The 72089-nt window shown below is 43.2% G+C and overlaps 3 protein-coding genes across 4 annotated transcripts in view; all 3 read right to left on the reverse strand.

Annotated features, from left to right (window-relative positions):
* Nucleotides 1–4655: 4655 nt before the first annotated feature.
* fabp10b (fatty acid binding protein 10b, liver basic) lies at nucleotides 4656–7578 on the reverse strand. The gene is made up of 4 exons (XM_081376229.1): nucleotides 6105–7578; nucleotides 5821–5993; nucleotides 4914–5003; nucleotides 4656–4842 (listed from the first exon to the last, which is right to left on the reverse strand). Exons 1-4 carry the CDS (start codon nucleotides 6169–6171, stop codon nucleotides 4792–4794), a joined length of 381 nt encoding a protein of 126 aa, XP_081232355.1. The 5' UTR covers nucleotides 6172–7578; the 3' UTR covers nucleotides 4656–4791.
* A 2313-nt stretch (nucleotides 7579–9891) lies between these two features.
* slc9a1b (solute carrier family 9 member A1b) lies at nucleotides 9892–48144 on the reverse strand. Of its 2 annotated transcripts, XM_081375990.1 has the most exons (12): nucleotides 47837–48144; nucleotides 43406–43863; nucleotides 21065–21315; nucleotides 20768–20985; nucleotides 20242–20444; nucleotides 20042–20131; nucleotides 19857–19927; nucleotides 19211–19375; nucleotides 13685–13781; nucleotides 12107–12205; nucleotides 11929–12001; nucleotides 9892–11021 (listed from the first exon to the last, which is right to left on the reverse strand). In XM_081375990.1, exons 1-12 carry the CDS (start codon nucleotides 48018–48020, stop codon nucleotides 10798–10800), a joined length of 2133 nt encoding a protein of 710 aa, XP_081232116.1. In that variant the 5' UTR covers nucleotides 48021–48144; the 3' UTR covers nucleotides 9892–10797. The 2 variants fall into 2 exon arrangements, with proteins under 2 accessions (XP_081232116.1, XP_081232117.1); XM_081375991.1 differs by lacking the exon at nucleotides 11929–12001 and having other exon boundaries at nucleotides 9918–11021; nucleotides 47837–48138.
* A 20397-nt stretch (nucleotides 48145–68541) lies between these two features.
* Nucleotides 68542–72089, reverse strand: part of cfap69 (cilia and flagella associated protein 69) — a 29305-nt gene continuing 25757 nt past the window's right edge. Inside the window, exons 17-22 of the mRNA XM_081376180.1 lie at nucleotides 70153–70345; nucleotides 69628–69759; nucleotides 69226–69302; nucleotides 68956–69153; nucleotides 68775–68861; nucleotides 68542–68670 (exon numbers count right to left, since the gene is read on the reverse strand). Of these exons, the coding sequence (XP_081232306.1) occupies nucleotides 68566–68670; nucleotides 68775–68861; nucleotides 68956–69153; nucleotides 69226–69302; nucleotides 69628–69759; nucleotides 70153–70345 (792 nt within the window). The 3' untranslated portion in view covers nucleotides 68542–68565. The remainder of the gene's footprint in view (nucleotides 68671–68774; nucleotides 68862–68955; nucleotides 69154–69225; nucleotides 69303–69627; nucleotides 69760–70152; nucleotides 70346–72089) is intronic.

Consider the following 72089-nt stretch of genomic DNA (forward strand, 5'->3'; position numbering starts at 1 on the left):
TACGGAAATATTGAATGAAATTAAGACAATCGATCAGTCACACTGTGCATTGTCCTCTGAGGTGTTGCATAAGGAGAGACTCCTGTTAAAAGCTGAATTTGATTCTTTGACCAGCGAGCGCGCAGAAGATCTCTATTTGAAATCACGCCAAATTCATTATGAACATGGCGAGCGTGCGGGCAGGTTTTTGTGTTATCAATTGAAGCAATCTGCAGCAGCGGGTATTATAGCGGCAATTGAAGACAGTGAGGGCAATATTATTACAGATCAACAGGGTATTAATAATCAGTTTAAATCTTTTTATGAGGCTTTATATACTTCGGAGGTGAATGACACTGACAGGATAGAAGAGTTTTTCAGCAACATAGAGTTGCCATCATTTAATGATTCAGACAGATCCACTTTAGAAGGCAACATAACAGCTCTTCAGATTGACAGTGCAATTAAGAAATTAAAATCTGGGAAAGCGCCAGGCCCCGACGGCTACCCGGCTGAGTTTTATAAGAAGTTTTCTGCCAAGTTAACGCCTCTGTTGAGTAAGGTATTTGTAGAGGCCCTCGTTTCAAATTCTCTCCCTCCAACCATGACACAAGCCACCATATCAGTCCTTCTTAAAAAGGATAAAGACCCACTTAAATGTGAATCCTACCGCCCGATCAGTTTACTTTGCTGCGATTATAAGATCCTGGCCAAGGTGCTAGCAGCTAGAGTGGAGCCAGTTATGAGCAAAATAATTCATCCAGATCAGACTGGTTTTATTTCTGGCAGGCAGTTATCTAGCAATCTCCGCCGCTTATTTAACGTGATTTATTCACCCAAGGTTAACACTAAACCAGAGGTTTTAATATCCTTAGATGCTCATGAGGCATTTGATAGAATTGAATATGCTTACTTATTAACAACACTTAGGAGGTTTGGCTTTGGCCCTGTGTTCTGTTCATGGATTAAAATTCTATATACCAGCCCTCAAGCATTTATTCGAATGAATAGTATAATATCCAAATGCTTTCCGCTTTTTAGGGGGACAAGACAGGGGTGCCCGCTGTCTCCTCTGCTTTTTGATGCTGCTATTGAACCCCTTGCTATTATGCTTAGGAATGCAGCCGGTTTGGCTGGTATTCATAGAGAGGGACTTGTTCACAAACTTATGCTTTATGCAGATGATCTCCTCCTCTTTCTGTCCAATCCGCATTCCTCTATACCGATTGCTCTTACAATTATTTCCGATTTTGGAAATGTTTCGGGATATAAAATTTATTTGGCAAAGAGTCTCCTTTTTCCCATTAATGAAAGAGCGCATCAAATGGCATTCCAATCTTTTCCATTTTCAGTAAGCCTCGACAGATTTCTTTATTTAGGTGTGAATGTAACTCGCAGTTATAAGGATTTATTCAACAGTAATTTTAAAACAGCATTTGATAAGGCCAAGCGCGATTTAGTACGGTGGTCAACTCTTCCCTTATCTTTGGCGAGGAGGATCAATACCATTAAAATTACAATTTTACCAAGGTTTTTGTTTTTATTTCAGACAGTGCCAGTCTTTATACCCAAATCATTTTTCAAGGATTTGAGCAGTTGTATTTCTACTTTTATTTGGGATAAAAAAATTCCCCGCATAAGGAAAGAATATCTGGAAAGGAAGAAGGAGGATGGTGGATTGGCAATGCCGAACTTCTTGCATTATTATTGGGCAGCTAACCTTCATAAACTGACATTTTGGCTCTCTGATGTGTTGAGGGAGGAAGCCCCAGTTTGGTTGCTCATGGAACAGCACGCGTGTAACCCAGTATCACTATGCTCTCTGCTCTGTTCTCCAATTCCCTTGAGCAAAAGCTTTTTTACGAATAACCCAATTATTCGCGGATCACTTAGAATATGGTCACAATTCAGACTTCAGTTCAACAGTAAACAAGCATTGCCCTCAGCTCCCATCCTGTCGAACCATATGTTTCCTCCGTCCCTCATAGATTCTGCATTTCAGCGCTGGTCTAGAAATGGAGTCAAGCGTGTTAAGGACCTCTTTAAAGACGACGTGTTTATTTCATTCCAACAATTAAGAACAGATTTTGAGATCCCTCAATCCAACTTCTTTAGGTATCTACAGGTCCGTAGTTTCGTCAAAAAACATTTTTCTCCTTCTTTGAACAAGCCAGAGGGTGGCTGGATTGATGAGCTCTTAAATATGGACTCCTCTCTTAAGGGTATGGTGTCTATCCTATATGAGAACATCCAAAGATTCGCTTCCCCATCTCTTGATCATATAAAGAGGCAGTGGGAGGCAGGGCCGGTTCTAGACATTAGGAGGCCCTAGGCAAAATTCATGTTGGAGGCCCCCCACCCCCAATAAAAAAACACTTGAAACAAATATGATTCCTAACCTTTTTATACAACATTTAATTTTAAAAGCAGTATATTTTTACTTACACAGTACTACATAAGTTTGGACACATTACTATTTTTAATGTTTTTGAAAGAAGTCTCTTATGCTCATCACGCCTGGATTTATTTGATCAAAAATACAGAAAAAATAATATAGTGAAATATTATTAAAATTTAAAATAATGGTTTTCTATTTTACTATACGTTAAATTTCTGTGATGCAAAGCTGAATTTAGTGTCACGTGATCCTTCAGAAAACTTTATAATATTCTGATTTATTATCAAATGTTAGAAATGGTGCTTAATATTTATTTTATAACCTGTGATACTTTTTTTCAGGATTTTTGATTATTAAAAAGTTGTTTTAAAAAAGTCTTCACTATCACTTTTTATATATTTAACACATCCTTGCTGAATATTCCTGTTTCTTTTTTTTCTGTATTTTTAATCAAATAAATGCAGGCTTGTAGAGCATAATAATCAAAAACATTAAAAATAGTAATGGGTCCAGACTTTTACCGGTACTGTATGTACATATTAATCAAACTTTATCTAAGGTAATCTCTTTTTTGTTTAATGAAGATGTTATTGTTGTTGTTGTTGTTATTTTGCTGTTTTATTCAATTTATTCACAGTTCCAGAATCACACTTCAGTAGATGAGCATATGTGCTTTATATTGCATTGCTACCTTAAATATGTTATACACAAATCAAGTGGAAGAGAAAAACACGATCGCTACTGAGCAGAAAAAAAATATATAAACTGATATTATTGGCGTAATGTCAGGAATCTAATCAGCAGCAGAATTTAGAAGATAGACCCATAGATATGAGATCCTTTATTTGAAACATTTAAAAATATTGTAGTGTGTTGGCTTTTTAACTTAGAATACAGACGTCTTGTCTTTTAATTTTGTAGCTTTTTTACTAGTCAGCTATGTTATTCATTGTACGCGCAAATTCAAAGCGTCGCGTCTGGGCACGTTAATGACGCTCGCGCTCTTTTAAACTCGTAATAAAGCGGTGAATGATTTTTCCAGAAATGACGCTGATCTACAGTACAAGTTTATATTTAGAATACATTGCAATCACTCCAAAATAGATGACGACAACTCACACACCTGCATTTTGAGCAGTGCTTCTTTGTGTGCTTATTAGGCTTTTGCCTCGCAGCACCTGATGGATGCGTTCGTTACACATACCTGTACTTTCAGAAGCCGGCACCCGCTTTGTAACGGACACATTCATTGGTTTAACTGCAGTAATGTAACAGTCTATGGTTAAGATAAACATCGTCACTATTTTTAGTTAACTAATAAATATTGAAATAAATTGTAGATAGGACTTTTTTTTTTTTTTTTGGTCCCTCTGTCTGGGCCCCATCCCGCCAATCGGGCCCTAGGCACGTGCCTAGTTTGCCTTTGCGTTAATCCGGCTCTGGTGGGAGGAGGAGCTGGGTACAGAAATATCTGATTTGGCTTGGCAACGGGCAATAGAATTGGTGCATTCATCCTCGGTATGCATTAGACATGGGCTTTTGCAATTTAAGGTACTTCACAGGCTCCATCTTTCTAGGAGCAAGCTGGCTAAAATGTATCCAGGGTCAGACGCAACATGCCCCAGATGTAATCTGGAACCAGCAGACCTGAATCACATGTTCTGGGAATGCCCCAGATTAACAAAATTCTGGGCTGACATTTTCAGAACGTTTTCATTTATTTGTAACAAAGATCTTGATCCCAATCCTCTGACTTCCATCTTTGGGGTAGTGCCGGAAGAATTGCAGCTAACAACCAATCAGATAGAGCTCATAGCTTTCTCCACATTATAGACGCCTGATTCTTCTCAGCTGGAAAAAGGCATTGCCACCATCTTACAAACGCTGGGTTACTGAGGTGATGTCGTGTCTTAAACTTGAGCATCCTAAATACACTATCCGAGGTACCTCTGCAAAGTTTTATGGGGTCTGGCAGCCCTTTTTATCTTATTTGAATCTTCATTGGCCAGTATAGTATAATCAGTACTATTATGTGTATTCCCCCCCCCCCCTCCCCTTTTTTTTTTTTTTTTGCTGCAGGGTTGTGTATGTTGATGTGTGAATAAGTATGTAGATCCAGAATTAATGTTGTACATGGTTCTGTGTATTGTGTTTGTGGAAAACAGAAAAATCAATAAAAATATTTGTATAATAATGTCTTTGAATCACCCATTTAAACAATATATTTTTAACAACAAACAGGTTGAGGTCAATAATTTTTTTCATCAAAGGTCAGAATGAGGAGAAAGCACAAAAACTTGTTTATTTCAATCTCTAGAAGAAGGTTTTTAAAATAACAATTTTCTGAAAACAGACAGTAAAAAGGTTAAACTGTGGAAAGTGTAGAATCCAATAGTGAAGTTCATCCGGTTGGGTTAAACGCGGCGGCTTCTCCGGACGAGAGTGGCACTTCCAGCGGTGAGTGTCTGAAACCAGAGAGAAAGAGAGTTACACCAACTCTGTGCTGACACACAGGAGAACATGATTCTCTTCTGACCTCGATCATCTCCTCGCCCTGGATCTCTCTCACGTGTGTGAATTTATCCGATTCAATCACAATCTTTCCATCGATGAGTCGAGCTGTTGCCTGAAACCACAAGAACAACTTATCAAATCTGATGAGGTGCTTGATATGACTGCAAAACAGCTGATTTATGAATATATGAACACATACAGCGTCTGTATTATATCTGTGCACACTCACTCACACCCACACTTGCACTCACACACACACACACACACACACACACACACACACACACACACACACACACTCATACTCACACTCACACTCACACACACACACACACACACACACACACACACACACACACACACACACACACACTCACACACACTCATACTCACACTCACACTCACTCACACCCACACTCGCACTCTCACACACACACACACACACACACACACACACACACACACACACACACACACACACACTCACACTCACACACACACACACACTCACACACACAGGTGTGACGTAGGTCAGTTGTTGCTAGGTAACCGCAAACAGCAGTTCTACAGACTCTCTACAGACTAATTAACTACTTTCTCTTCCAGTTACTGTTTGCTTAAATAAAACAGTTTTTCAGTCGTTCAGACTCGTTTCTCAAACTAAAGTCACTTTGTCAAACGCTTCAAACAGCGATCAAAAACATCAGATGTGGGATAAACTGAGGATCATTTATCATTGTTTCATCACAAAATACATTCAATAAATACATTTACATCAATTCATCCCACACTCGGACACAAACACCAGCAAAACTCTACAGGCCAACTTACACACGTTTACATTCTCTTTCAGGAAGAATGACTTGATTTCAGACATGAATGAAGAGTTTTGATAAATGTGTCCTAGCGACTGTAAATGACTGAATGACCTTGATCTTCTTGCCGTCCATGGTGTTGAACTCGCTCTCAGTGCCGATGGTGAAGGTGTTAGTGTTGCTCCTGAGGGCCGTTTTCACACAGATGCTGAATTCATCTCCGTTCTGCTCAATCGTTGTCAGAGGTTTCACTTCTTTCATCATTTTAATGTAAATCTCTGGAGCCGCTGCACTCATAAAAACACGTCGCACCTCACTATCATATATGAACAACAACTTTAGAAACTTTCAAATTAAAAGGAAACCAGAAGACTGACATACTGAAATGTCAAACTCACATATGGCTCTGAGAAACGCCTCTGGATTCTCCTGTTCACACAGCTTCCAGCTTCCACTGAAGTCCATGGTTCCTCTCTTTGACTGTAGATCGGAGATCTGATGAAGCGCTCGCTGTTGATCGTGAGTCTGTTTGTGATGGTTTCCTTAATTATGTCTCAGGAGCTTCATGTTTGAGTCTCAAATGAGTCTCTCTGGGCTTTACATGCACATTAAAGATCAAACATGCCAGTTATTATGAAATAAATATGTCCAGAAACTCCTATAAAACACACGTCCATCCATATTCCTCAAAGCCAAAGTCAATGTCAGTCTGTTACACTGAATTAAAATAAAAGTTAGGGGTCTGTAAGATGTTTACTGTTTGTGAAAGAGTCTCTTCTGCTCACCAAAGCTGCATTTATTTGATCAAAAATACAGTAAAAACTGTGAAATAATATTCCAGTGTAAATCATCAGTTCTCTATGTGAATATATAGTAAAGTGTATTTTATATCCTGTGATCAAAGCTGAATGTTCAGCATCATTACTCCAGTCTTCAGTGTCACATGATCCTTCAGAAATCACTCTAATATGAGGATTTGATGCTCAAGAAACATTTATGATTATTATCAGTGTTGAAAACACTTGTGCTGCTTCAGATTTCTGTGGAAAATTCTTTGATAAATAGAATGTTCAAAAGAACAGCTTTTCTTTTAAATAAAAATAAATTTTCACATGATAAATGTCTTTACTGTCACTTTTGATCAATTTATATTTATCTTTGAGAAACTAATGTGAACACTAAATAAACAAAGACAATGATAGCAGACGAGTCAGACTGAAGTCTCAGTATAACGTCTCGGAAACAGATAATCAGCTTTAATAACACAAGATAGCATGTGTGGACGGCTGTTGTTCCCAAACGTGTGACGTGTGATAGACAAAACATGTTTGGATTCTTTTCAGAACAGGTAAAGACTGTTATGAGGCGAAGACAGTGAATAAATCCTTCAGATTAAGATAACAAATGAGCATCATGTGACACTTCATAAAGATTTTCATACACTGAAGCTCAAGATGTTCTTTGCAGAAACTCTCTTATATTTGAGCTTCTTCTGCTCACTCCAGGTGCATCATGGGATGCTTTTGAACACTAGTGAAGGAGGAACATGTGAGAAGCTTCTTGTCCATCTGCTAAAAAAAGTCCAAATCTATTATTTCTGTCATGATCCTGGTATTCTTCTCTTACACTCTTCCTCCCTCTTCTGTTCACACTCATTATTACATCCTTTTACGCACACATATTCACACTCATTATCTCATTCGCTGTTTCTCATCACCTCATCTCTTCACTCTCTCTCCTCACCTGTTTCCCACCTTCTCTGATTAGACTCTCTATTTCTAGGCCTTCCTTTCTTTTGTTCTTTGTCAGATTATTGCCAAATGTTACGTACCTGTTTGCCTGCAATTCCAGCCCGTCTTGTCGAGTCCTGTCTGGTGCGTGTTCTTTTCTGACAACATTATTACCTCGCCTCTGCTTTGTCCAACCTCCAGCTAACGTGAGTGGTCCACGGTTTGGCGTTCCCGTGCTCTCTACGGACCCAGCCTCTCTCTCTACCTCCGGGCTTTCCGTTGCCGGTCCTGACCGTGCATTTCTGTTCCATTTTCACTGAGAGACTTTCTGTTCCCTTTGGCTGAGATTTTCTTAAGTTGGATTTAATACTGAGAGACTTTCTGTTGGATTTACATGCCTTGCGGCCACCTGTGTTATTTTGCCTGAACTGTTTATCATCTATTAAACATTGTCAAATCGCCTTCTGCTTTTGGGTCCTCTCTCCTTACACGTGACAATTTCATATATTCAGATGCAAGTTATATTTGTCTACAAAACTTGACTTCAGAATGTTTTAAGAGCAAAAGCAACATAAATTCACAAGTTTGAAGTGTACATTGGCCATTTCTAGATAGCAATAAATACAGATGAAAACGTTTAGTGAGTGGATCACTGAAAGCAGGTCTGGAAGAGGTCAAAAATGCCTGTGATCACATCACAAAAACATGAGGGTTAGCTATGGGAAGAATCAAAACAAGCCTCTGGGACTTGGCTGTGTCGTACCAAACAAACAGCTGCCTTCCTTCTCTTCATTTGCCTGCGTAACCCTAACCGTAACTGTAACCCGCTGTCCTGCAGAGTTCAGCTCTAACCCTAAACTAACACACATGAACAAGTTGATCATTGTCTTCAGGATTACTAAGGTTACAGGCAGGTGAGGGGGTTTCCAGGGTTGGAGCCAAACTCTTCAGGACAGCGAACTCTAGGAGCGAACTTGCCTACCCTAACCTAACCCTTGCCTAACCTAACCTAACCCTTGCCTAACCTAACCTAACCCTTGCCTAACCTAACCATAGATCTGAACACAAGAGTCATGGGATACGCATGTGAAACGCAGGATAATACCAGGTGGACGCGGCCTAAAACAGGACAAGCGTGACACGTAAGACACACGCACTCAGATCACTAGAAAGAATTGTTTAATAATAAACCTTTAGCTAACCCCCTGGGGTCGACAATCACGCCGGTGCAATAGGCTCGCTTTTTTTCAAAAATACTCTGTTGACTTTGATCTTGCATACAAGTTTCATACATCAATCGATCCTGTTGTGTATTTTTTTTGTGTATACTCACAATAAAAACAGAATGATGTGCTTTTTGCCAAATAAAGAAAAATAAACGTGAATTCTGCCTTATTTCTGTCAGTGTAGTCCATTCTGAAACGTGTCCGAAAATGAACTGTAACTCAGCGAATACTCAGTCAATCAGGCAAACAGACACACAGGCATGAAGCTTGAATTCTCTTCTTTTAATTAAGTCATTTTTATAAAAAAAAATATATATTCACAGTTTATGTAATATGTATGAAAAGAGAGAGATGTCAGTCATTCTCATCTCAGCTCATTATGTTTTAATGTGACCCCGCCCACGGAGAGCGCGCGCTATTCAAACGCAAATGATCTGATCCATGCAAACCTGTGAAACGCCCATATCAGCTGGATAACACCGCGAGTTCACTTTCAGACTCATGTACTTTACGACGCTGTGAAGAATAATACTATCTTAATAATAATCCTGGAAAATTTACCTCAGAAGTGCTGGAAGTTTCATTTCGAGGAGCAACGGATCCGGCTGAGGAATACGCAAGTTCTATATCTGCTTTGTTCTAATCGCAATAGTGTCTGTACACGCAAAAAGACTGTTTCAAAATGAATCTCATTTCTGTGTGTGAATGAATGAACAGCTTTTACCAAACTCTACTGCTATACTGAGATGAGTAAAAATCGACTTCAAAAATTGGATAGATTATAAAGTTTTTACTGTAAAATACTGCCACATCAAATAAGCTTATAATGTTGCCAATTTCTGCTCATATGTTATATATATATATGTACTATGTTTTGTCAAAAATAAAGTCATCAACTAAGATGTTATTATAGTGTTTGTTCCAATGTAGGCTATATTCAAACTAATGAATCCTTAACTTTGAAATAAATATGATAACATGTATACTTTAGATTTTACAAAGAAAGATTACACTGGAAATATTGTTACAATTTTAATTGTTGTTGAAATTGTATAACATTTTTAATAAAATAGCAAAAATAATAATAATAATAATAAAAAAAAATAATAATAATAATACATACACATATATATATATATATATATATATATATATATATATATATATATATATATATATATATATATATATATATATATATATACAAAGATAGATGTAAACAAAATCTTAAAAGGTCAACATAAGCCTTCTCTTTAAATAATTTTTATTGTTTTATTAGTGACACATTTGGGTAGAGAATATATTCCAAATCTGAAAATACAGAATAAGAACAATGAGAACAATTAACTGCACAATTACTAGAAATGTTTACCTTGGATATTATACAATTTGCAAGCACAATTTGTGAAAAAAACAACAACAACTGTGTTTCCAACTGTGAACCAATAATAGGCTATATACATATATATATATGTATACACATATTGCATTCTTTCTTGTGGCTCAGTCACACACCTGAATGAAAGGCTCATTATGCGGGTCATTGTCTTCTCAGGTGTGAATCACGCCCACTCGCATATTGCCTTTCCAAACAAAAAGTGTCTTACAAAATTTAAATCAATGTATTGTTTTATGAGAATGATTAGGCAGGATGATTTTCACATCATTTTGAAGAAAAAACTCTAGGCGACAAAATGCATTATTCAGAAGTCTAGTCGACACATATTTAGTATGTGTTTTGTGGCCTTATTTCAGAAACTTTAATTTTTTGTTTTTTCAATACACAATTCAAACATTATTTTCTCAAAAATACAAACATGTACATACATGTTGCTCACATATTATGGTAGCCCTGTTTGTGCTAAATAGTGTGTAATTATACCTTTGCCATTAATATGTTTATAAGCAACTGAAAAAAGCACAAATGTCAGGGCATGTCAGAACATCTCAAGGACCCCAAAAACACCTTAGACCCCAGAGGGTTAACCAGGAAAGAAGACTCACTAAGATTAAAATCTCTTTTACGGGAGTGTCCTGGGCAAGATAGGCAGCTCAGTTTACATAACCTTTTAATAATTTTCCACTGCATAAAACACATATAAAATACAAACAAACAAGCAACCTCAGTCTTTGTGCTAAAACAGCTCTTCCTCCTCCAGCAGGTTATGTGGACCCGGATCACTCAAACACCGAGGCAGGTTCTGCTCCTCCCCACCCAGAGCAAATGTCACGCTCAGCTTGTGTCCTCGGCTTTCCTGCACACCGTCCGGGTTCTGGTTCTGAGCGGATCCGTCGCGGTTCTCAGGGTCTCTGGGGACCGACACTAGGATACTCGGCCTGGCCGTCTGACCTCGGCTGTCTGGAAGACAACATTTCAAACACTCAATGCCACATTCTGTTTATTGAATGACCTTGAAAACACCTGAGAAGGTCACCTGACTCGAGTGACCTTGGAAATACCTGAGAAGGTCACCTGGCTCACACCTGAGAAGGTCACCTGACTCAAGTGACCTTGGAAACACCTGAGAAGGTCACCTGGCTCACACCTGAGAAGGTCACCTGACTCAAGTGACCTTGGAAACACCTGAGAAGGTCACCTGACTCACACCTGAGAAGGTCACCTGACTCAAGTGACCTTGGAAATACCTGAGAAGGTCACCTGGCTCACACCTGAGAAGGTCACCTGACTCGGGTGACCTTGGAAATACCTGAGAAGGTCACCTGGCTCACACCTGAGAAGGTCACCTGACTCAAGTGACCTTGGAAACACCTGAGAAGGTCACCTGACTCACACCTGAGAAGGTCACCTGACTCGAGTGACCTTGGAAACACTTGAGAAGATCACCTGACTCGAGTGACCTTGGAACACTCACTTGAGAAGGTCACCTGACTCGAGTGACCCTGGAAACACCTGAGAAGGTCACCTGACTCGAGTGACCTTAGAAACACCTAAGAAGGTCACCTGACTCGAGTAACCTTGGAAACACCTGAGAAGGTCACCTGACTCGAGTGACCTTGGAAACACCTGAGAAGGTCACCTGACTCGAGTGACCCTGGAAACACCTGAGAAGGTCACCTGACTCGAGTGACCCTGGAAACACCTAAGAAGGTCACCTGACTCGAGTAACCTTGGAAACACCTGAGAAGGTCACCTGACTCGAGTGACCCTGGAAACACCTGAGAAGGTCACCTGACTCGAGTAACCTTGGAAACACCTGAGAAGGTCACCTGACTCGAGTGACCCTGGAAAGACCTGAGAAAGTCACCTGACTCGAAGTGGCCTCTCCGCACTGCAGGAGACTCGGAGCGATTAGGAGGAACCATCAGAAAGTGGCTCATCTGGAAAAGTGACACCCTAAATTACTGGCTTTTCCTTTGGCTTGAGCGTTTAAATACAGACAAATAAATGAAAGCATTACTTTCTTTCTTTCTTTTCTTACTCACCCGCCGCTCTATTTCCACGCGCTGTTTCCTGATCCGCGTCTCGCTCCAGTCGTCTTCTTCAGCATCAGGCATCAGTGTGTGTCTGCTGTACGAGCGCAGCTAACCACACACACACACACACACACACACACACACAAACAAGAGTTACTTGCACAGTCCAGTAAATAAGACTGCAGTGAACTGAGCAAGAGACACACACATCTCAGCGCTTACATCTAAATAAATGTGTGCTGCATTTCCCAAGCACTGAAGCACAGGGGCCGGTTGCACCAACTGTGCGTAAGTTACAACTTAGCCTAGTTTTGACGTAAATGGACACTAAGTTACTTACGCACTTCTAAATATTTTTGCGTTGCACCATTAAACTTAGTTGAAGCGTAACTCTACGTATAAACTAAATATTTACGGCAGCCTCCGATCAGGAGTAACGGTTGGAATAGAATACCAGACAGACTGAACTGCATCAATAAGCTCTTCTTTTACCGGACAGACTTCAATTCTTTACACATATATGATAATGCTGACATTTACACTCGCTTACATTTTAAGAGAGAGAACATTATGTGAAAAGATTACTTTGTTAGCGGCTCTTTAACACGAACCCGTCCTAAACAGCACGCCGCTGTGTGCATCGGTCCATGTTGTGCATGTCAAATATCAGTCATAATCAATAAACGTAATTTCTTATGTTTTTGTATCAATATTTATTTATTGATCCTTATTCACTTCATTTCAAATACAGTTTCTGAATGTTATTTACATATCAAAAAAAACTTATGTTATTAATGATCAAGTATGCTATCGTATTTAATGGAAACTTATTTGTACCGTTAGTAACGTGAGGCAAAATAAGTTAGAATGAAGGATAAACTGAAATTCACGGCATTTCAACATAACTTCTGCTCACGTATTTGAAGGCTGCTATTGGATCATCAAGGCTAAACGTCATATTATGTGACTACGCATTATTTTAGGGAGAGCTTACGACCTACAGCAACGTTCTGCCTTACGAACAAATGGTGCAACGGAACAAAGTACATAGTTACTTTACGTACATAGTACATAGTTACTTTGTGCACTTTACGTTTCAATTTAAGAAAGAACTTACGAATGTCTGGTGCAACCCTACCAAGAATCCTAGAACACTGCTAACCTCACACAGTGCAGTACACACTTAGTATCACCTGCTGCTTCTTTAGAAAAAATTGTGTAAAACACATTATGCAAGCATAAACATTTCAAACAATATGCTACATGACCTCATAATGCATGTTTAATTCAGCGAGAGCTTTAGCAACACAAATGCACAATTATTTGACGTCAATTAAATAGGAAATAAATCTAAATCTAGCGTAAATGTTAAAAAATTGTGTCATTCTGACCAAATAATGAGTCAAGATGATGTTGAAATTACTGCCGCTTCAAGGTTGAGTGCATTGCACTATGGGATACAGCAGCCTACCTGAGAGTGTGCTATGTTGTATACAACACTTGTACCACGTCACCCAGGCATTCTACACAGAACATTCACACTGGCTGTGCACAGAACACATGCAATCAGTATGTCATGAGTCTCACTCTCTGTCGCGTCTTCTGCAGGTTTGCTCGCAGAATCTTTCTGATTTCTTCTTCTCGTTCTTTAGAGATGTTGAGCGTCCTCCTGCTGCGCTGCTGTCTGCAGACACACACACACACACACATGCAGTGAGGAGTGTGATGTGAGCGTGTGGAGTGAGGAGTGTGATGTGAGCGTGTGGAGTGTGAGGAGTGTGATGTGAGCGTGTGCAGTGAGGAGTGTGATGTGAGTGTGTGCAGTGTGAGGAGTGTGATGTGAGTGTGTGCAGTGAGGAGTGTGATGTGAGTGTGTGCAGTGAGGAGTGTGATGTGAGCGTGTGCAGTGAGGAGTGTGATGTGAGTGTGTGCAGTGAGGAGTGTGATGTGAGTGTGTGCAGTGAGGAGTGTGATGTGAGTGTGTGCAGTGAGGAGTGTGATGTGAGTGTGTGCAGTGAGGAGTGTGATGTGAGCGTGTGCAGTGAGGAGTGTGATGTGAGCGTGTGCAGTGAGGAGTGTGATGTGAGTGTGTGCAGTGAGGAGTGTGATGTGAGTGTGTGCAGTGAGGAGTGTGATGTGAGCGTGTGCAGTGAGGAGTGTGATGTAAGCATGGGCAGTGTGAAGAGTGTGATGTGAGTGTGTGCAGTGAGGAGTGTGATGTGAGCGTGTGCAGTGAGGAGTGTGATGTGAGTGTGTGCAGTGAGGAGTGTGATGTGAGCGTGTGCAGTGTGTGTGAGGAGCGTGATGTGAGCGTGTGCAGTGAGGAGTGTGATGTGAGCGTGTGCAGTGAGGAGTGTGATGTGAGTGTGTGCAGTGAGGAGTGTGATGTGAGTGTGTGCAGTGAGGAGTGTGATGTGAGTGTGTGCAGTGAGGAGTGTGATGTGAGCGTGTGCAGTGAGGAGTGTGATGTGAGCGTGTGCAGTGAGGAGTGTGATGTGAGCGTGTGCAGTGAGGAGTGTGATGTGAGTGTGTGCAGTGAGGAGTGTGATGTGAGTGTGTGCAGTGAGGAGTGTGATGTGAGTGTGTGCAGTGAGGAGTGTGATGTGAGCGTGTGCAGTGAGGAGTGTGATGTGAGTGTGTGCAGTGAGGAGTGTGATGTGAGTGTGTGCAGTGAGGAGTGTGATGTGAGCGTGTGCAGTGAGGAGTGTGATGTAAGCATGGGCAGTGTGAGGAGTGTGATGTGAGCGTGTGCAGTGAGGAGTGTGATGTGAGCGTGTGCAGTGAGGAGTGTGATGTGAGCGTGTGCAGTGAGGAGTGTGATGTAAGCATGGGCAGTGTGAGGAGTGTGATGTGAGCGTGTGCAGTGAGGAGTGTGATGTGAGCGTGTGCAGTGAAGAGTGTGATGTGAGTGTGTGCAGTGAGGAGTGTGATGTGAGCGTGTGCAGTGAGGAGTGTGATGTGAGTGTGTGCAGTGAGGAGTGTGATGTGAGCGTGTGCAGTGAGGAGTGTGATGTGAGTGTGTGCAGTGAGGAGCGTGATGTGAGCGTGTGCAGTGAGGAGTGTGATGTGAGTGTGTGTGAGGAGCGTGATGTGAGCGTGTGCAGTGTGAGGAGTGTGATGTGAGTGTGTGCAGTGAGGAGTGTGATGTGAGTGTGTGCAGTGTGAGGAGTGTGTGCAGTGTGAGGAGTGTGATGTGAGTGTGTGCAGTGAGGAGTGTGATGTGAGCGTGTGCAGTGAGGAGTGTGATGTGAGCGTGTGCAGTGAGGAGTGTGATGTGAGTGTGTGCAGTGTGAGGAGTGTGATGTGAGCGTGTGCAGTGAGGAGTGTGATGTGAGTGTGTGTGAGGAGCGTGATGTGAGCGTGTGCAGTGTGAGGAGTGTGATGTGAGTGTGTGCAGTGAGGAGTGTGATGTGAGCGTGTGCAGTGTGAGGAGTGTGATGTGAGCGTGTGCAGTGTGAGGAGCGTGATGTGAGCGTGTGCAGTGAGGAGTGTGATGTGAGCGTGTGCAGTGAGGAGTGTGATGTGAGCGTGTGCAGTGAGGAGTGTGATGTGAGTGTGTGCAGTGTGAGGAGTGTGATGTGAGTGTGTGCAGTGAGGAGTGTGATGTGAGCGTGTGCAGTGAGGAGTGTGATGTGAGCGTGTGCAGTGAGGAGTGTGATGTGAGTGTGTGCAGTGTGAGGAGTGTGATGTGAGCGTGTGCAGTGAGGAGTGTGATGTGAGCGTGTGCAGTGAGGAGTGTGATGTGAGCGTGTGCAGTGAGGAGTGTGATGTGAGTGTGTGCAGTGAGGAGTGTGATGTGAGTGTGTGCAGTGAGGAGTGTGATGTGAGTGTGTGCAGTGAGGAGTGTGATGTGAGTGTGTGCAGTGAGGAGTGTGATGTGAGTGTGTGCAGTGAGGAGTGTGATGTGAGCGTGTGCAGTGAGGAGTGTGATGTAAGCATGGGCAGTGTGAAGAGTGTGATGTGAGCGTGTGCAGTGAGGAGTGTGATGTGAGTGTGTGCAGTGTGAGGAGTGTGATGTGAGTGTGTGCAGTGAGGAGTGTGATGTGAGCGTGTGCAGTGAGGAGTGTGATGTGAGCGTGTGCAGTGAGGAGTGTGATGTGAGCGTGTGCAGTGAGGAGTGTGATGTGAGTGTGTGCAGTGAGGAGTGTGATGTGAGCGTGTGCAGTGTGTGTGAGGAGCGTGATGTGAGTGTGTGCAGTGAGGAGTGTGATGTGAGCGTGTGCAGTGAGGAGTGTGATGTGAGTGTGTGCAGTGAGGAGTGTGATGTGAGTGTGTGCAGTGTGAAGAGTGTGATGTGAGCGTGTGCAGTGAGGAGTGTGATGTGAGCGTGTGCAGTGAGGAGTGTGATGTGAGCGTGTGCAGTGAGGAGTGTGATGTGAGCGTGTGCAGTGAGGAGTGTGATGTGAGCGTGTGCAGTGAGGAGTGTGATGTGAGTGTGTGCAGTGAGGAGTGTGATGTGAGCGTGTGCAGTGAGGAGTGTGATGTGAGCGTGTGCAGTGAGGAGTGTGATGTGAGCGTGTGGAGTGAGGAGTGTGATGTGAGCGTGTGCAGTGTGAGGAGTGTGATGTGAGCGTGTGCAGTGAGGAGTGTGATGTGAGCGTGTGCAGTGAGGAGTGTGATGTGAGTGTGTGCAGTGTGAAGAGTGTGATGTGAGCGTGTGCAGTGAGGAGTGTGATGTGAGCGTGTGCAGTGAGGAGTGTGATGTGAGCGTGTGCAGTGAGGAGTGTGATGTGAGCGTGTGCAGTGAGGAGTGTGATGTGAGTGTGTGCAGTGTGAAGAGTGTGATGTGAGCGTGTGCAGTGAGGAGTGTGATGTGAGCGTGTGCAGTGAGGAGTGTGATGTGAGCGTGTGCAGTGAGGAGTGTGATGTGAGCGTGTGCAGTGAGGAGTGTGATGTGAGCGTGTGCAGTGAGGAGTGTGATGTGAGTGTGTGCAGTGAGGAGTGTGATGTGAGCGTGTGGAGTGAGGAGTGTGATGTGAGCGTGTGCAGTGAGGAGTGTGATGTGAGCGTGTGCAGTGAGGAGTGTGATGTGAGTGTGTGCAGTGAGGAGTGTGATGTGAGCGTGTGCAGTGAGGAGTGTGATGTGAGCGTGTGCAGTGAGGAGTGTGATGTGAGCGTGTGCAGTGAGGAGTGTGATGTGAGCGTGTGCAGTGAGGAGTGTGATGTGAGTGTGTGCAGTGAGGAGTGTGATGTGAGCGTGTGCAGTGTGAGGAGTGTGATGTGAGTGTGTGCAGTGAGGAGTGTGATGTGAGTGTGTGCAGTGAGGAGTGTGATGTGAGCGTGTGCAGTGTGAGGAGTGTGATGTGAGCGTGTGCAGTGAGGAGTGTGATGTGAGCGTGTGCAGTGAGGAGTGTGATGTGAGCGTGTGCAGTGAGGAGTGTGATGTGAGCGTGTGCAGTGAGGAGTGTGATGTGAGCGTGTGCAGTGTGAGGAGTGTGATGTGAGCGTGTGCAGTGAGGAGTGTGATGTGAGCGTGTGCAGTGAGGAGTGTGATGTGAGCGTGTGCAGTGAGGAGTGTGATGTGAGCGTGTGCAGTGAGGAGTGTGATGTGAGTGTGTGCAGTGAGGAGTGTGATGTGAGTGTGTGCAGTGAGGAGTGTGATGTGAGCGTGTGCAGTGTGAGGAGTGTGATGTGAGCGTGTGCAGTGAGGAGTGTGATGTGAGCGTGTGCAGTGAGGAGTGTGATGTGAGCGTGTGCAGTGAGGAGTGTGATGTGAGCGTGTGCAGTGAGGAGTGTGATGTGAGCGTGTGCAGTGTGAGGAGTGTGATGTGAGCGTGTGCAGTGAGGAGTGTGATGTGAGCGTGTGCAGTGAGGAGTGTGATGTGAGCGTGTGCAGTGAGGAGTGTGATGTGAGCGTGTGCAGTGAGGAGTGTGATGTGAGTGTGTGCAGTGAGGAGCGTGATGTGAGCGTGTGCAGTGAGGAGCGTGATGTGAGCGTGTGCAGTGAGGAGCGTGATGTGAGCGTGTGCAGTGAGGAGCGTGATGTGAGCGTGTGCAGTGAGGAGCGTGATGTGAGCGTGTGCAGTGAGGAGTGTGATGTGAGCGTGTGCAGTGAGGAGTGTGATGTGAGCGTGTGCAGTGAGGAGTGTGATGTGAGCGTGTGCAGTGAGGAGTGTGATGTGAGCGTGTGCAGTGAGGAGTGTGATGTGAGCGTGTGCAGTGAGGAGTGTGATGTGAGCGTGTGCAGTGAGGAGTGTGATGTGAGCGTGTGCAGTGAGGAGTGTGATGTGAGCGTGTGCAGTGAGGAGTGTGATGTGAGCGTGTGCAGTGAGGAGTGTGATGTGAGCGTGTGCAGTGAGGAGTGTGATGTGAGCGTGTGCAGTGAGGAGTGTGATGTGAGCGTGTGCAGTGAGGAGTGTGATGTGAGCGTGTGCAGTGAGGAGTGTGATGTGAGCGTGTGCAGTGAGGAGTGTGATGTGAGCGTGTGCAGTGAGGAGTGTGATGTGAGCGTGTGCAGTGAGGAGTGTGATGTGAGCGTGTGCAGTGAGGAGTGTGATGTGAGCGTGTGCAGTGAGGAGTGTGATGTGAGCGTGTGCAGTGAGGAGTGTGATGTGAGCGTGTGCAGTGAGGAGCGTGATGTGAGCGTGTGCAGTGAGGAGCGTGATGTGAGCGTGTGCAGTGAGGAGCGTGATGTGAGTGTGTGCAGTGAGGAGTGTGATGTGAGTGTGTGCAGTGAGGAGTGTGATGTGAGTGTGTGCAGTGTGAGGAGTGTGATGTGAGTGTGTGCAGTGAGGAGTGTGATGTGAGCGTGTGCAGTGAGGAGTGTGATGTGAGCGTGTGCAGTGAGGAGTGTGATGTGAGCGTGTGCAGTGAGGAGTGTGATGTGAGCGTGTGCAGTGAGGAGTGTGATGTGAGCGTGTGCAGTGAGGAGTGTGATGTGAGCGTGTGCAGTGAGGAGTGTGATGTGAGCGTGTGCAGTGTGTGTGAGGAGTGTGATGTGAGCGTGTGCAGTGAGGAGTGTGATGTGAGCGTGTGCAGTGAGGACTGTGATGTGAGCGTGTGCAGTGAGGAGTGTAATGTGAGCGTGTGCAGTGTGTGTGAGGAGTGTGATGTGAGCGTGTGCAGTGTGTGTGAGGAGTGTGATGTGAGCGTGTGCAGTGTGTGGAATCTCACGGTATGGCCGATGCAGTGATCAGACTGGCTGAACTGTTGCTCTCCAGCAGCATCATGGCCTGTTTGAGCTCCATCTTATTGTAGAAGGAGATGAGCTGCGGTTCCTGCGATCGCTCTCCAGTGATCAGACACCGCTTGATGTAACGCTTATTAAAGCGATTCAGCCTGCAGAAGAACACGCATCAGAAACTAGAATATTTACAAGATCTGAAATACAAGAGTCAAGCCTGTGAACACCTGGCATCATTTACTCACCCTCATGTCTCCTGCACACAGTTAAATACATAAGATAAGCGCTAATAATGTGTCACTTCAAAACTATTTTGACCAAAACAGAACAATCATTTTTTTGCAGAATTGTTTTCTTTTGCTGAAATTTCAGTACATCACTATGTTTGTCATTATTTTACTGTAGAGTACAAAAGAAGAAAACCAACAGACCAAATTTAAGTTGTTATTCACAGTTCAAAGCTTCTGAGAATCAAGGCCTCCACAGATCCTAAAACTCATTCGCAGATTAAACCAAATACTCGATATCAGTACTCTTGATATTTTTAGAGAGCATCTGGTCACTGTATGGAAAAGCAGTGTGAAGATTGATACAAAACATGAGGATAAACAGTAAACCATGACAGGATTTTCGCACTTGTCCCTCCAGTGATGATGTCCGTAGTGTCCGCACACGCCGTCTATTCCAGTTAGCAAAAGTTCCAGGAACTGCAGGAGACACAAAACAGGAGCATTTAACATTTTAATTATCCATTAACCATCCAGCCGAGCAGTTCTCGGCTACATCACGTGTTTCTCAGTCTTTGAGATCAGGTACACTACCTGAGTGTGAATCTCCTCATTTATTGAACTTTTACTTTGTTTTCTCTTCTTGACGGCCAGAAGGTCAACGAGGGGTCGAATCGTCATTCCCTAAAAAACATTGGCAGGTTGATGGTGATCACGTGACAGAAGCCTATATGCAAGAAACCACCGGCTACAGTATTTCCTACAACTTGGGACTGAGTGTCCAATTCTCTCACCTGCACAAACACAGTGAAGAAGATGACGGTGATGATGGCGGTGAGAAACATGTCCTTCATGGGAAAGTTGTCACTGGACAGCAGGAATGCCAGCGAGAAGGCGATCGCGCCCCTCAAGCCCCCGTACGCCACAATGAACTGATCCTTGCCACTCAGCTTCACCATGCGGTACTTATTAATGATGTACGTTAGACCGATCACACCTGCACACAAAACTCACAGTTTGGAATAATAAAAAAAAAATTATGCTCACCAAGGCTGTGTTTATTTGATCATAAATACAGTAAAAACTGTGAAATATTATTCCAGTGTAAATCAGCTGTTTTCTATGCGAATATATAGTATAGTGTAATTTATTCCTGTGATCAAAGCTGAATTTTCAGCATCATTACTCCAGTCTTCAGTGTCACATGATCCTTCAGAAATCATTTTAATATGCTGATTTACTGCTCAATGAAGATGTCTGATTAGACCCATTGGCTGTTCCTGATAAACTCTAACTAGCGTAGCATGAGGAGACGCTCACCCAGAACCCTAGACAGCAGACAGAGGACGATGGTGATGGTGACAAACGTCCAGTTCCAGGCGTGCGGCCCGGCCACCGTCGACAGGCCCAAGAAGATGAAGATCAGAGTCTCGCTCACGCTGCTCCACATCTTCAGGAAGTACTTGATGGTGGTGTAGGATTTGTGGGAAATGTTGGCCTCCACGTAGGGCCGCATCACCACGCCACACGCGATGAGCCTGAGAACCGCACAGAAACCCCAGTGTGAGACACAAGCACAGACTCTGGGCTCATTAGCAGTGGGAACGCCAGACTCACGCCATGATGCCAGACAGGTGGAAGACCTCAGCGGACAGATACGCCATGTAACTGTAGAGGAAGACGAAGAGCGGCTCGATCACACGTGTGTGCGCCGTGAAGCGTGAGGTGAAGGCCGCCAGAACTCCGTACACGCCGCCCACCATCACTCCACCGAGCGACACCACGAAGAAACACACAACACCCAGAAAGACGTCAAGCGCCGTCACCTCGCCCACGTGCGCAAACTCCTCGAACAGGTGATACAGGACCTGAAGGAAACACACTTACTGCAGCTCATGTATAAACATCGACCTCCCTCAAATCACATATCAAGAGATGATAGAAGACATTTGAATGAAGGAGCGTTGACCTTCTTCACTGTGTGACTCTGATGATGTGATGTCAGCTAAACCCTGATGGCTGATGGGATTGATGGAGATCCGACAGGAAACCCAGGGTAGATCTACAGCAGAGCAGCGTTCTCTGATCTCAAATGCCACATATTTTTTTTTATCTTTGCAAATTTCTTAAAAATAAAAACAAAAAAATGACATGTACATAAGTATTCACAGCCTTTGCCATGACACTCAAAATTGGGCTCAAGTGCATTCCGTTTCTACTGATCATCCTTGAGATGTTTCTACAACTGGATTGGAGTCCACCTGTGGTAAACTCAGTTGATTGGACATGATTTGGAAAGGCACACACCTGTCTATATAAGGTCCCACAGTTAACAGTGCATGTCAGAGCACAAAGCACAATTAAATTTGATTTATTGTAATTGTATTTAGTTGTATTACTGAGGTAAAATGTTTAATTCAATTAGCTAATAATCAACTTAAAACGAAATTGCTTTGCATTGATAAAGTTATCAAAATAAAGTAATCCAAACCACATTTATAATGGGTAACAGTAAGCAATAACATTTCCAAAGTAACCTTCCTAACACTGAATGCATGCGAGACTCAACCCATTCTTTCTGTTGTGTGACTGTGTGGAATTTCTTTGAATTGCCATGAATTTAATTCCACTTCCTGTCATTCCAATTCAAATTCAATTCAACGTCCTCTGGGGCGGAGTAAATTCTAGTGTTCATTTTGTCAGACGAGACGAGACGAAATATGTTCGTCAACAACCTTTTTTTTCATGACTAAAACGAGACGATGGCAAGACTGCACCACTGTCCAAAAACGCTGACTAAGACTGAATTAACATGCATTATTGTTGACGAAAAAAGACGAGACGAAAATGTTTTGCATAAAATAAAAACTAAGATAAAATCTCTCTTAATTTTCGCCTACAATCGTCTCTGCTTTTTCATCAGCTGTTACACCTTTAAAATATTCAGAACGAGTTCGGATCCCGCTTATTACATTGCTACCTACCAAATAAATCAATAATTTGACACAAAATTATGATTTAAAAAGGAGTTTATTGATTTAAAAATGATTGTATTGCTTCAGCTAAAGAAAATAGTGCGCTCCGTCTCTACGGTCTCTACAGAATCCTGTGTGTTCATGGCAACGCTCTGTTTTTCATGGCAATGGTGTGTTATAGTTAGCACCGGTCTGTTATCAAGAAATAAAATAGTGTGTGCGTAGAAAGAATTCGACTAACATTTTTTTACTAAACTTAGACTAAAATATATTGAGTTCTTTTTTGACTAAAACTAGACTAAAATTAAAAGACTTTTAGTCGACTAAAACTTGAAATTTAAAACTTGACTAAGATACCTTGAGTTTTCTTTTGACTAAAACTAGACTAAAATGACGAGACTTTTAGTCGACTAAAACTTGACTAACAAAAAAAGATATGTGAATGACTAAATATGACTAAAACTAACAAGGACATTTGGCACAAGACTAAGACTAAGACTAAATAAAAAATAGGTGACGAAATTAACACTAGTAAATTCAATTCCAATTCCAATTCATGAATTGAATGGAGGCCAATTCTGAAATTCTGAATTTTGCACAAGCCTGCCCCCTTCCTGTTAAAAAATGACAAATTGGGCACCAGGTCAGGAAGCAGACAGACTGGCTAAACCGACCGTCTGCTAGCGGCCTCGCGTCACCAAGGTCAGATAAATCCCATCACATAGAGCCTCTTTCACCTAGCTATCATCATATAGAGACTGTGTCTGTTCCCCGAACTTGGAAATCCAAAAAACGTCCAAACCCATCTAAGATTAAAAATGTAATTGATGTTCAACAAATAAAAAACAGCTATAATACAGATGAGCAAATGCTAAAGCTTGGGTTGCTGAATATTCGATCGCTTACTTCAAAAGCACTCGTTGTTAAGATATGATTTCAGATAATAACCTAGATGTGCTGTGTTTGACAGAAACCTGGCTAAAACCAAACGATTACATTACTTTAAATGAATCAACCCCGCAAGATTACTGTTATAAACATGAGCCTCGTCTGAAACGCAAAGGGGGTGGTGTTGCTGTAATCTATAGTAATAGTTTCAAAACCACTAAGAAATCAAGTTTTAAATATAATTCTTTTGAAGCATTGGTGCTTAATGTAAAAATATATAGTGTAAACGATAAATCACGTTTGAGATTTGTGCTGGCTACTGTATACAGGCCACCAGGGCACCATACAGACTTTATCAAAGAATTTGCGGACTTTCTATCAGAGTTAATATTGACTGCAAATAAAGTCATAATTGTTGGAGATTTTAATATACACGTAGATAATGAAAAAGATGCATTGGGATTGGCATTTAAAGACATTGTAAATTCAATTGGAGTTAGACAACACGTGTCAGGACCTACTCATCGTCGTAATCATACTCTAGATCTAATATTATCACACGGAATAGATGTGGATGCCGTTGAAATTCTGCAGCAGAGCGATGACATCTCAGATCATTATCTAATCTCGTGTAAACTTCATTTAGCCAAGGCTGCAAAGCCGACTCCGTGTTTCAAATATGTGAGACCTATCCTTTCTGCCACTAAAGATTGCTTTATTAATAATCTTCCTGATCAGTTTCATCATCTCAGCATCTCAGATAGCTTAGAAGAACTAGATATTACAACAGAAACGTTTAACTCTCTCTTTTCCAGCACTTTAGACACAGTTGCTCCGTTGCGCTTAAAGAAGATTAAAGAAAATAGTCTAACGCCGTGGTACAACGAGCACACTCGGGCCCTTAAGAGAGCAGCCAGAAAAATGGAGCGCAACTGGAAGAAAACAAAACTAGAGGTATTTCGCATTTCATGGAAAGAGAGCTCAATTACTTACAGAGAGGCTTTAAAAGCTGCTAGATCTGCTTATTTTTCAACCCTATTAGAAGAAAATAAACATAATCCTAGGTATTTATTTGAAACAGTGGCTAAACTAACGAAAAATAAAGCTTCAAGCACCGAAGTTTCCAAGCAACACAGCAGTAATGACTTTATGAACTTCTTCACTTATAAGATTGATAATATCAGGGACAAAATTATAACTATGCAACCGTCTACTACAGTATCGCATCAGGCAGTGCATTGTAGTCTCCCTGAGGGAAAATTTGATTCATTTATTGCTATAGGAGAGGAAGAATTTACTAAACTCGTTAATTCATCTAAATCTACAACATGTATGTTAGACCCTATACCGACTAAGCTCCTGAAAGAGATGCTTCCAGAGGTCATAGATCCTCTTCTTAATATCATTAATTCATCTTTGTCTCTAGGATATGTACCAAAAACCTTTAAGCTGGCTATGATTAAATGCTTGTTAAAAAAATGCAACTTGATCCTTCAGAATTAGTCAATTACAGGCCGATCTCGAATCTACCTTTTCTGTCAAAGATATTAGAAAAGGCAGTATCCTCACAACTGTGTTCCTTTCTTGAAAGAAATGATTTCTGTGAGGATTTCCAGTCCGGATTTAGACCGTACCATAGTACCGAAACAGCTCTCATTAGAGTCACAAATGATTTGCTCTTATCATCCGATCGTGGTTGTGTCTCTCTATTAGTGTTACTCGATCTTAGCGCTGCATTTGACACTATCGACCACAACATTCTTTTAAATAGACTCAAACATTATGTTGGCATTAGTGGAATTGCATTAGCATGGTTTAAATCACACTTATCTGACCGTTATCAGTTTGTAGCAGTAAATGAAGAGATGTCTCATCGATCACAGGTTAAGTATGGCGTACCACAAGGCTCAGTACTAGGACCGCTGCTGTTCACTCTGTACATGCTACCCTCACACACACACACACACACACACACACACACACACACACACACGCTACCATTAAGAGATATCATTAGGAAACATGGCATTAGCTTTCACTGTTATGCCGACGATACTCAGCTCTATATTTCTTCAAAACCTAACGGAACTTACCAATTCACTAAATTAACAGAATGCATAGCGGATATAAAAAATTGGATGACTCGTAATTTCCAACTTCTAAATTCTGAAAAAACAGAGATTCTAATTATTGGACAAAAAACTTCCTCACGTAATAACCTAGAATACTGTCTAACACTTGATGGCTGCTCTGTCAAGTCTTCGTCGTCGGTTAGGAACCTGGGTGTGTGTGTGTGTGTGTGTGTGTGTGTGTGTGTGTGTGTGTGTGTGTGTGTGTGTGCTCTTTGATACCAACCTTTCATTTGAAAGTCACGTGTCTAGTATCTGTAAAACCGCATTTTTCCATCTTAAAAATATATCTAAATTACGTCATATGCTCTCATTGACAAATGCAGAACAATTAGTTCATGCGTTCATGACATCAAGGCTAGATTATTGTAATGCTCTACTGTGACAGTGGAGACAGTGGCGTAAAACCAAACTCCCAGTACACTATGATATTTACAAGGAAAAGCTTAAAAAATTCAACACTGAAACTGGTAAAGCAAGACAGTTGTTTTTTTCTAACATTATCAATCAAAATCTAAATAATGCTCGTGTTCTTTTCTTGACAGTGGAAAAACTGACAACCCCCCCTCAAAAACTACCACTTGAATTCATCTCGACCATAAAGTGTAATGAGTTCGCGTTCTTTTTCAAATCCAAAATTGATCAAATTAGATTGAATATAATAGATCAAAAACATATTATTATGCAACTAGAACAAACAACTACAGGAACATTAAACAGGATGGCTAATTTCAGTTTGATTGACACTGAAACACTTAATAAAACAGTACAAAGCCTCACCTCTTCCACTTGTACACTAGATACTCTACCCACCACCTTTTTAAAATCTGTTTTTCATATTCTAGCACCAGAATTGCTTAACATTATAAATTCATCTTTACAAATGGGTTCATTTCCTAAATCCCTAAAGACTGCGATTATAAAACCACTTCTCAAAAAGAATAACTTGGATACATCTATATTAAGCAACTATAGGCCCATTTCAAACCTACCGTTTATTGGCAAAATTATTGAAAAATTTGTTTTTAATCAACTTACATCTTTTTTAAAACTTAACAGCTACCTAGACGATTTTCAGTCAGGTTTCCGAGCTCACCATAGTACAGAAACAGTTCTTGCTAAAGTCACAAGTGACATCCGATTAAATACAGACGCAGGCAAGGCATCCATCTTAGTATTATTGGATCTCAGTGCGGCTTTCGATACTGTTGATCATTACATATTGCTTCATCGACTGGAACATTGGGTTGGCTTCACCGGTGTTGTGATCAGCTGGCTAAAATCGTATCTTTGTGACAGGAGTTTTATTGTTAAAATTGGAAATTGTTCCTCAACACTAACATCTTTGACCTGTGGAGTTCCCCAGGGCTCAATTATGGGTCCACTGTTATTTAATCTTTATATGCTACCACTTGGTAAAATCATAAAGAAACATTCAATCTCTTACCATAGTTATGCTGATGATACACAAATTTATCTACCTCTAATGCCTATTGCCTAATGACTATACCCCCATTGAAACTCTCTGTCAGTGCATTGAAGAAATAGATACTTGGATGTCACAGAACTTTCTCCAACTTAATAAAAATAAAACTGAGGTTATAGTTTTTGGAAGAAATGGGGAAAGATGTAAAATCTCTACCCTGCTAGAAATAAAGGGTTTAGTAGCAAAGGAAGTGGTAAGAAGCCTTGGTGTCCAAATAGATAATAATCTAAATTTTAATAATCACATAAAAACAATAAAAAAATCAGCGTACTTTCATCTTAAAAATATTAATAAGCTAAAAAGGTTCATGTCTAAGGAGGATCTTGAAAAGATCATACATGCTTTTATTTCGAGTAGGATTGATTATTGTAATGTGCTTTTAACAGGACTCCCTAAAAAGAATTTAAAACCACTTCAAATGGTACAGAATTGTGCAGCCAGAATCCTTACTAAAACCAAAAGAATAGATCATATTACTCCAATCTTAAAGTCCTTACACTGGCTACCAATTAGATATAGGAGTAATTTTAAGGCACTCTTATTAGTTTTAAGTCAATAAAGGGGTTGGAACCAAAATATCTTTGTGATATGTTTCGACCGTATACTCACAACATAAACAGCTTCTACTAAAACCTATTGTTAAAACAAAACAAGGGGAATCCGCTTTTAACTATTTTGGCGTTCATCTCTGGAACCAGCTACCAGAAAACATTAAAAACGCTCCAACTATCACAATTTTTAAAACTAGATTAAAGACCAAACTTTTTTCAGATGCTTTTTACAGTTAATGTGTGTATAAATAAATTTATTTATTTATTTATTTTGTTGGTGTCTTATATTGTAAAATTGTATGTAGTTTCATATTGTTATATTTTTATTATTTTTATATTTTTGTGTGAAGCGCATTGTATTGCTGCTGTGTATGAAATGCACTATACAAATAAATTTGCCTTTGCCTTTAGATTATTGTAATGCTCTACTGGGTGGTTGCCCTGCACGCTTAATAAACAAACTACAGCTGGTTCAAAACGCAGCAGCTCGAGTTCTTACCAGAACCAGGAAGTATGACCATATTAGCCCGGTTCTGTCAACACTGCATTGGCTGCCTATTAAACATTGCATACTGTAACGGGGTTCAGATGTTACGGGAAGAAGGAGGCGGGAACCGGCGGACATTCAAACATATTTAATAAATAAATACACAAATACAAAAATGAAAGTAAAAGCCAGCAGCCCCTCACGGACGACTGCTGGCAACACAAACCAAAAACAAAACATCAACTAAAACACAGGCCTGTCCTCTCTCCCTCTTCACTGTCGTCGCTCCTCCTTTATGCCTCCGCTCCTCCGTGAGAGATGCGAGACCGGTGCGTCTCACAGGTGTAGCTCATCATAATTACGCCACCGGCCTCGCGCCGTCCTCCCACGGCCCTCGGCCTCGTCCTGCTCGCCACATACCCCCATCGCCCCTCGCAGGCCGGGGGGTACCACCGAGGCTGCGCCTACTCCCCCCCCCCCTCCCCGGGGGGACCGATCACGGCGGCTGCGGTACCTGGGGGTATGGACAGACGAGGCGAGAGTACAGGAGACGGAAGCATGAGGAGCGACAGAGACGAGAGAGGGGAGAGAGAAAAAAAAAAAAAAAAAAAAAAAAAAAAAACCTTGATCCGGTTCCCACAACGCGCTGCCATCCGGCCCGCCACCCGCTGGGCGATCTTCTCCGCGGTGCCTGGCGGTGACGCTGGATAGACCTCGGTGGACGGCACGACACTCCTCCGCCGCCTGGTGGACGGCGACGGCTCCTCCAGGTTCGGGCAGTCGGCAGGAGTCCCCCGTTCCCTGCTCCTCCCCGTCATGGCGGATGGCAGCAGGCTCCGGCCCACGGCGAACGGCGACGACTCCTCCGCTCCCTACCGGACGGCAGCCGCCCCTCCAGCACCCAGGCGGCCAGCAGCGAGCTCGTCCGTCCCCCCGGCAACTCACTCCAGCGCACCGCCTCGAGCGTCCATGGCGACGGAAACTGCCCGCCATGCTCGATGGCACCGCGGATTCCCAACAGCGGCAAGGGCTCTTTGACAGCGCGTTCCTCCTCCTTCCCGGGTTTCGGCACCAATGTAACGGGGTTCAGATGTTACGGGAAGAAGGAGGCGGGAACCGGCGGACATTAAAACATATTTAATAAATAAATACACAAATACAAAAATGAAAGTAAAAGCCAGCAGCCCCTCACGGACGACTGCTGGCAACACAAACCAAAAACAAAACATCAACTAAAACACAGGCCTGTCCTCTCTCCCTCTTCACTGTCGTCGCTCCTCCTTTATGCCTCCGCTCCTCCGTGAGAGATGCGAGACCGGTGCGTCTCACAGGTGTAGCTCATCATAATTACGCCACCGGCCTCGCGCCGTCCTCCCACGGCCCTCGGCCTCGTCCTGCTCGCCACACATACATTTTAAAATATTGCTGATTACTTAAAAGCACTAAATGGTTTAGCTCCGTAGTACTTGAGCGAGCTCTTAACGCATTATACTCCTTCACGTCTATTGCGATCTCAAAATTCAGGCCAGTTGATAATACCTAGAATATCAAAATCGACTGTTGGCGGTAGATGCTTCTCCTATTTAGCACCAAAACTCTGGAACAGTCTTCCTACCATTGTCCGGGAAGCAGACACACTCTGTCAGTTCAAAGCTAGATTAAAGACACATCTCTCTTTGACCTAGCATTCACATAATACATTATAGACTTCTATAATCCAATGTTAGGCTGCATAGATCAGGTCAGCCGGAACCGGGAACACTTCCCATAAATCCTGATGTACTCGTTACATCAGAAGAAGAATGGCATCTACGCTAATTTTAGTGTCTTTGTTTATCCCAAGGTTTTCCTGCAGCCTGCCGGATGCAGGCCGTATCCAGATCTGACGAAGGACCTTCGCCTGGACCCGATCCAACGCAGTGCTGAAGTGCCAACTAGTCTCTCCCTATGGAGGATCCCTTTACCACTCCAGATAAAGCGTTGTAGGGAAAATTTGTTTTGCGTACCTACCCCGAAGTGACAAAATAAAATTCTGTATCAAAATTTATAAGGAAACACCAGCACTTTGTTTAGACTTGGTTTGTAGGGAATTACAAACCTGCGCACATATATTAAAACGCACATAACTATAGAACCAATTCTTAATGCGCATGTGAACGCCATCAGCGTTTATCACAGGTTCGCGTTTAAAGTTTGTGTAGAGAGAATGGTGTCGTCTTAGCGGACCCTAATTTAATAACAAATGATCATTGCGACGGAAGCGAATCAATCAAAACTAACTTTAGCTGGAAAATAACTCTATTAAAGAACCGCTATAAAGCCAAAACAATCTCCGTTACCTTAAATTATACACTTATCTCTGTAAAGCTGCTTTGAAACAATCTACATTGTTAAAAGCGCTATATAAATGAAGATGACTTGACTTGACAGCCCACCTGGAGTTGGCCAAAAGGCACCTGAAGGACTCTCAGATCATGAGAAACAACATTCTCTGGTCTGATGAAATAAAGACTGAAGCACCGCTCATCAACTGGACAATACCATCCCTACAGTGAAGCAGCATCAGCTGTGGGGGTGTTTCTTAGTGGCAGGAACTGGGAGACTCGTCAGGATCGAGGGAATGATGAAGAACTCGGAGACTCGTCAGGGACTGGGAAAGTTGAGGAACTGGGAGACTCATTAGGATCGAGGGAAAAATGAGGAACTGGTAGACTCGTCAGGGACTGGGAAAGATGAGGAACTGGGAGACTCGTTAGGATCGAGGGAAAGATGAGGAACTGGGAGACTCGTCAGGGACTGGGAAAGTTGAGGAACTGGGAGACTCGTTAGGATCGAGGGAAAGATGAGGAACTGGGAGACTCCTCAGGGTAAAGGAAAAGAAGAGGGAGTGGGACAATCGTCAGGATTGACAGAAAGATGAGGGACTGGGAGACTCGTCAGGATCGAGGGAAAGTTGAGGAAGTGGGAGACTCATCAGGATCAAGGGAAAGTTGAGGAACTGTGAGACTCGTAAGGATCGAGGGAAAGTTGAGGAACTGGGAGACTCATCAGGATCAAGGGAAAGTTGAGGAACTGTGAGACTAGTCAGGGTCGAGGGAAAGATGAGGAACTGGGAGACTCGTAAGGATCGAGGGAAAGTTGAGGAACTGGGAGACTCATCAGGATCAAGGGAAAGTTGAGGAACTGTGAGACTCGTCAGGGTCGAGGGAAATATGAGGGACTGGGAGACTCGTCAGGATCGAGGAAAAGTTGAGGAACTGGGAGACTAGTCAGGATCAAAAGAAAGTTGAGGAACTGGGAGACTCGTCAGGATTGAGGGAAAGTTGAGGAACTGGAGGACTCGTCAGGATCGAGGTAAAGATGAGGAAGTGGGAGACTCATCAGGATCAAGGGAAAGTTGAGGAACTGTGAGACTCGTAAGGATCGAGGGAAAGTTGAGGAACTGGGAGACTCATCAGGATCAAGGGAAAGTTGAGGAACTGTGAGACTAGTCAGGGTCGAGGGAAAGATGAGGAACTGGGAGACTCGTAAGGATCGAGGGAAAGTTGAGGAACTGGGAGACTCATCAGGATCAAGGGAAAGTTGAGGAACTGTGAGACTCGTCAGGGTCGAGGGAAATATGAGGGACTGGGAGACTCGTCAGGATCGAGGAAAAGTTGAGGAACTGGGAGACTAGTCAGGATCAAAAGAAAGTTGAGGAACTGGGAGACTCGTCAGGATTGAGGGAAAGTTGAGGAACTGGAGGACTCGTCAGGATCGAGGTAAAGATGAGGAACTGGGAGACTCGTCAGGATCGAGGGAAAGATGAGGAACTGGGAGACTAGTCAGGATCGAGGTAAAGATGAGGGACTGGGAGACTCGTCAGGATCGAGGTAAAGGTGAGGAACTGGGAGACTAGTCAGGATTGAGGGAAAGGTGAGGGACTGGGAGACTCGTTAAGATCGAGGGAAACATGAGGAACTGGGAGACTCGTCAGGGTCGAGGTAAAGATGAGGGACTGGGAGACTCGTCAGGATCGAGGTAAAGATGAGGAACTGGGAGACTAGTCAGGATCGAGGGAAAGGTGAGGAACTGGGAGACACGTCAGGATCAAGGGAAAGATAAGGGACTGGGAGACTCGTCAGGATCGAGGTAAAGATGAGGAACTGGGAGACTAGTCAGGATCGAGGGAAACATGAGGAACTGTGAGACTCGTCAGGATCGAGGTAAAGATGAGGAACTGGGAGACTAGTCAGGATCGAGGGAAAGGTGAGGAACTGGGAGACACGTCAGGATCGAGGGAAAGATGAGGGACTGGGAGACTCGTCAGGATCGAGGGAAAGATATATGTACAGAGACATGCCTGATGAAAACCTGCTCCAGAGCTCTGGACCTCAGACTTGGGCGACGGTTCATCTTCCAACAGGACAACGACCCTAAGCACACAGCCAAGATGACAAATGACCCTCAGCACACAGCCAAGATAACAAAGGAGTGGCTTCGGGACAACTCTGGGAATGTCCTTGAGTGGCCCACCAGAGCCCAGACTTGAACCCGATTGAACATCTCTGGAGAGATCTGAAGATGGCTGTGCACCGACGATCCCCATCCAATCTGATGGAGCTTGAGAGGTTCTGCAAAGAAGAATAAGAAAAACTGCCCCAAAAATAGGTGTGCCAAGCTTGTAGCATCATACTCAAAGAGACTCGAGGCTGTAATTGGTGCCAAAGGTGCTTCAACAAAGTATTGAGTATGTACATGTGATTTTTTTCGTTTTTTATTTTTAATAAATTTGTAAAGATATCAAACAAACTTCTTGCCCATTGTCATTATGGGTATATTGTTTGTAGAATTTTGAGGAATATAATGAATTGAATCCATTTTGGAATAAGGCTGTAACATAACAAAATGTGGAAAATGTGAAGTGCTGTGATACTATAGTAATTGAGTGTTATTCAATTTCTGTGTAATATTTGTTTAAATGTAAAAATCATTTCTTATAAATAAAAAAAAGTCCAGGTTCAATGCACAAATACGAGCATAGTGACCGTTAGTAGGGCTGCACGACCGGTCAGCATTTTGTGATTATATATCAATATGGTCATAAAGTAATAAGAATTATGACTACTACTAAAATATATATATATATAGTACAAAAAAATTATAAATATTACCTTTGTAATATTTTACTGTAAAATAAAAGTATTTAAAAAAAAAAAATTATATTACAACTGTAAAACTACAATCCTAATATTAATGGCTGTCTTAATTTCTTAATTTTCAAAGATTAAACCATCAAGCTTTTATTTTAGGAGAAAACCGCACCGTGTTTGTGAAGATGTTTGTTAAAGCGACTCAAACTCAGAGTAAATGCAGATGGAGAGTTAGGGTTACCCACACACACACACACTCACTCTCAGCGGCGGATCATGAGCTGCTCGCGTCTGATTGAACACAGAGTTACGCTTCACACACGCATGTTCATATTTACAGTTTTTCTGAAATGCTAAAACACTAAACCGACCAAACCGAATTCGACCAAACCGAATGGTCGAATAAATCACTCTTTCTGTAAAACATTAAACAAGTTCAGGTAGTTCACTGTTTGCAAATCTCATGCACTCTTTTTTCAAAACTCTAAACACATTTTCACTCACTAAAACACATTTCGCACCATGATACACTTAAGTTTCAAAATGTTAAAAACAGGCGGGCAAAAGATAAACACAACTGCAACAGTTGTCATCGTTTACACACGACTCAAAATTGTTCAAACTTATTTCTAATTATGTGGTCAAACCAACTGTACATAATACAAGTCAGTTCACAGTCCCAAAACTGACTCAAAATGTTGCACTGAATGTTGATACCAACAATGGATGGAAACAATATAAGAGGGAGAGGAGGAAGAGTGTGTGTGTGTAAGAGGAGGAAGAGTGTGTGTGTAAGAGGAGGAAGAGTATGTGTGTAAGAGGTGGTGAACAGGGAGGAAGAGGATGAGAACGAGGAAGAGCAGGTGTATAAGGAGGAAGAGTGTGTGTGTAAGAGGAGGTGAACGAGGATGAGGACGAGGACGAGGAAGAGCTTCAGTGAGGAGTGTGTGAGCTTCAGTGAGGAGTGTGTGAGCTTCAGTGGGGAATGTGTGAGCTTCAGTGAGAAGTGTGTGAGCTTCAGTGAGGAGTGTGTGAGCTTCAGTGGGGAGTGTGTGAGCTTCAGTGGGGAGTGTGTGAGCTTCAGTGGGGAGTGTGTGAGCTTCAGTGAGGAGTGTGTGAGCTTCAGTGAGGAGTGTGTGAGCTTCAGTGAGGAGTGTGTGAGCGTCATTAGATCACTCACACCTAAGGCATTTATTGTAAATGAAATAGTCACAGATAATAGCTTCTATGTACTTTGCCTTACTGAAACCTGGCTTAAACCAAATGATTATTTCGGTCTAAATGAGTCTACTCCATCAGGATACTGTTATAAGCATGAGCCCCATCTGATTGGTCGTGGCGGCGGTGTTGCAACAATCTATAGAGATATTCTCAATGTTACTCAGAAAACGGGTTACAAGTTTAATTCGTTTGAAGTACTTGTACCAAATGTTACGCTCTTAGATGTTAGAAAAACATCCCTATTATCTCTAGCCTTGGCTACCGTATATAGACCGCCAGGGCCTTATGCTGATTTCCTAAAAGAGTTTGCAGATTTTCTCTCAGATCTATAGGTCAATGTCGATAAAGCATTAATTGTTGGAGATTTTAACATACACGTAGATAATCCAAATGATGCGTTAGGGGCTGCGTTTACAGATTTATTAAACTCCTTTGGGGTCAAGCAAAACGTTACCGGACTAGGCATGTGCCGGTATTCGGTAATGCGATAAATCGCGGTAATAAATATGCACGATATTGTTATAGCGGGCACTTCAAAATACCGTGAAAAATAATAGATCTGAATTTAGATTTTTAGAACGCGCATTATAGCTTATTTTCCATCAACCGCTTAAACAAACACTGCGCGAAACACGTGCGCACTCTGATGTAAACAATCGCCACGTGTATAAGCATGCGGCCGGTGCGCACTTCTAGTCTAATGTAAACAGTCCTCACACGCCGCCGCCTCTATGGCCGCCGCCGATCTATCCGGATCCATCCCGCTTCTAAAAGCAGAGCTGCCAACTCGACGCATTCAGCGCGAGACTCTTCACACGCTCACGCCACACATCCGTTTCCTCACGCAGAGAAAAATCGTGGAGCAAAGAGGACACGAAGACCGTCAAACAAGACAGAGCAGGTTACTTTTGATATGAAACAGGAGAACAATTGTGTCACAGAACGTTACATTTAAACCATTTAATGACCAGCAGCATGTTAGATGACTAAAACAAATAGATAAAGAGGAGTATTTTGCTGAATATGTGCACTGCACTTTTTTACATATTTATTTTTACTTGTGTCATTACATAATTGTTATTATAATAAAAACCACATTATATTTGATTTAATTAGTTATTTGTAACCTTTAATAATACCAGCTGATAGGGCTTTATATGGTTACATAGCATTATGTGAGATTTTTTTTTTTCATGAGAAAAAAATAACATGTGGGCTATCTACTGTAGCCTTCCTAATATTTATCCAAAATTAGTCAATACTGAATCAAGATTTAAATCAAATTCCAAGTATTGTATTGAAATCGTTAAATTTGTGTTAAGCAATACAAACAGTAGCCTACCAGTCATAGTATCATGTAATCATTGTAACATGTTGTCTTTTTTTACAGTCTATGGTTGTCACTAAACTTAATAAAATTCAGTTTAGTTACCAAATGTTTTGACAATCACAATTACACCTTGTGAGCCAAGTTTTATTTTAGTTTATTTTTACCCCCCCAATTAAATTAAAATTAAAATATCGTGATAATACCGTATACCGTGATAAAAGCTCACTCAATTAATCACAGCATGAAAATGTGATACCGGCACATGCCTATACCGGACCAACTCATCGTTTTAATCATACACTCGATTTAATTATATCACATGGAACCGATCCAACCGATATAGATATCATTCCACAAAGTGATGATATCACTGACCATTACATGGTAACTTGCATATTAAGTACTCCTGTAATATATCATGCTGCGCCGCGTTATCGACCAGGCAGAACAATCCTTCCATCCACCATAGATAATTTTTCAAATTGCTTATTTGATCTGTCTCAGCTGCTCAGTGAACCCAAACAAACAGATGAACTAGACGAATTAACTAGCACTATGAGCACCATTCTCTCTGGAAAATTGGATATTGTTGCACCCATTAGATTAAAAAAGGTCAGAGAGAAAAGTAAAGCACCATGGTACAACAATACTATGCATGTTCTAAAGAGAGAAACCCGTAATTTAGAGCGTAAATGGAAGCAAACTAATTTAGAGGTTTTTAGAATCGCTTGGAAAGACAGTATGTCACGTTATAAAAAGGCCCTAAAAGTGGCCAGGGCTGAGGACCTCCGCAAACTAATAGAAAACAACCAAAACAATCCTAGGTTTTTATTTAACACCGTGGCTAGACTAACAAATAAACAGATGTCACCTGAACAAAATATTCCGTTACAGTTTAGTAGTAATGATTTCATGAAGTTCTTCACTGAGAAAATAGAAAACATCAGAACCGCCTCAATTATCACCCCGCAAGAACAATTACAGTGCTTTACAACTATAGAACAAAAAGAGTTAAATAAACTTTTCACTTCATCTAAAACAACAACATGTTTATTAGATCCCATACCAACTAAACTATTGAAAGAAGTGTTACCTGTAGTGGAAGAGCCTCTCCTCAATATTATTAACTCATCTTTATCTTTAGGTCATGTTCCACAAACATTTAAACTGGCAGTTATAAAACATCTCATTAAGAAACCACAATTAGACCCACATAATCTAGCAAATTATAGACCCATTTCAAATCTTCCTTTTATGTCTAAAATACTAGAAAAAGTTGTGTCCGCTCAAATGGGCTCTTTCTTGCAAGAAAATGACATCTATGAAAAGTTTCAGTCTGGATTCAGGCCGCACCATAGCACTGAAACTGCGCTCGTTAAAATCACAAATGATTTACTATTAGCTTCTGACCAAGGCTGTATCTCAATACTAGTTTTACTTGATCTTAGTGCTGCGTTCGATACTATAGATCACACAATACTCTTAGATCGACTACAAAATTATACTGGTGTTCAAGGACAAGCATTAAGCTGGTTCAGATCATACTTATCTGACCGCTACCATTTTGTCTATTTAAATGGAGAAAAATCGATCATAACTCCAGTAAACTATGGAGTGCCGCAGGGATCTGTGTTGGGCCCTCTATTATTCTCAATATATATGCTACCACTTGGAAATATTATAAGGAAACATGGAATTAGTTTCCATTGTTATGCTGATGACACTCAAATACATATTTCATCACGGCCAGATGAAAACGCTAAATTATCCAAATTGACAGAGTGTGTTAAAGATATAAAAGATTGGATGACGCGCAATTTTCTTTTATTAAATCCAGACAAGACAGAGGTGCTAATCATCGGTTCAAAAAACCGCCCACAAAACCTTTCATACTACAACTTTAACATAGTAGGATGTCCTGTTACTTTATCATCTACAGTAAAAGACCTGGGTGTTATACTAGACTGCAACCTGTCTTTTGAAAATCATATTTCATATGTTACAAGAACAGCCTTTTTCCACCTTAGAAACATTGCTAAGCTACGTAACATGCTATCAGTTTCTGATGCAGAAAAGTTAGTTCATGCGTTCATGACTTCGAGACTAGATTACTGTAATGCTTTATTAGCCGGTTGTCCTGCATCCTCAATAAACAAGCTACAGTTAGTCCAAAATGCAGCCGCTAGAGTTCTAACTAGATCAAGAAAATATGATCATATAACACAGATTTTATCATCACTACATTGGTTACCTATAAAGTTCCGTATTAATTACAAGTAGACATGTGCCGGTATTCGGTAATGCGATAAATTGCGGTAATGAATATGCATGATATTTTTATCGCGGGCACTTCAAAATACCGTGAAAATAATAGATCAGAATTTATATTTATAGAACGCGCATTAGCTTATTTTCCATCAACCAATCCCCACATGAAGCGCTGTGTGCATGCGGCAGTGCGCACTCTAGTCTAATGTAAACAATCCTCACAAGGAGAAGAAGCACGGCGGAAGGAGGAACGCTGCCGACGATTTATCCCCCCTCTAAAAGCAGGGCTGTCAACTCTACGCATTCAGTGTGATACTCACGCAATCGACACTTTTCACACGCTCTCACGCCACACATTCATTTTCTCACTCAGAGAAAAATCGCGGAGAAAAGAGTACACTGACATCGCCAGACTAGACAGAGCAGGTTACTTTTGAAAATTCTCAGCTCTCATGTTCTGTCCATTTTATTACGAATACAGACAATAAATACCGTTTTGGTGCTTGTAAATGTGACGTGACCGATCGCTGTAGCGCCTCAGTTCAAGTAAAACGATCATCTGCTACTTTTTATTTAAAGATACAGTACAACTTACCGAAAGGTATTTATGCCTCACACATAATATCGATCAATCAATGTTTTTCAACCACGGAAAGAGGTCAATAAAACTGCAGGTGAACAATTATGTCACAGAACGTTACATTTACCTCAGGAAAGCCATTTAATGACCAACACGTAGATGACTAGAAAAAAATTGCTATAGAGAGGAGTATTTTGCTAAATATGTGCACTAGTGTTGTCAAAAGACCCGGTACTTCGGTACCAAGTCGGTACTATTTTTTTTTTAAACGTCACGGTACCAGGTTTTCTCAAACCCGGTACTTGATGCGCGTGCATGCCCGAAGCGCGTGCGGTTGCGTCCTCTTTATAAAAGCGCTGATGCCGATCGGCGGTGCTGCTGCTGTTGTGGTGCTGATGTTTTTGCGCGTGCAGATACGTTATTTCAAATGGCGCGCGGCAAGCGCACTCATAATAGAAGCGGCGCGCTCGTTTTTCCATGTGCGCCTGTGTTCATGAATGCATAGCAACGACAGACGCCACAGGAGTACAAACGCTTGTGCGATCTGCGCTCTCCATGACGACGAGGAACTCTTAGCAGGTTTAAAAAGCCCTTTAAAAGTTAAATATGAATGCAGTTTTGGATTAAATAAAAGTATAGTCAAGTCAAATAAAACATATATTGTATCTCCTGTATAGTTTGGTAATGCTACAATAAGATACCATTCATTAACATTACTCAATGCGTTATCTAACATAACACATTGAGTGAACAATATATTTTTACAACATTAATTAATGTTTGTGAATGTTATTTAATACAAACACTTGATTGGTCATGTTTGTTCACTTCATTCATTGTGCATTAAATAATGTTAACAGAAATAATGTTAACTTTTGATTTTAAAAATGTATTTTAAAATTAACCCCTAAAGGAGAATAATTGCGACAGTATATAACTATTGTTTTTTTGTTAGGTCATTTTATCTAATGTTATCTAACAAATGGAATCTTGTTTTAAAGTGTTTTTAATACTACAGTTTCCATCTTTGTAACTGTGATATACACTTTAATATAATTATGTAAATTTAATCTAAATTAAGCTTTGGTACCGAAATTGGTACAGAGAACCGTGGATTTTCACTGGTATCGGTACCGAATACTGAAATTTTGGTACCGTGACAACACTAATGTGCACTATATTACATTTGTATTATATTTTTACTTGTGTCATAATTTATTATAATGAAAACCAAATTATATTTAATTTAATTTGTTCATTTTTAACCTTTAATAATTATAGCAATTAAAATACTGTGATAATACCGAATACCGTGATAAAAGCTCAATCAATTAATCGCAGCATGAAAATTTGATACCGGCACATGCCTAATTACAAGGTATTGCTACTGACTTATAAAGCCCTAAACGGCTTAGCTCCAGTCTATTTAACGGATCTTCTATCGCCCAATAATCCATTGCGCTCTTTAAGATCACTAAATTCGAGGCTTTCGGTCATACCTAGGATATCCAGATCCACCAAAGGAGGGAGAGCATTTTCACATTTAGCTCCAAAACTCTGGAATAGTCTTCCTGATACTGTTCGTTGCTCAGACTCGCTCTCCCAGTTTAAAACTAGATTAAAGACGCATCTCTTCAGCCAGGCATTCATACTTTTAATCCTACAGTTAAATCCGGTCTCTACTTCATAAACGCCAGAGGAGAACTGGCCCCCGACTGAGCCTGGGTTCTCCCAAGGTTTTTTTTTTCTCCATTAGGTCACCTGATGGAGTTTTTCGGATCCTTGCCACTGTTGCCTTTGGCTTGCTCAGTTGGGGATATTTGGGGATATTTAATTTAATTAATCAATCAACGATACTATTGATCAGCATTACCAAACGTGGATGTTTTCCACTAGAAACAAACATTGATGTATTATTTTAATTTAATATTGTGAAGCTGCTTTGATACAATCTGTATTGTGAAAAGCACTATATAAATAGACTTGACTTGACTTGACTTGACTTGAGTGAGGAGTGTTTGAGCTTCAGTGAGGAGTGTGTGAGCTTCACTGAGGAGTGTATGAGCTTCAGTGAGGAGTGTGTGGAGTGTGTGAGCTTCAGTGAGGAGTGTGTGGAGTGTGTGAGCTTCAGTGGGGAGTGTGTGAGCGTCAGTGGGGAGTGTGTGTGAGCTTCAGTGAGGAGTGTGTGAGCTTCAGTGAGGAGTGTGTGAGCTTCAGTGAGGAGTGTGTGAGCTTCAGTGAGGAGTGTGTGGAGTGTGTGAGCTTCAGTGAGGAGTGTGTGAGCTTCAGTGAGAAGTGTGTGGAGTGTGTGAGCTTCAGTGAGGAGTGTGTGGAGTGTGTGAGCTTCAGTGGGAGTGTGTGGAGTGTGTGAGCTTCAGTGGGGAGTGTGTGAGCGTCAGTGGGGAGTGTGTGGAGTGTGTGAGCTTCAGTGAGGAGTGTGTGGAGTGTGTGAGCTTCAGTGGGGAGTGTGTGGAGTGTGTGAGCTTCAGTGGGGAGTGTGTGAGCTTCAGTGGGGAGTGTGTGAGCTTCAGTGAGGAGTGTGTGAGCTTGAGTCGCGTTTGTGTAAGCTTCAGTGAGGAGTGTGTGAGCTTCAGTGAGGAGTGTGTGAGCTTCAGTGAGGAGTGTGTGAGCTTCAGTGAGGAGTGTGTGGAGTGTGTGAGCTTCAGTGGGGAGTGTGTGTGAGCTTTAGTGGGGAGTGTGTGAGCTTCAGTGAGGAGTGTGTGAGCTTCAGAGATGAGTGTGTGAGCTTCAGTGAGGAGTGTGTAAGCTTCAGAGAGGAGCTCAGAGAGGAGTGTGTGAGCTTCAGAGAGGAGTGTGTGAGCTGGTTCATCATCATCAATCACTGAGGCCATCCTTAAAAATATTCTTGTTTGCCATAACATCGACCGACCTTGTCAATTTAAGACCGACCCAGTTATTATTTTTTTCCTTTTTGGTCCGACCGACTTGCCGGTTGTAAACTTGCGTTAAGAATGACCAATTTTTTTGTACTCTTCAAACAACTAATACAAATGCAATAAAATAATATTAATTATATTTTAGTGAGTATTGTGAATAGGCCTACATACAAATGTAGGCTACGTTCTTTATTTTAAAAAATAACCTGTGGCGTCATCTAGGATTATTATACAGATGGGACAGTTCTCTGTTACGGACGTGAGCGCTCTGAAAGCGGCACTAAAAAACTGCTTTAAACTTTCACAGAGACCTCAAACAGGCATTTAAAACACTAAATATTAAGGATTGGCATATCAAGCAAAATAATATTCGATGATTGTTTGAAAATCGTACCTCCCCCCCACATGCTCACCGGCAAGACGGCATTCGTTCAAATCCCACTCCGACATTCAATTTCTCCATACTGTAGGCTAATAGGCCTATGTGTTGTAGCCTAGTCAGTAAAGAAAACGTTTTAGTTTCATATTTATGTTAAATAAAATATATATATATTTTTATTTAATCTATGTTGATTATATGAAAAGTGAAAAGCAAGAGTAAGATCATAAGATGCGCAATATATCGAGAGACAAATGGAGTGGGCAGACATGATTTTTTGACCACTTATTCATTAAGTTTGTTTTTGTAGAAAGCCTTTCTTTAAAGTGAATTTCGTTTTGTATTAATTGTATCTTAATTTTAATCAATGTTTCATCAACCAATTGCCTGGATATAATAAATAAGAAGTAAAAGATAGCAGGCAATATAATCAGGACACGGAGGTGCCGGCGCGTGAACTGGAGCTCGTCTCATAAATGAGCCGAAACTCAGCATATAAGCTACTTGCCTCACAGACCTGAGACATATATAGAAAGCTTGAAATGTCCACTTTTAAACAGAACAATTCAAAACGAAAGAAAACAGACTGCTCTCTGCTTATGTAATCCGTATGAAATGTGCATTTCTCTCTGGCGCGTTCACTACCGAAGATCGCGAGTCAGCATCGTCAACTGACACTGACACAGAAAACACTAATTTATTAACAAACAATTGAAATGTCTCCTTGCTATATTTGACACATTTATAATCATTACTTTTGCCAGTTCTTTGTGACAGCTTTTAGGTGCGTTATTGGCAGCACCACCCTTACATGTTACATGAACGGGTCACCACCGCTCAACAGTTAATATTGTTCTTTGGTGTTCAGTTTATACAGGTTTTTCAAATGTCATTTAATAAAAAAAATTTTTTTCTCAAAATCTCTCTCTTTTTTCTCTCGACGCCACTTTAACTTGGCACAAAGTTCTGGAAAAACTATCAGTGATGTCACAATATGCAAATTTGTTTAAATTCATACCTACGTAATCACCATGACCAAATTGTACTTTTTTTTTTAAGGGCCGTACACACCGGTACGAATATCGGCACCTCGTCTTATTTCTTCCCGGCAGTGTTTAGACGCTACTCGGCATATATCTTCTTCGTCGTTACGTATGTGTGCTCGGCAAGACCGTTTTGTGTTTATGAGCGCTCCCAAGTTGTGTTTTACTGTAACTTCAGAAGCTCCAGACACGTGAGCAAAAGCGCCAATCTCATTGGTCGGGTAGTTTTTGACGCGGTGCGTCAAACCAAAAAAACGAACCCAAGGCGTTTTTTTAAATGGCGCTTTTACGCGTGGCGTTTTCCGTGCCGGTGTGCACACTCACATTGGCACCCTTCGTTTAGTCACGAGGCGTTAAACGTCGGCGGCCCGGTGTGAACAGGCCTTTACACTGAATCTTGAAAGAAAAATATAGACCTACCTAAGGACCTTTTTTTTTGCTGTTACTGCAAACCAAAATATTTTTAAGGATGGCCTGAGCGAAACACTGTGACGTTTTCACTGATCTGTCAGATCGAGCTTCTGACTGATGAAGACGAGGGACAGTTTGGGAAACTCTTGAAAGGTTTCAGCTGCAGATTCGTCATTCTCACCACGGTCACGGCGTCGTTCAGCAGAGACTCCCCGAACACTAGAATGTGCAGAAGCTCGTTGATGTGTATCTCCTGGAAGACGGCGAGCACCGCCACGGGATCCACGGCGGAGACGATGGAGGAGAACAGCAGACAGGACAGCAGACCCACCGAGGCCAGGCGCTCCTCCAGCCGACACACACCGTACAGCACCGCACCCATGAAGAACGCGTTCCACAGCGTCCCCACCACCGCGAACATCAGGATGGTGCCGGCGTTCTCGGAGAAGGGCCTGATGGGAAGGAAGTATCCGGCATCCAGGATGATGGGCGGCAGCAGACACAAGAAGAAGAGCTGAGAGTCGAGGACCGGAACATTCCCGCCCAGCACACGGATCAGACCCCCGACCAGCAGCCCCACCACGATCAGCAGACAGCTCTCAGGAACCACAGCGGACACATGCGGGATCAGGTGGAAGCCTGACCACAGACACACACACACACACACACACACACACACACAGACACAGACACACACACAGACAGACACAGACACAGACACACACACACACACACACACACACACACACACACACACACACACACACACACAGACAGACACAGACACAGACACAGACACAGACACAGACACACACACAGACACACACACAGACACACACACAGACAGACACAGACACAGACACACACACACACACACACAGACAGACACACAGACAGACACAGACACAGACACAGACACAGACACACACACACACAGACACACAGACACACACACACACAGACACACACACAGACATAGACACAGACACACAGACACACACACACACACACACACACACACACACAGACACACACAGACAGACACAGACACAGACACAGACACAGACACACACACACACACACACACACACACACACACACACACACAGACAGACACAGACACACACACAGACACATACACACACACACAGACACACACACACAGAGACACACACACACACACACACACACACACACACACACAAACACAAACACACACACACAGACACAGACACACAGACACACAGACACACACACACACACACACACACACAGACAGACAGACACACACACAGACAGACACAGACACAGACACACACACACAAACACATATACACATACACATAGACACAGACACACACACACACACACACACACACACACACACACACACACACACACACACACACACAGACAGACAGACAGACAGACAGACACACACAAAGACAGACACACACACAGACACACACACAGACACACACACAGACACACACACAGACAGACACACAGACACAGACACACAGACACACACACACACACACACAGACACAGACACAGACACACACACAGACACACACACACACACACACACACACACACAGACAGACACAAACACATATACACATACACATAGACACAGACACACACACACACACACACACACACACACACACACACAGACAGACACACACAGACACACACACACACACACACACACACAGACAGACAGACACACAGACAGACAGACACACACAGACAGACACACACACACACACACACACACACACACACACACACACATCAATGTAAAATTTCTAATTCAGCAGCACCATTAAAATACATACGCTGAGCAAAACACTTCAGAACGCTGCATTAAGAGCCTGATTGCTGATTTTCTATCAGGGTTAGTACTGGCTGCAGATAAAGGCCTAATTGTTGGTGATCTTCCTGATGAGTTTCATCTCGTCAGCATCCCAGATAGCTCAGAAGAACTCGATGTTGCAACAGAAACTATTAACTCTCTCTTTTCTAGCACTTTTGCAGACACAGTTTAAAGAAGATTAAAGAAAATAGTCCAACGCCGTGGTACAGCGAGCACACTCGGCCCTTAAGAGAGCAGCCAGAGAGATGGAGCGCAACTGGAAGAAAACAAAACTAGAGGTTTATCGCATTTTGTGCAGAGAGAGCTCGATTGCACACAGAGAGGCCTTAAAAACTGCTAGATCTTTTTTTTAGCCATCCTAGAAGAAAACAAACAAAACCCTAGGTATTTATTTGAAACAGTGGATAAACTAACGAGAAATAAAGCTTCAACTAGACCCTATACCGACTAAACTACTGAAAGAGATGCTTCCAGAGGTCATAGATCCTCTTCTCAATATCATTAATTCATCTTTGTCTCTAGGATACGTACCAAAAACTTTTAAGCTGGCTATGATTAAACCGCTTGTTAAAAAATAAATAATCTAACCCTAACCCTAGACATTATCTAGTCGCCGGAGTGAAGGGTAAGTCGCATATGCGAGTGATTTACTCGCAATGTAGAGAGTTGCTTCCCTTTACCTCTGCTGATTAAATGTTGTCAAAATGATTCCAGTTCGCATGCATACGTGGAAGTGACAAAACATTCTGTATTATGCAGGCCAGACAAGTAATTTGGCGATGTCAATTTGTAAATAAAAGACACACGCCTGCGCACATATGTACTCAAACACGCATATCTATAGACTAAACACATAATATTCATGAGCACGCCCTCAGTGTTTTCACAGATTCACGGTTTTAAAGTTTACTCAGAGATGATAACGTTTAATTTTTTTAAAAACTTGCAGCGTGGATCCTGATTCAAGGCTTGTGTTCTCGAGCTCCAAACACTGTTGTGTGAATGAGCCGGAGAGTGTTGAGTGTTTCCTGTGAGAACGGTGTGTGTGTTAACAAAGTTACAGTTTTTTTCGATTGCTAAACGACAGTGGGCACAACTGGACTCACATGTGCAGAACTCTAACTCCAGTCTGCACAGCAGCAGTTCATGTGGACCAAACTCTAGTTCGTTTTTCATTGCTTGAACACAGTTTTCAAAACTCTACACACTTATCCCATGACTTTAACCACAACCTGCACAACACTGTGGATTTACAGCACTTTGTTCAAATGCTAACACACTGCTGTCAAAACTGTGAACAGTTCGTCAACATCCTCTTCCTCTCTGGGCTGCACTGATAAATAAGTATTTATTTTATTAAATATGTGGCACCTTATTCTAATTCTACACTGTTGACTGATTTGTTATTACTATAAGGCCTATATTGCACTTTTCTTTTTCTTAAAGGTATAGCGGAGGATCTTTCCGAATTTTAGATAAGACCCGCCCTCTCCACTTTTTGAAAAGTTTGATTGATTCACCAGAATGATTGACAATTAGGAGGACCAATAGTATAGGTGATCCACCCGGAAGTAAAAAATCCTCCGCTATACCTTTAACATTATATCAAAAATGCATATAAACACAATCATGTCAGTAAAGTACTGTACATTGATCTAGAGAGCATGTGAATAATGGTTTATTTAATGGACAATGTAATGACGGCAGAGGGTTAGGGTTATGCATGCAATATATATTACAGATATTTAGGCTCAAAATTCAGACAATTCTGTGTCAAAATCAAACAATGTTTTCATATGAGAGAGCTGATTGAAACATCCCGTGTGCTTCTGTTGACATGACAAACAAACACCCACAGACAGTGTGTGTGTGTGTGTGTGTGTGTGTGTGTGTGTGTGTGTGTGTGTGTGTGTGTGTGTGAGAGTGTGTGTGTGTGTGAGAGAGAGAGAGAGAGAGAGAGAGAGAGAGAGAGAGAGAGAGAGTGTGTGTAAGAGTGTGTGTGTGTGTGTGTGTGTGTGTGTGTGTGTGTGTGTGTGTGTGTGTGTGTGTGTGAGAGAGAGAGAGTGTGTGTGTGTGTGTGTGTGTGTGTGTGAGTGAGTGAGTGTGAGAGAGAGAGAGAGAGAGTGTGTGTGTGCGCGTGTGTGTGAGTGAGTGAGTGAGTGAGTGAGTGAGTGAGTGAGAGAGAGAGAGAGAGAGTGAGAGTGTGTGTGTGTGTGTGTGTGTGTGTGTGTGTGTGTGTGTGTGTGTGTGTGTGTGTGTGTGTGTGTGTGTGTGTGTGTGTGTGCGTGGTTCAGCTCTATCTCCTCACACACACTTCTTCAATGCAGCTGGAGACTCAGATAAACTCTCATAATGAGTTCAGAGAGAAAAAGAGCCACTCACAACAAATACAAAGAATAAACTAAAGACCTGAACTAACACTAACCCTACACTAACACACACTAACCCTACACTAACACACACTAACCCTACACTAACACACACTAACACTAACACACACTAACACTGATACGAGCGAGTAATGCCTGTTTAAATGTGTTATCTCTGTTTGACAGAAACTCATACAGTTCAGACAGTATCAGTACAAACACAACCCTGTTGCCAAAATAAACAGCAGATCAGCAACATTTACTTCTACTAATAATCCTTACAATATGCGTGATTAACTGATATAATAATGATCATGATGATGAGAGTGTTTAACTGTAATACTGTGATGTAGTTTCTCACCCAGTTTCATGAGTGACGCGAGCAGAATCCAGAGCGAGACCTCGAACGGCATATGAACATAATCATAATTAATCGATATGACTGGAAAAACTCTCTGGACCTGATGATCCGAATGATTCTGATCACCAAACACGAATCCGCAACAGAAGCCCAGCAGCAGCAGCAGCGAGACCCTCATCTTCATCTTCACTCACTGACGAAAACCCGCACAAACTTCAAGAACGCGTGAATTCCATCGCGATGTTTCACCATGACAGCACGAGATCACACAGTTGATCTCTCTCTCTCTCTCTCTCTCTCTCTCTCTCTCTCTCTCTCTCTCTCTCTCTCTCTCTCTCTCTCTCTCACACACACACACACACACACACACACACACAGTTGATCTCTCTCTCTCTCTCACACACACACACACACACACACACACACACACACACACACACACACAGTTGATCTCTCTCTCTCACACACAGCATCTCACAGTGGAGTAACAAATATGTATTGTGTTTTACAAATATAAATAAATGAGCCAAGATAATATTTCACAAATAAATACAAACCATCCTGATCCTACAAATTGCATGTAACCTTTGAACAAATACCAAATCTAGTGCATACAAATGCACATCTGTCTGCTATGATTGTGTGACACTTGGCTTTTTATGAGATCTCTCGACTCGATTTTCTCACAAATGCAGTTGAGCAACTTCCTCTTCTATAACAGTAGATGGCGCTAAACTAGCGGATTAAAGGAGAACTCCGGTCAATTTTAACATTGAGCTCATTTTTTTGTACATTTGGAGTGCTGTCAATACAGAGAACAACGACAAAAATCGGTGTTGCCTACACCGTGTTATCCTCTTTTTAAAATTTGCACCCTGTTGCAGTGGCGGCTGGTGAAAAATATCTTAGGTGGGGCTGTCATATTCAGCCGGTTTCAGTAGTCTGGTAACCATGGGAGTATTAGGCCTACTTTCTGCCCTTAGTAGCCTATGTGTATTGTGCATTGATGTTTATTTTGTTGTATTCCTTAACCCAGTCCCAGTGGTTCTGCGCACCCTCACTCGTCACACCAAGGGACAATATTTGCCCCCTTAAATCGATTTTTTCAAGTGCATTTTTACCTTTACAAATACCTTTATAAAATAAATAATGCTTTGAATAAAAAAAAAAAAGTTAAATAGATAAATATGCAATGATGGTAAAAACGAAGTGATGCTTTTAAATATTAAATTAAAACCGCCAGTAGGTGGAGAGTCATCGAGTCATTCATTCAGTACCGAAGCAAGTGGCTGTATTTATGAACTAGATGTACCGCATCGCGGTACAAAATATGACCGCCGCTCAGGCCTGCACTGGCTTCCCACAAAAATAAATGACGTGGAGTAATTTGGCTGTATTGCGTGTTTATGTATATACCTAAAAAAAGTAGTAGTATGTGCATGTCTGTCTGTGTGTGTGTGTGTGTGTGTGTGTGTGTGTGTGTGTGTGTGTGTATGTGTGTGTGTTTGTGTATGTGTGTGTGTGTGTGTGTGTGTGTGTGTGTGTGTGTGTGTGTGTCTGTGCGTGTATGTATGTGTGCGTACATGTGTGCGTGTGTGTGTTTGTGTGTGTGTGTCTGTGCATGTGGATTTGTATATGTGTGTGTATGGGTGTGTGTCTGTGCGTGTGGATGTCAGTGTGTGTGCATGCTTGCGTTTGTTTGTATTCCTGCATGTGTGTGTGTGACAGTATCATCCTAAACCAGCAACCCTTCGCTCAACAGCACCATCTACAGGCCGATGAGTGTACAGTCACTAAATGTGCACATAAATGAATTTATTTTATACCCCCCCATGGATGAAATTCTACAAAACTTAGCAGAGGATACCCCCAGAGGATGTCAAGTTAATCATACACATGAAATATGGTGCAGTTCTGAACATCTCCACTGAAGATAGGGGCGATTAAAGCAGAATAATATTGCATTTTCATTTTTTATGGGAGGGGCGCAAATCACAAATGAGTGATTATAGGCTAGGTTGATGTGGGCCCTTAAGAGCAACATACCATAAAAATTTCTTCATCCTCGGTGCCACGGTTCAGGTAGTTATTTAGGAAAAACTGCATTTTTTTGGGGTTTGGGGGGCCCAGCTCGGGGGGGGGGAGTGGCCCCCGGGGACCAAACGAAATTTTTCCGTAGAAGTCTAGTGGGGCTACATGTCCACCAAATTTCATGTTCCCCGGTGCTTCGGTGTCCCTGGTATTGTTGACGAAAAATTCAGTAAGGTGACGAAAAAAAAAAAAAAAAACTTTGACAATCCCCATATGACCGCTTTCGCTATAGCTACGCTAGCGGCGGTCATAATTAATCATAGAATCATTGACTCTAAAGATTCGTTCACAATCATTGCTGTGTGCTGCAGTTCTGCTGTGGCTTTCATTGGAGCTATTAATTTATTGTAAAAAATACTGACAACAAGTGATGAAAATAAACATCACTTAATATTAATATTTCGTTTGTTGAACTGTTGTATAAAATCAGTCACATTTGCAATCGTGTGGATCTTCATATAATGTGATCATCATTAAACACAGGAACTCACACAGGGTATGTCTTTGTATCGAAGAGAGTTTGAATCTTATATCGATCTTCATGCTCAGCCTGCGTCTATATTTGTTCTTCATATAGTAAGTGCTAACTTAAATCCCTACTTTTACAAAGGTAACGTACATTGTCGAGAACGGCAGTATAGCGCGATTTGCTGAGGCAGCAATCTGTACGAGACCTGTCATATAGCCTATACACGCTGCTTAAATGCAGACAGTTTTGACCGCAAAAGATGAGGTTTGATCGTATGTCATGTATTTACAGCATTTAACCTGAGAGAAATGCATGCTCAGTTTAAATCTTATTTTAAGATGAGGTAGTATTAACGTTAAAGGAACGGCAAAATTCAGCATTTTGTTCCCGCACCACCTTCTGTCACCTCACGGTTTGAGAACCACCACAAACCCAGTTTGAGAACCACTACCTTTACATATCTTTGTAAAACGAATAATAATATTACAAATAATTATTAGTATTAACCACCCAAACACAATTTAACAAACTGCATGATACCAGTGCTCTGTGAAAAAGTCAGTAATTATTTAATGCCATATTACAAGACACAAAAACAAACAAATTGCACAAACTTTCCATTTGCATTTGAAATTTAACTCAAACAGTTTAGTTACTCTCTCAGACAGGTCCCTCACTCCGGTAACTGTCCATGCTGGATCTGTCCCTGTTGTTTTAAAAAGTAATCACGGAAAGCAAAACAAGGCATTAGCATGTCGCATCCAGCTAGCCAGGCCGATAGACCGCTGTCTGATGGAGATAGGCGCGCATGAGCGTGTGCGCGGGCGGGCACGCGCAGCTTGGGGCGCTAACAAAAGCGCCCATAGCTGACTAGATTTGAGCTCGCTGATTGGCTACAGTTTATGTCAAACATTTATATCTTAAATCAGCAATTGGCTAAGCTGCTCCACAGACCCGCCTCTCTGGGGCGATTTCTCCAGCGCCCAGAGCTGATGAGACGTGCACGCAAGTGGAGGAGACGTGTTGAAAAAGCAGACATTTTTAATTTCTATCATATTTTTCACATATACTGGGTGTATTTAATATCTTAAACACACAAATACTGACAATTTGTATGTATGATTTATGTATGTATTTACTTATTTATTTAATGAGTGTGGCTCATAAACTGTGGTCTGGCTCATGGGGGGGCGGCGCCCTAGCGCCCTCTATTGGCCAGCCGCCCCTGCCCTGTTGACTTCAATGGGGCAAGTACTAAACCTGCTTTTAGCCTCTTAACATCCTTGATGTGTCATTACAAGTGCACAGGTCATGTGAGTGATTCCTTCAGAGTGATCACGGGTGAATCTGACTGCAGTAGATGTGAAAGATATGTATAAAAATGATGTTATTTAAGCCAGCGCAAATACCTGTGTTTACATCCTGTTTTCGGTAGAAGTCCAAAGTAGTCGATTGCCGAGTTCACGCGCATAGGTTTAGTTACCTATGATCACGCACGTGAACTCGGCAATCGATTACTTTGGACTTCAACCGAAAACAGGATGTAAACACAGGTATTGGGTTTAGTACTTGCCCCATTGAAGTCAACAGGGTGCAAATTTTAAAAATAGAATAACTCGGTGTAGGCAACACCGATTTTTGTCGTTGTTCTGTGTATTGACAGCACTCCAAATGTACAAAAAAATTAGCTCAATGTTAAAATTGACCGGAGTTCTCCTTTAATTTAGCGCTAGTCTCCCGGGAGAAGGACTGATTTGAAACTTGCCTTTGCCTACAGCTGAGGAAAATGACAGATGAACGGGTGTGTTTCTGTCTTACTGTATAATTAACCTTTTTGAGGTTTTCTTTTGCAAAATGTTTATTGCATAGACAGAAATCTACATTAGCACTTCACTCTCTCTAGGATAGGGGAATCTATCAGCTGAAAGCTCTGCCATCATATGTTGCTTTTTTACATTTTTTCTGCATTGGACACGTGCGAAATGACTAAATTAGTGATTCTGTCTACATTTACATTTAGCTGACGCTTTTATCCAAAGCGACTTACAATTGCTATATATGTCAGAGGTCGCACGCCTCTGGAGCAACTAGGGGTTAAGTGTCTTGCTCAGGGACACATTGGTGTCTCACAGTGGATTCGAACCTGGGTCTCTCAGACCAAAGGCATGTGTCTTATCCACTGCGCCATCACCACCCCTACTACACGTCTACACTGAACGAATCTATTTCTTACGTTCTCCATAAATGAATGAGATTTCATTCAGTTTTTCTGAATTGCTAAAACACATTTCTTGAAACCATTACTCACTTTCTCAAAACCTCGAGTTCTTACCAGAACCAGGAAGTATGACCATATTAGCCCGGTTCTGTCAACACTGCACTGGCTCCCTATTAAACATCGCATACATTTTTAAATATTGCTGATCACTTACAAAGCACTGAATGGTTTAGCTCCGCAGTGCTTGAGCGAGCTCTTAACGCATTATAGTCCTTCACGTCTATTGCGATCTCAAAATTCCGGCCAGTTACTAATACCTAGAATATCTAAATCCACTGCTGGCGGTAGATCCTTCTCCTATTTAGCACCAAAACTCTGGAACAGTCTTCCTACCATTGTCCGGGAAGCAGACACACTCTGTCAGTTCAAAGCCAGATTAAAGACACATCTCTTTGACCTAGCTTTCACATAACACATTATAGACTTCTATAATTCCATATTAGGCTGCATAGATTAGTTCAGCCGGAACCGGGAACACTTCCCATAAATCCTGATGTACTCGTTACATCATAAGAAGAATGGCGTCTACGTTAATATTAGTCTCTCTGCTTACACCGAGGTTTATCGCAGTCCGCCGGATCCAGGCCGTATCCAGATCCGATGAAGGACCTGCGCCTGGACACGACGACAACGCAGTGCTGAAGTGTCAACCAGTCTCTCCGTTTCTGAAGTGAGGTGGACTCCAGCTGTATCCAGATCAGATGGTGGATCTGCACCTGGACCCAACCATGATGCCATGACGCATCCCTGAAGTGCCGGCCTCATCGACACGACCAATCTGTTCGCTCGTTGGCCAGAGGAGAACTGGCCCCCGACTGAGCCTGGGTTCTCCCAAGGTTTTTTTTTTTCTCCATTCTATCACTGATGGAGTTTTGGTTCCTTGCCACTGTTGCCTTGGCTTTTGGCTTGCTTAGTTGGGGACATTTAATATTCAACGATATTATTGATCTGCCTTATTAGGGTGGACAATTATGCAATTTTCTTCTAGAAACAAACTATGTTGTATTATTTTCATTTTTTCAATGTGAAGCTGCTTTGATACAATCTGTATTGTAAAAAGCGCTATATAAATAAAGGTGACTTGACTTGACTTAAACACAAAACCAAATTTTCAAACCACATCCACAGAACCTCTGACTCTTCTGGCAAAATCAAACAATTGCCACAAAACCATTTTATCTGTGCTCAGAATCAAACAATGATCTCAGATCATACACACAGCGAGTCAAAATTATTAACACTACAGATCATTCATTAGACACTACATCAAAAAATGTAGAACACAGAATCCAAAGCATGCAGTTACAGAAAAAAAAGTATATTGTAACAAAGTAAACAAATTTTGCAATTACGTAAAAAATATAGTAATGACAACTTACAGTAGTAAGGTGAACAAATTGTATACTGTATCCACTGCAAGTATAGTATTGTACTGAATATTGAATAGTAGGCCTTATTGCATGTTTGTATATTCACCACTTGTACAGTATACTGTGAAAATGTGACCCAACTGCAAAAGCCAAAAAGGTTACAGTAAAAAAAAACTCTAAATGAAAAGCATGTTACAGTAAAGGGTTAGGGTTAGTTTAACCCTAACCCACACTAATCTAACCCTAACCCACACTCAGAAGAGTTGTGCAACTGCAGAATCAAGGTCAGTGAGAGAGATTTTATTCTGCTTCAGCTTCATGTCTTCATGTTGGTCCGGCCAGAGGAGTTCCTCCAAATCTCAGACAATGTCGTCTCTGCAGGCGAAGGGAAAAACCCTAAAGCAGATCCAGCCTTGACAACATTCTCCACACCTTGCTCTTCCTCGTCCTCATCCTCTTCCTCCTCTCCCTCTTATATTGTTTCCATCCATTGTTGGTATCAACATTCAGTGCAACATTTTGAGTAAATGTTGGGACTCTGTACTGACTTGTATTATGCACAGTTGGTTTGGTCACATCATTAGAAATAAGTGTGAACAATTTTGAGTCGTTGTGTGTAAATGATGACAACTGTGTTGCAGTTGTGTTTAACTTTCGCCTACCTGTGTTTAGCATTTTGAAACATAAGTGCATCACAGTGCAAAATGTGTTTTAGTGAGTGAGAATGTGTTTAGAGTTTTGAAAAAAAAGTGAATGAGATTTGCAAACAGTGTTGTAACTACCTGAACTTGTTTAATGTTTTACAGAAAGAGTGATTTATTCGACAAATTGGTTTAGACTATTGAGAATTTGGTTCAGAGAATGGGGTTTAGTGTTTTAGCAATTCAGAAAAACTGTAACTGAGAGGCGGGTTTCATTTGTCTGTCCAAAATAATAATTTGGGCACTGCATACGTCACAGGTAAGAATTGTATATTGTTTGTTTTGTTCATTAATTAATTTATTACATTAACAGTTAAGCTGACTGAATTCCAACTAAATAAATAAATAAGTGGGACCCTCCTTTCAATTAAATGAAATGTTCTCATTAATTTATGGAGAACAAAAGAAATAGACTTGTTCAGTAAATGTAACGTTTTTACATACATTTTAAAAAGCAACATATGATGGCAGAGCTTTCAGTTTATAGATTCCCCTATCCTAGAGAGCAGGGCCATTTCTAGCCTTTTTGGCACCCTAGGCAAGATTCATATTGATCCCACTAAAGAGGGCTCAAACAAGAGGGCTACATTACATTATCACTGGTGTTTATGATTTATATTCATATGACGTAAAATCCATGTAGCCAATAATATGTAGCCTACTGTATAAATTAAAATGATTATTTCAAAAGTATATTTTACATTACACTATAGTATAGGAAAAGTACAATACTTTTGTCCTAATTTCTTCACTTGCAAGAAATAAACCCTTTAGCTTTGGAGAAAAACACCAGATCACCATGCTGATCGCATGAGCAAAGTGCGCACTTTTCTCTAAATCACGCAGCACAAACAGAATGCCTATATAGGCTACTTAATTAAAGTCTTGTGCTGTTTTATAAAGGCACAAAGCCATATCACGATTTCGATTTTAGTTCGTTGACAAAATATAACACCAGAGACCTTCATGTTAGGCCAGCGTCGGCGCTGTGGTGGGGCATTCGAGGGCCGTGCCCCCCCTAGTGGTTATTGATGCCCCTCCTACCACAGGCCATGGCGTGGCCCAAAAATTTTTTTTTATTATTTTTTTATATATATATATTAAATGTACAAATTGTAACTTACATGAAATAAAATTAAATGAATGGGGAAAAAGCATAATTTTGGTTGTTCACGACATGTTACTAGGCTTAGTCGTCATTGGTCAATGCTTATTGGTCGCTGAGTAAACTTGTTACATTTGATTTGCAGCGCGCAAAATCCATTTCAAGTTGTTGTTGTTTGAATCGAAAACAACAGTTTGTCCGTCTATATCATAGATGTTAGCGGCTAACTAGCCTAATTCTCGACAAAAAATGGATTTACGAAAATGGTTAAGTCCTCCTCAGCCTCTTCCATCAGCAGACTCTGACACTCCGGCCACCACCACCAGTACCACGGTCTCTGAGAGCCGAGCTGGCCCTTCTGTTAATGCGAGCTCCAGACAACCGCCAACAGACTTAACTAGCACAGCCATAGAGCAGCAATCTACACGCCCTCCAAGTCAGCGGACAGCGGCTGATGATATCGGGACTGACAGGCCTGTCCAAATTGTGTTAAAACAGTATCCTGTAACTGTTTACAGTGGTAAGGGGCGATCATTCGTTGATAAATGGTTTCACAACAGAGAGTGGTTGGAGTACAGTGTCAAGGCAGACGCAGCATTTTGTTTTTGCTGTCGGATGTTCAGCTGTACCAGAAAATCTGGAACATTGGATGCCTTCGCGAGTGTGGGCTATCGTAACTGGAAACATGCTATGGCCAAAGACCGTGGATTTCATAAACATGAAACTTCGAAGGACCACATGTCTTGCTATGCAATGTGGAAGGAGAGGGAGATGCGTCGTAATACAGGGAATGAGGTATCAACCCTTGTAAATGCAGATCAACTAAGGAAAAACCGGTATTATGTGTCTTCATTAATAGATGTGGTTGGGTTCTTAGTTGAAAACCAGTTGCCACTACGGGGGAAGATTGACGCTTTTGATGACATGTCGGAGGGGGGGTCTGGACTTTTCCTGTCCATGCTTTATTACACCATCCAAAAGGATCATGAATTGGCTAATGTGGTGAAGACAATCCCTCGCAATGCCACTTACACCTGTCATGATATGCAAAATGAACTTATAAGAACACTCAGTAATGTGGTGACAGAGGCTATAGTGGAGGAAGTTGGTGACTCTTATTACACTCTGAAAGTTGATGGGACGCGTGACCCCACAGGATGTGAAAATATATCAATTGTGCTTCGATTTGTGAATGAGACTTACAAAGTGACAGAGCGTCTACTGTGCATCGCTACGGCTCAGAAAGGTGACGCACAGACATTAACTGACACCGTTCTGACTGAGCTTAACAAAGTTGGCCTGGATAGCTCAAAAATTCTGAGTCAGGTATATGACGGAGCTGCGCTTATGTCGGGGAAATGTGGTGGTGTTCAGAAAATTCTACAGGACAGACTTGGACGTGAGATACCTTACGTGCACTGCCTAAACCATCAGTTGCATTTGGTCGTGGTTCATACCATGTCTTCAGAGTCCGCACATTTGGAGTTTTTTGAAGTGTGCGATTCCCTATACAAGTTCTGTAGAAAGCCAACGGTTGCTATGCATTATAAAGGTGCGCATCTTAAGCGTCTTCTGGAGCAGAGATGGACAGGGCATCTTGCCACAGTCTCAGTCATTCTTAAGTCATTTAATGACATAAAATCGATTCTGACCGATGCTGACACTGTGCTGAACTATGGTGCAGAGACGAGAATGGAAGCTACAGGCCTGCTGCGCGAGATATCTGAGCCCAGTTTCATGTTCCTTGCCAACTTAACCCACAGAGTCCTTTCTCTATTGGACCCACCGAACAAGCTTCTCCAGAGAGAGGACACTGACTTGTTGACTGGTTTAAGTGTTGTGGCGAGTGCAACAGCATGTGTTAAAAAACTCCGTTGTGATGAAGAGTTTAAGCAGATGCTGGATACTGCCACGCCCACCAGCGAGTCACTGAGACCCGGGCCCAAACGGAGACGCATAGAGAGCACACGGATGGATGGTTTCATCGTTACAGGGCCTACAGGAGGACACAGAGGTGAGGATGACTTGGAAACTGAACTTCGCAGAGTGTACTACAGCACTATTGATTCGGTGGTTGGGGAACTCGAGCGTAGATTCAGCGAGCGCAACTCACAGCTGGCAAGTGCACTTGCAGCATTAAATCCAGAGGCCGATGACTTCCTTGATGTGAAAGCTGTGAAGCATATTCTCGACCTGTCACAATCGATTATGATTGACGCCGAGTTTGAAGTTGCTAAAGAATTTTTAATGTCACAAAAGCAAGCAATGCAGGGAGACTGGACCATACAGCACATCATCTCAACGTACCACAACCATCTGATTGCAATGCCCAGTGTGCTGACTGCTTTCAAACATGCGTTAACATTTGGTGCATCCACAGCAATGTGCGAGAATTCATTCTCCACTCTGAAAAATGTTTTTTCGGAACACAGACGCACAATGCTACACGAGAGAAAAGCCAGGTTGGTGCAGCTTGCATTTGAGAAAGACTTGACACGTAAATGCACAAGCGTATGGAAGGACACAGTACTTAGACGGTTCAGCAGCAACACTCGTCGTCTGCAACTTTTCTGAGAGTAAGTCGTTTGTTCATTTCACTTATTGAAGCCAGCCCTGGCTTTCATGATAAGGCCTACTAAGCAGGTGAATTGTTGATGAATGTTTGCTGGGTATACGTTATCTGCATTTGTGTTTTATACTTGGCTGCCTGTAAGATATATATAAGTAAAGCGAGGCGGTTGTATTACATGGTTAACTACAAAATAAATCAATCATTTGACACAAAATATTGATTTAAAAAGGTTTATTTATTTAAAAACTATTGTATTGCTTCCGCTAAAGAAAATAGTCCGTTCCGTCTCTACGGTTAGAATCCTGCGTCCATAGCAACGCTCTGCTTTTCATGGCAACGTGTGTTATACTTAGCAGCGGCTGTTATCAAGAAAGAACAGACCGCATTATACATTAGGATTAAACCAAGCCATGTAATAATTAATAATAATAATAATAAACGTGTTTAGTTTTATATAGGATTTCTGCTGTGTTGGACTATGATGTCGCCACTGCGTCAAAATATTTGTCAAACGTCAGTGCCCCCCCGCCGATGACCCAATGCCCCTCCAGTAGATCTGCCCTGGCGCCGACTCTGTGTTAGGCTATAAATTTTACATCTCATGTGTTGGGAAAAGGGAGAAGAGCGAGTTCGGCAAAAGGCGGATTCGAACTCGGGTCGAACGCATCAAAAGCTGCTTTCAAGCACCTCACGCCTTGCAACCTTTGCCACTGTAGATATTTAGTGGTGGGCGTCTTTTTGCCAAAAAGACAGGCACTTAGTGCAAATATACGCTCCATTATCGGAAATGTAAAAAAAGAAGGATTTTTCTTCCACTCGCTTGGGCGAGAAAAAAATCTCTTGGTGGGTGGGGGCTCTCACTGGCGCCCCCCAGCTGTTTGCGCCCTAGGCGACCGCCTAGTTTGCCTATGCCTAGAAACGGCCCTGCTAGAGAGAGTGAAGTGCTAAGTGCTAATCTGTCTAGATATGTAATAAACATTTTGCAAAAATACAGTACAAAGTGTATAGTCCGGAACTCCGGAACTCCGGATATGAACACTGGTAATGCGCCGTAATCGATGTAATCGCTAGCCCGTATGCTGTGCGACACCTGCTCTGTTTATAACACCTGCATCCGCGATCGCTAGCCCGTATGCTGTACGACACCTGCTCTGTTTATAACACCCGCATCCGCGATCGCTAGCCCGTATGCTGTGCGACACCTGCTCTGTTTATAACACCCGCATCCGCGATCGCTAGCCCGTATGCTGTACGACACCTGCTCTGTTTATAACACCTGCATCCGCGATCGCTAGCCCGTATGCTGTACGACACCTGCTCTGTTTATAACACCTGCATCCGCGATCGCTAGCCCGTATGCTGTACGACACCTGCTCTGTTTATAACACCTGCATCCGCGATCGCTAGCCCGTATGCTGTACGACACCTGCTCTGTTTATAACACCTGCATCCGCGATCGCTAGCCCGTATGCTGTACGACACCTGCTCTGTTTATAACACCTGCATCCGCGATCGCTAGCCCGTATGCTGTACGACACCTGCTCTGTTTATAACACCTGCATCCGCGATCGCTAGCCCGTATGCTGTACGACACCTGCTCTGTTTATAACACCTGCATCCGCGATCGCTAGCCCGTATGCTGTGCGACACCTGCTCTGTTTATAACACCTGCATCCGCGATCGCTAGCCCGTATGCTGTGCGACACCTGCTCTGTTTATAACACCTGCATCCGCGATCGCTAGCCCGTATGCTGTGCGACACCTGCTCTGTTTATAACACCTGCATCCGCGATCGCTAGCCCGTATGATGTACGACACCTGCTCTGTTTATAACACCTGCATCCGCGATCGCTAGCCCGTATGCTGTACGACACCTGCTCTGTTTATAACACCTGCATCCGCGATCGCTAGCCCGAATGCTGTGCGACACCTGCTCTGTTTAGAACACCTGCATCCGCGATCGCTAGCCCGTATGCTGTACGACACCTGCTCTGTTTATAACACCTGCATCCGCGATCGCTAGCCCGTATGCTGTACGACACCTGCTCTGTTTATAACACCTGCTTCCACGATCGCTAGCCCGTATGCTGTACGACACCTGCTCTGTTTATAACACCTGCATCCGCGATCGCTAGCCCGTATGCTGTGCGACACCTGCTCTGTTTATAACACCTGCATCCGCGATCGCTAGCCCGTATGCTGTGCGACACCTGCTCTGTTTATAACACCTGCATCCGCGATCGCTAGCCCGTATGCTGTGCGACACCTGCTCTGTTTATAACACCTACATCCGCGATCGCTAGCCCGTATGCTGTGCGACTGCTCTGTTTATAACACCTGCATCCGCGATCGCTAGCCCGTATGCTGTACGACACCTGCTCTGTTTATAACACCTGCATCCGCGATCGCTAGCCCGTATGCTGTACGACACCTGCTCTGTTTATAACACCTGCATCCGCGATCGCTAGCCCGTATGCTGTGCGACACCTGCTCTGTTTATAACACCTGCATCCGCGATCGCTAGCCCGTATGCTGTGCGACACCTGCTCTGTTTATAACACCTGCATCCGCGATCGCTAGCCCGTATGCTGTGCGACACCTGCTCTGTTTATAACACCTGCATCCGCGATCGCTAGCCCGTATGCTGTACGACACCTGCTCTGTTTATAACAACTGCATCCGCGATCGCTAGCCCGTATGCTGTACGACACCTGCTCTGTTTATAACACCTGCATCCGCGATCGCTAGCCCGTATGCTGTACGACACCTGCTCTGTTTATAACACCTGCATCCGCGATCGCTAGCCCGTATGCTGTACGACACCTGCTCTGTTTATAACACCTGCATCCGCGATCGCTAGCCCGTATGCTGTACGACACCTGCTCTGTTTATAACACCTGCATCCGCGATCGCTAGCCCGTATGCTGTACGACACCTGCTCTGTTTATAACACCTGCATCCGCGATCGCTAGCCCGTATGCTGTACGACACCTGCTCTGTTTATAACACCTGCATCCGCGATCGCTAGCCCGTATGCTGTGCGACACCTGCTCTGTTTATAACACCTGCATCCGCGATCGCTAGCCGTATGCTGTACGACACCTGCTCATTTTATAACACCTGCATCCGCGATCGCTAGCCCGTATGCTGTGCGACACCTGCTCTGTTTATAACACCTGCATCCACGATCGCTAGCCCGTATGCTGTACGACACCTGCTCTGTTTAGAACACCTGCATCCGCGATCGCTAGCCCGTATGCTGTACGACACCTGCTCTGTTTATAACACCTGCATCCGCGATCGCTAGCCCGTATGCTGTGCGACACCTGCTCTGTTTATAACACCTGCATCCGCGATCGCTAGCCCGTATGCTGTACGACACCTGCTCTGTTTATAACACCTGCATCCGCGATTGCTAGCCCGTATGCTGTGCGACACCTGCTCTGTTTATAACACCTGCATCCGCGATCGCTAGCCCGTATGCTGTGCGACACCTGCTCTGTTTATAACACCTGCATCCGCGATCGCTAGCCCGTATGCTGTACGACACCTGCTCTGTTTATAACACCTGCATCCGCGATCGCTCGATCGCTAGCCCGTATGCTGTGCGACACCTGCTCTGTTTATAACACCTGCATCCGCGATCGCTAGCCCGTATGCTGTGCGACACCTGCTCTGTTTATAACACCTGCATCCGCGATCGCTAGCCCGTATGCTGTGCGACACCTGCTCTGTTTATAACACCTGCATCCGCGATCGCTAGCCCGTATGCTGTGCGACACCTGCTCTGTTTATAACACCTGCATCCGCGATCGCTAGCCCGTATGCTGTACGACACCTGCTCTGTTTATAACACCTGCATCCGCGATCGCTCGATCGCTAGCCCGTATGCTGTGCGACACCTGCTCTGTTTATAACACCTGCATCCGCGATCGCTAGCCCGTATGCTGTGCGACACCTGCTCTGTTTATAACACCTGCATCCGCGATCGCTAGCCCGTATGCTGTGCGACACCTGCTCTGTTTATAACACCTACATCCGCGATCGCTAGCCCGTATGCTGTGCGACTGCTCTGTTTATAACACCTGCATCCGCGATCGCTAGCCCGTATGCTGTACGACACCTGCTCTGTTTATAACACCTGCATCCGCGATCGCTAGCCCGTATGCTGTACGACACCTGCTCTGTTTATAACACCTGCATCCACGATCGCTAGCCCGTATGCTGTACGACACCTGCTCTGTTTATAACACCTGCATCCGCGATCGCTAGCCCGTATGCTGTACGACACCTGCTCTGTTTATAACACCTGCATCCACGATCGCTAGCCCGTATGCTGTACGACACCTGCTCTGTTTATAACACCTGCATCCGCGATCGCTAGCCCGTATGCTGTACGACACCTGCTCATTTTATAACACCTGCATCCGCGATCGCTAGCCCGTATGCTGTACGACACCTGCTCTGTTTATAACACCTGCATCCGCGATCGCTAGCCCGTATGCTGTGCGACACCTGCTCTGTTTATAACACCTGCATCCGCGATCGCTAGCCCGTATGCTGTGCGACACCTGCTCTGTTTATAACACCTGCATCCGCGATCGCTAGCCCGTATGCTGTGCGACACCTGCTCTGTTTATAACACCTGCATCCGCGATCGCTAGCCCGTATGCTGTACGACACCTGCTCTGTTTATAACACCTGCATCCGCGATCGCTAGCCCGTATGCTGTACGACACCTGCTCTGTTTATAACACCTGCATCCGCGATCGCTAGCCCGTATGCTGTACGACACCTGCTCTGTTTATAACACCTGCATCCGCGATCGCTAGCCCGTATGCTGTACGACACCTGCTCTGTTTATAACACCTGCATCCGCGATCGCTAGCCCGTATGCTGTACGACACCTGCTCTGTTTATAACAACTGCATCCGCGATCGCTAGCCCGTATGCTGTACGACACCTGCTCTGTTTATAACACCTGCATCCGCGATCGCTAGCCCGTATGCTGTACGACACCTGCTCTGTTTATAACACCTGCATCCGCGATCGCTAGCCCGTATGCTGTACGACACCTGCTCTGTTTATAACACCTGCATCCGCGATCGCTAGCCCGTATGCTGTACGACACCTGCTCTGTTTATAACACCTGCATCCGCGATCGCTAGCCCGTATGCTGTACGACACCTGCTCTGTTTATAACACCTGCATCCGCGATCGCTAGCCCGTATGCTGTACGACACCTGCTCTGTTTATAACACCTGCATCCGCGATCGCTAGCCCGTATGCTGTACGACACCTGCTCTGTTTATAACACCTGCATCCGCGATCGCTAGCCCGTATGCTGTGCGACACCTGCTCTGTTTATAACACCTGCATCCGCGATCGCTAGCCCGTATGCTGTACGACACCTGCTCATTTTATAACACCTGCATCCGCGATCGCTAGCCCGTATGCTGTGCGACACCTGCTCTGTTTATAACACCTGCATCCGCGATCGCTAGCCCGTATGCTGTACGACACCTGCTCTGTTTATAACACCTGCATCCGCGATCGCTAGCCCGTATGCTGTACGACACCTGCTCTGTTTATAACACCTGCATCCGCGATCGCTAGCCCGTATGCTGTGCGACACCTGCTCTGTTTATAACACCTGCATCCGCGATCGCTAGCCCGTATGCTGTACGACACCTGCTCTGTTTATAACACCTGCATCCGCGATCGCTAGCCCGTATGCTGTGCGACACCTGCTCTGTTTATAACACCTGCATCCGCGATCGCTAGCCCGTATGCTGTGCGACACCTGCTCTGTTTATAACACCTGCATCCGCGATCGCTAGCCCGTATGCTGTGCGACACCTGCTCTGTTTATAACACCTGCATCCGCGATCGCTAGCCCGTATGCTGTACGACACCTGCTCTGTTTATAACACCTGCATCCGCGATCGCTCGATCGCTAGCCCGTATGCTGTGCGACACCTGCTCTGTTTATAACACCTGCATCCGCGATCGCTAGCCCGTATGCTGTGCGACACCTGCTCTGTTTATAACACCTGCATCCGCGATCGCTAGCCCGTATGCTGTGCGACACCTGCTCTGTTTATAACACCTGCATCCGCGATCGCTAGCCCGTATGCTGTGCGACACCTGCTCTGTTTATAACACCTGCATCCGCGATCGCTAGCCCGTATGCTGTACGACACCTGCTCTGTTTATAACACCTGCATCCGCGATCGCTAGCCCGTATGCTGTGCGACACCTGCTCTGTTTATAACACCTGCATCCGCGATCGCTAGCCCGTATGCTGTGCGACACCTGCTCTGTTTATAACACCTGCATCCGCGATCGCTAGCCCGTATGCTGTGCGACACCTGCTCTGTTTATAACACCTGCATCCGCGATCGCTAGCCCGTATGCTGTACGACACCTGCTCTGTTTATAACACCTGCATCCGCGATCGCTAGCCCGTATGCTGTACGACACCTGCTCTGTTTATAACACCTGCATCCGCGATCGCTAGCCCGTATGCTGTACGACACCTGCTCTGTTTATAACACCTGCATCCGCGATCGCTAGCCCGTATGCTGTACGACACCTGCTCTGTTTATAACACCTGCATCCGCGATCGCTAGCCCGTATGCTGTACAACATGATCGAAAGTCTAAATCACGGCATCTCCAGAAGCCAGTCAGGCAAGTGACGTGTGTGATGATGACAACTTCTGATTCATTATCACAGTTATGTTTCAGTGCAGATGAAAGTAATAAAGCACGTATTCTACATGTAGGCTGATTTTTTATTTATTTAATACAGTGTATTAAATAGTAGATTTGAAATGCTATTCTCAGTGTTTTGCATGATCATTATTGGGGATCTACATTAATGCTTACTCTAGCCTATGTTGTAGCAACTCATAATATTGAAACTACAAATATTAACTAATAAACATTACATTATTAATGTAATAATTAAATAATTTCTCTCTCTCTCCCTCTCTCTCTCTCTATATATATATATTAGTGCTGTCAATTGATTACATTTTCTTACTAATTAATTACATTACATTTTCGCACATTTTTTTCTGTAATTAATCGAGATTAAAAACATTTGTTTTTAATATTTTTATATTGTAATAATTTCAGTTACTCTCCAAATTAATGTAGGCCTAGAAACAACTTAAAGACAGTATATTTTAAATATTTGTTTAATAGCATATTTTTTATGAATGAAGGACAGTATCACTGATACTGATACTCAACATTTCTGGTATTTTGGCATAATTGTCTGTGTTATTGTTTGTTCTATATATATATTTAGAAGCGCCATGTCTTTAATATAAGAAAACATTTCAGAATAGCCTACTGCATTATATTGTCCCAAATCCTTGCTTCACAGAGTCTGTTAGATTTAATATTTTAATATTAGAAACAGTGCTGGTATATTATACAGGCCACTCTTTTAAGCTTTATTTATGAATCTGGATAATCTTGATTTTTTTTTTATAAATTAATCTATTTATAAATGTCTAAAAGGTTATAAATGATAAATAAAAAAATCATCTGAAATTAATAAATACTTTCTTCCATAATTTTTGAACGAATCTCTTATTGAGTCTGAATGATTCAATAATAGACCTATATCAAATATATTTTGACAATCAATGAACTATTGGTGTAACAATGTAATAGACCATCTTTATTTGAAGCATCATTTACTCATTTTGATTACGGGTGCCGCATTATCAGTGTTCATATCTGGACTATAACCTTTTTACCCCAGTTCTTTTGTTATTATTTGATGTTTGAAACTCAGAAATTGCAATACACTGAGGTTGAAAACACTGTTTGTGAAGCTGTTTCGGACACAGAGTTTACGTGAGCGCTGTTTTCTCTGGCAGCGTGCGAAAGCATGTTTAAATGTTCGGATGTGTGATTAACAGTGTGTGACTGATGCTGAATTCCTAACCGCACACGACTCTTACTATTTCTGCCATAGAAAGATATGATGAAGGTAGTGTGAGAAGAATACTGGTATGCAGTTCTGAATTCAGCAGGAGATTCTGATCGATGTGACGCCTCTGACCACAGTCTAGCTTCAGCCTTTAGAACGGCCTGTGCTTAGTCAGAAACACCAACTTCCTACGATCCGAATCAATTCCTGCTCTACATTTTTCTCATTGCAGAAGCCGTTTCACTCGCATATCTCACAATTGGAAAGAAAAGACTATTGTAACTTCCATTTCATGCAGACTTTAATATTCAGTGATATTATTGATTTAACTGCACTGACACTTCCAGAACAGAAGTTGACCTGAATTGAACTGAATAATGACTCTTCCATCTTCTGTAGAGCTGCTTCACCACTGAATCTGAGTTTGTCTCATACTTGATGTTTGTCTCAAGTTTGATCATTGATTCTGTTATTTTCCTGTTTATTACTGTAAATGTGCTTTGAAAAGATCTGTATAGTATAAAGCGCTGTAGAAATAAACTTACTTAAGCTGGACTGTGATGTTATTTTCTTCTGGAAACAAACTTTGTTGCATTATTTTCCTGTTATCTCTGTAAAGCTGCTTTGAAACAATCAGTATTGTAAAAAGCGCAATATAAATAAATGTGACTTGACTTGACTTAAAGATGACTGGACATTTAATAAACACACTGTTTTGTTCTGATTCTGCTGCCTTATTTTATTAGTCATTATGCTCGCTTTCCCAATCATCATACATGACCTTCAGCACTGGTGATGTTTGGCTTCTGGTTTGCTTGAGGTCATGTATGAAGCAGCTCATCGCTCATGATGGTCGACCTCAGCCAGGGCCGTTTCTAGCCTTTTTGGCACCCTAGGCAAGATTTTTGTTGAACTATACTGGAAGGAGTAAAGTTCATAAATGATCGTTCTTTCCCATAAGGTTTTGTAAAACTATGTTGGGTAGACGGTAGACCTCTGTCCCACCAGGGCGGTTCGGGGGCATGCTCCCCCGCAAGATATATATATATAATATATATATTTTTTTTACATTTTAAGGTTAAATGCATCAATCTGGTGCACTTTGAGAGCTCAAAATTAAGAGCTTCAACTGGCTTCAACCCATGAACTGTGCACATTGAACAAAGAAAAAGCATTGACTTGTACCTGGACATCAAAGAGGGCTCAAGCATATTTTTAGTTATAGAGTCTCAAGTCTACATTACATTATCACTGGTGTTTATGATTTATATAAGTATTCCTATGACGTACAATCCATATAGCCTATAAATGTACTATATAAATTAAAATAAAAAATAAAATATTTCAAAAGGATATTTTACATTACACTACATTACATTAATTTCCTCACTTGCAAGAAATAAACCCCTGAGCTTTTATTTTGGAGAAAACACCAGATCACCATGCTGATCGTTGGCAAAATATAACGATAGAGACCTTTATGCTAGGCTATAAATTGTACATCTCATGTGTTGGGAAAAGGGAGAAGAGCGAGTTCGGCAAAAGGCGGATTCGAACTCGGGTCGAACGCGTCAAAAGATACTTTCAAGCACCTCACGCCTTGCAACCTTTGCCACTATAGATATTTAGTGGTGGGCGTCTTTTTGCCAAAAAGACAGGCACTTAGTGCAAATATAATAGAATATAATTAATAATAACAATACAATATAAATAAATAAAAAAATCTCTTGGTGGGTGGGGGCTCTCGCTGGCGCCCCCCAGCTGTTTGCGCCCTAGGCGACCGCCTAGTTTGCCTATGCCTAGAAACGGCCCTGACCTCAGCGATGGTCCGATGATCCAGAATGCTGATGTGGAGTTAGCGTAGTCGAGATCTAGACCTGAAGTTTACTTTGGCTGCATTTACATGCACACAGCAGCTCAGACCACACAAGCAGTTTAGCGGTGTATACATGCGCTCGGGTTAGTGAGGCAAAAACCCAAATGCTTTCTCTTCATCCATTATGATGGTGCAATTTACATGCGGTTTCAGAGCTCAAACGCCCAGAATAAGTGGTGCATGTAAACATATGCTGTAGGAGTAAAGACTGCTGAACATGAGAAATATCAATGTCTCTGAAAAGCATAAAATGTATATATATATATATGTTGTGAAATGACTTCAGGTTGCTCTGAACTCTCTGTATGGGACTGGGTTTATTGATCTGAGAGGGTGTGTTGTGTCTCGGGTCCCTCGAGGGCCGGTTCTGATGGAGCGTCAGGACCGCTGGTGCCCCATTCCTCCCGCAGACGCTTAAACTCCTGACACACACACACACACACACACACACACACACACACACACGCAAGAATTAATCCAGAGACTCGAAAACATGCCAATCTGTGTGAGGGTGAAGATGTCAGACCTTCAGGACGCTGTAGTTTGAGGTTCTGGCCACGTAAGTCCTCCAGGCTTCTGCCGCAATCTCTCTCTGCTTATGAGTGAAGCCAATCTGGAAAAGAGTTTCTCAGGTACTGATCAAACGCACACCAACCCCTTCGCCAGACAGGAGAAACGGCAGAACTGTGTGTGACGGTCAGTTTTACCTCTTCATACAGCAGCTTCTCCTCCTGCAGCTCCTCCTGCTGCTGACGGCCCAGAATGCTTTGCTGCAAAGAGCGCACGGTCTTCACCGTGTCTTCGCTGACCTGTCGAAGGCTCTTCAGGGCTTCTTCATCAGACGGGACGGGCGTCGCTCCCTCGGCCAACAGCTCAGCCGAGACCTCGTGTAAAACTTCTCCCACCTGTGGAGCAGGAGCGTCTGCAATGATGTCACTCATTCATGCTGACGAGGCTGACAGGTCATCAGGACTTACCTTTAAGTCCAGGTATCTGCGGATGATGCTGAGTGTGACGAGATCTTCAGCGCTCAAACCCGACAGCTGCTCAAATCCTACAGATCAGCATTGATAACCAGCTGGTTACAGTGTTTAATCAACATAAACTGCACTGAAGATTAGCGTTTTAAACCTATGACTAGATTCAGCAATTCACTTACATTGAACTGGACTGTTGAATGAGGAGAGTTTAGGAGCATGTTTGATTATTATCTGTTTATTACCACGTTTGCTCAGGTGTAAATGTGTAAAACACCCTGACCTTACAAGCATTCTGACATGTTATGGAGTTGCTAATATTTAAAGTTAATTTTTACTTGAGAATGTATGCTATTTTAGCTACTGTCACACTACTGAAAATAGCACAGTCCTCTCTCATACCCAGTTTCCAGAAGATGCAGTAGATGTTTGCAAACAGGTTTTCCCACACATCCCTGACAGCAGAACTGACGTCCCGTGAAGATGATAAGGACGGTTCATCCTGATGCCGAGAGACAACCGGCCGCTTCACGTCTGAGAGAGAGAGAGAGAGAGAGAGAGAGTCTGAAAAGAGCAGCTTCTCACTTACTTTGGAGAGAAGGCTTACTTTGTGATGGTAATGAACTGACGGCTCAATTAAGAAAGTTGCATTTTGATTTCATGCTCACTTTAGCGATTTCCAAACTCTTTCATTAGCTAAACCCCTCTGACAGAATTTTTACTTGAGATTTTATGAGATGTTTGTGTGGATCTGTGTAAATGAACACACTGGATCTGTGTAAATGAACACACTGGATCAGTGTAAATACACAGAGCGCCAGAACCGTTGGTCAATTACCTAGAACATGGCACTGTTTTAATCCCTGACCTGTGAGGTGCTGTAAGCTGTGCAGTTTTATGTGTTCAGGCTGATTGATGTGTCCGTACCTGCAATCACTCCATGCCGGTCTCGCGTTATACCCGTCTCCTCCTCCTCACTCCTCCAGATCTGCAACAGGAGCTGCGGCGCAGTGACGTCTCTCTCGCCACGCCAGCACTGCACACGTGTGACGGCCCGCGGACTCTCACACAGCTCCAGCAGAGTCCCGATGAGTGCAATCAGCATGTGTCTGGGGCTCCGCTGCCCATCACACATGTGGTCAAACACACGCCAGTCGAAACACATGCAGGTTGAACACATGCCATTCAAACACACGCCAGTCAAACACACGCCAGTCGAACACACGCCAGTCGAACACACGCCAGTCGAACACACGCCAGTCGAACACACGCCAGTCCAACACAGGCCAGTCAAACACATGCCAGTCCAACACACGCCAGTCAAACACACACGCCAGTCAAACACACGCCAGTCAAACACACACCAGTCGAACACACGCCAGTCAAACACACGCGTCAGTCAAACACACACCAGTCGAACACATGCCAGTCGAACACACGCCAGTCGAACACACGCCAGTCGAACACACGCCAGTCGAACACATGCCAGTCGAACACACGCCAGTCGAACACACGCCAGTCGAACACACACCAGTCGAACACACACCAGTCGAACACACGCCAGTCCAACACACGCCAGGCGAACACACGCCAGTCCAACACACGCCAGTCAAACACACGCCAGTCCAACACAGGCCAGTCAAACACATTCCAGTCCAACACACGCCAGTCGAACACACACGCCAGTCAAACACACGCCAGTCAAACACACACCAGTCGAACACACGCCAGTCAAACACACACGTCAGTCAAACACACACCAGTCGAACACACGCCAGTCGAACACACGCCAGTCGAACACACACCAGTCGAACACACGCCAGTCGAACACACACCAGTCGAACACACGCCAGTCGAACACATGCCAGTCGAACACACGCCAGTCGAACACACGCCAGTCGAACACACGCCAGTCCAACACACGCCAGGCGAACACACGCCAGTCCAACACACGCCAGTCCAACACAGGCCAGTCAAACACATGCCAGTCCAACACACGCCAGTCGAACACACACGCCAGTCAAACACACGCCAGTCAAACACACGCCAGTCGAACACACGCCAGTCAAACACACACGTCAGTCAAACACACGCCAGTCAAACACACACCAGTCGAACACACGCCAGTCAAACACACACGCCAGTCGAACACACACCAGTCGAACACACGCCAGTCGAACACATGCCAGTCGAACACACGCCAGTCGAACACACACCAGTCGAACACATGCCAGTCCAACACACGCCAGTCGAACACACACCAGTCGAACACACGCCAGTCGAACACACGCCAGTCGAACACACGCCAGTCGAACACACGCCAGTCGAACACACACCAGTCGAACACACACCAGTCGAACACACGCCAGTCCAACACACGCCAGGCGAACACACGCCAGTCCAACACACGCCAGTCAAACACACGCCAGTCCAACACAGGCCAGTCAAACACATTCCAGTCCAACACACGCCAGTCGAACACACACGCCAGTCAAACACACGCCAGTCAAACACACACCAGTCGAACACACGCCAGTCAAACACACACGTCAGTCAAACACACACCAGTCGAACACACGCCAGTCGAACACATGCCAGTCGAACACACGCCAGTCGAACACACGCCAGTCGAACACACGCCAGTCCAACACACGCCAGGCGAACACACGCCAGTCCAACACACGCCAGTCAAACACACGCCAGTCCAACACAGGCCAGTCAAACACATGCCAGTCCAACACACGCCAGTCGAACACACACGCCAGTCAAACACACGCCAGTCAAACACACACCAGTCGAACACACGCCAGTCAAACACACGCGTCAGTCAAACACACACCAGTCGAACACATGCCAGTCGAACA

The sequence above is a fragment of the Scardinius erythrophthalmus genome, assembly GCF_964197995.2.
Source record: "Scardinius erythrophthalmus genome assembly, chromosome: 10".
Lineage (NCBI taxonomy): Eukaryota > Metazoa > Chordata > Actinopteri > Cypriniformes > Leuciscidae > Scardinius > Scardinius erythrophthalmus.

Excerpts from the sequence above, each read along its gene's own strand:
- fabp10b (XM_081376229.1), bottom strand. The coding sequence starts at position 6,171 with ATGGACTTCAGTGGAAGCTGGAAGCTGTGTGAACAGGAGAATCCAGAG. Across the intron at positions 5,994-6,104 it reads GGCGTTTCTCAGAGCCATAT|CGGCTCCAGAGATTTACATT; the intron begins GTGAGTTTGACA and ends TTATGAGTGCAG. Across the intron at positions 4,843-4,913 it reads AGGGCGAGGAGATGATCGAG|ACACTCACCGCTGGAAGTGC; the intron begins GTCAGAAGAGAA and ends CTCTGGTTTCAG.
- slc9a1b (XM_081375990.1), bottom strand. The coding sequence starts at position 48,020 with ATGAAGATGAGGGTCTCGCTGCTGCTGCTGCTGGGCTTCTGTTGCGGA. Across the intron at positions 19,376-19,856 it reads CATCATCACTGGAGGGACAA|GCTGAATCGCTTTAATAAGC; the intron begins GTGCGAAAATCC and ends GTTCTTCTGCAG. Across the intron at positions 11,022-11,928 it reads GAGAGGCCACTTCGAGTCAG|ACAGCCGAGGTCAGACGGCC; the intron begins GTGACTTTCTCA and ends GTTGTCTTCCAG.